Here is a 67,252-nt window from a genome sequence, read left to right on the forward strand (position 1 = left end):
GCTCCATCAGCTCCCCTCCTTGAGATCTTCATTACTGGCACACATGAGAAACGGTGAGGAAGCTGTGTGCAATTTTCCTAATGAGACATTAGCAGAACACGATGTACTCTCTTCTTGGTGAGGAACATTGCTCTAAAAAATTGTGTATGAATCCAACAACGGTTTCTTGGGGCATCTGTTGAATCAGAATGCCACTGATGGGTAGAGGGAAATAAAAACAAAAAATGAAAGAAAGTTTTGAAATTTTAATTTCCCTTTAATGTTTGTATTTATTGTATTTATTTTTGTAATATGTTTAATGCTTTGGCAGTATTGTAAAAACATGCATCATGCCAATTGATAATTGAAAATAAAAGAAAAAAAGTAATGTAGACAGGTAGAAGGTAGAAAGAAAGGTAGAAAGAAAGGTATGAAAGGTAGATAGAAAGAAAGAAAGAAAGAAAGAAAGAAAGAAAGATAGAAAGAAAGAAAGGTTTTTGAATGGAACATGTGACGGATTTAGAAATGCAAGTGCTCTGTTTAACTCTATGGGAATCTGGTCATTCTCATAAACATCTCTTTTCTAAATCCTTTGCAATTACATTTTACGAAAATAAAAAGCCATGAAGAAGTGTGAATTTTCTACAAAGTTTTATGGAAGTTAGGAAATTTCCCCTCGCTTTTGAAAGATGGACTTAAATAACACCAACCATGGAAGAAAAGTAATTGACTGAATGAGGTTTAAATTTATTGCATTCATTTTAATGAAGTACAAGAGGAATTTTGCAGAATACCACTGTTTAACCTTATATACATTTAAGTACTTAAACTGGCTAGAAACTCAAATCTAAATTTCCTTCCCTGACACGACACCAAACATTGAAAATAATCTCTGGCCGCATGTTTATGATCTTTAAAAGAGGAATCCCATGCTGTGGGGGAGAATCTCAGTCCCTTAGAGGGAAACAGTAAATCTCATTGCCTATAAAAACGTAAAGATGCAAGGTAAACTCTCTCCTCTGTGACCCACAGTTCCACCCACTAAAAGTATTTCTCATTTTGTTTGCACCTGGTCTGTACTCTCCTCTTACAGTTTGATGCCTGGGCTCTGGTCAATAGGGACCGCAGGAGGGTGTGTGAACTCTGCATGCGAGACAATGGCATGAAAGCATAACAGAAAAATAGGTTTCAGGTTACCAAAGGTCACTTGAAAAGATGTGCTGTGTTTAAAGAGCTTTTCTGGGGCTTGATATTTGTGACAGCTAGTTAAACGGGTTAAGACAGGGTATTAGGATGTAAAAAATTGATATATTTTATGTTGAATTAAGACCATAAGTCGCTTTCATAGGCTAATAAAAACAACCATGGCTTGACCGTGTTTGTAATTTATAGCCATTAAATTCCCTGGCGTCAAGTCATCTGATATTCAAAGCGTTTTGGAGCAAGCATGTAATTTATCATCTGTGACCATGGGGGTCTAAAGTTTCAAAAACAGAAACCCTAACTAAAACGTGATTTGAATTTTAATTCTCACGGGTGGTCTTACCTGGTTTGCTTCGTAAAGTGCTTAGCACCGAGGTTCACCTCAGGCTGACACAGGGGAAACAGACTCCGTCTGAGCCGACTCTCACCTACACACCTCAGACTGATAGAAAGCTGCTCTTTATGAGGGTTGCCACGTGGCGGAAGACCCGCTGCAGTGTTTTAAAGCGTTGGATCTCATAGCGAGCCAGACTGCACAGCCCATGCCTGACAGCCTCTTAAGTGTTCGGCCAATCTTGTGGTTTGCGCACCTCCGCCTCAACTCAGAATTAAAGCACAGAAAATCTGAAAGCACGGTGCTCAGGACCGTCAAAGTAACAGTAAAATGACAGCATGGGCATTCCTGATTGACTTGATGGATAGGGCTCAGAAAGCAGTTTTTTGTCAGTCTGTTAATGTAAGGCCAAAAAAAATACATTGAATAATCTGCCACCATATGTTTGAGGGTCTGTCTATTAAAAAAACATTTTCCCCGTTTCAATCCAGAAGGTTTTTCTCAGAAACAATGTTGTTTTAATGACACACTCATAGCATATGAGCGGATAGCACATGATATCCATAATTCTTTTAGAAAACCATCCAACGTAGCAGTAATCGCTGGCTTAAGATAAAATATCATAATCATTCAAAAAGACATTAATGTCAAATAACAATGATTTATTGGTACAACCCAAAATGGATTTAGTGTCGGAACAAATAGGAATCGCGCTTATCCAGCATAACATAAATAGCAGACCAAAAAACAAGCCATCCAAAGAAATATCTGGTTCCACTGATCTTCTACTCATCCCAAACACTGTTGCCAATGTTGATCACAGCTGCCAAAACGGATGTACGGAAAGCAGTTCAGAGAAATCACCAAAAGCGACTTGTTGTGTGATCACCTGAATCATTTTCACGCTGGATATTATATTTGCAGACTCACATTTATGTAGTTTTACAGCGTCTGTTTATGGTCGAGTTGCCGTCTTCAACAGAGGAAACGAGATCAGAGAACAGTGGAGGACCTTTGCATAACATTCACTCCGGCCACACATGGGGTCATTCACAGTACTGAGGAGTATATAAGATGACTTCACTCCCACAGAAGCCATTAAACCGACGGTAATAAAGATACAGTAGCTGAGCGGCCAGACCTGACTCATAATGACATTTAAGCATTTGGAAGTGAATGGGAGAATGCTTCAAACTAAATGATGCATGCTTTTATGACTGAGGGCAAGTGTCCCGATGTAACATGATGCTCCAGAAACTGCACGAGAGAGAGAGAGAGACTGAGCTCACATACGAGAACAACAGGAGAAACAAGCACCAACCTGTGACTGGGCCCTTGGACCAGGTGAATGAATATTATTGGGGCTTTCAAATGCTGGGTTGGAAATTAAGTGTTTTAGACAGCTTTCCTACATTTGTCACAGACTAGGCAGCAAATAAAGACAAAGAACACCGCTGACATGCCAAGTGAGTGATGAATGGTTGATGCAAGAGCTGCTTAGACTTTAAAATTGCTTTACAGGAATCAGCAGAACGGTTTCTATCTATTGTGAACATTCGTTTTAAATCGATGCTTTTAAGTCGCTCGTGAAGACAGACTTTAATTGTAGTATTAAACTCTCAACTGATTATAATGTCATTGTGCTGTTAATCTCGTTTTTGTGAACATTTTCAATATAAGTGCACAGTAATAATACCCTTTGAAGAAACAATTAATGTTACATAGTCAAAATAGTTCCTTCAAGATTTCGTACATTGTTCAAACACACTTTCCTCTGCATGGAGGCTGGAGACTATCCACTATCTACTGCTCTCCTTGGTTGATGCGTGGGCGTGCCACATGTTTTCCGGGAGAATTGTCCAATATGGGACTAAGAAAAGTTGTTGAGTAACGATTTTTCATGTTCGAAAAAACTTTCCGAAACCTGTATGAACACTGGGAGTGTGTATTGAGCGCAGAAATACTACGTCATACGTCCAACTAATTTTTTGACAAGTTGACCATGTCAAGCATGAGAAGACAACACGTTTAACATTGCAAGTAAGGCAGAATGCATGAAACACCACTGCAGGGCCGCTTTAGCTATTTAAATCCAGAATGACAGACATTATTTAACTCTTACCATGGTTAACACAATAGTCAGGCCGCATTTGCCTCCATTCCCCTTATCTCTCGCAACATCCTGACTCCACTCTGACTCCACACCACTAGCCAGTTTCCCCTCAGCACCGGATTGCTCGGGCCCTCTCCCCGGTCAAGTGGCAGGTGCTCGAGCTGGGAGCCCTCGCCCCTGGACAGCACGCCAAATATGCTTACTATCCGTCCCACCTGCCAGGTGAACTTGCAAAACTTTTTGGCTGATTCTCCTGTAGTCATTTCAAAGTCAAAGCAGCTCTTGCTGTACACTTTTAGTCACTCCCCGTGTTGTTTTTGCAGGTGTTCTCCGGCATTTTGAACATAATTTGTCAAAATGGGCACTCGCAATAATTAAAAATTCCTTTCTAATTGTTTACATAGCAACAAACAAACATGAATAATGGACTATTGGTTCTTAATGACTTAATTTCGTTGTACATCCAAACCGGTTTCACATATTTTCAATGACACTACCATGACCACACATCAGTCAATACTTCTCATTCAGATGTCAATACTTCTCATTCAGGTTGCTTTCTGTCTGTGCACATTGGCTATACGAAACCACAAACAAATAAGCAATTGATTACCACAACTGATAATATTTCAGAAACCCCGTACAGATTCCAATGGTGGTCATCAGAGGAAGTCACAGAGGCCAACAGCCAGAGCTCCAAAACTAATGCATGACATTTAGGAAACATCAATAATTCTCTTGATCATTATTGTTAGTGGCCACATATGGCCACATATGTCTCCAGCTTTGGGATTTTAACAAGAAGTATTGGTGAATTTATGTGATGCTGTTGAATCTCATTGGTGAAATCAGCTGATGTCTCCCATGTTTTTCTCTAACAAGTTTGCCAGCTGTGGCGAAGTCGGTTTAACTGAGCAAAATACACACTTAGGTTTTCCACATTGGTGAATGAATACATTTTAACCACAAAATGAAAGAGCGAACCGCAAATCAAACTTTTAAAGAAATGAAACTAAACACGGTAAATGTACTGTGTATATCTAATAGTGTTTAACATAAAGTTAACTCATTAAGTAACATCAATTAAATAAATACTATTAAACGAGAATAAAAAGTACACTTCTAAAAAATCTAAGTTGACCCCAAATGAAGTCATTTTTAGCAACATTACAGTTGCCATTTTAATGTAATGGTTGGGCCCTCAGCGGGTGCTTCAACTGAGGGCCGTATGAGACAGACGCCACCGTGGCTTTCCCCCAAACTCCCCTCTGCCAGACCGGCCCACAGTTGCAGCGCCCAATCCAAAATAGCACAACAAACCACCCGCAAATAGCGAGCTAGAGAGTGCTTCACCACACTGACAGATGTTTCTCAATGCAGCCTCCAAAGAGCTGGTCCTAGTTCAACTTGTGTGGCTGTTTGCTAAAAACTCAAGTGGTGGATCATTCAAGATTCAAGCAATTTCTTTGGAATTTCTTTGAGCATTGATTACCTTATTTAAAACAAGTTTAAGCTCAGCTTGCCCTACATCTCAAGATTATCACAACATCTTAAGCTCTCTAAACATTTTTCTTCACCACAATCACAATTTTGCTTTTAACTCGTTCGTCAATCGTCAGCGACTGACGTGTGGTTATGAGCCAACGAGCCTTTCATAAAAATAGCAGATGTTTTTTCGACCGACAGATGAAAACCCAGCGTGGTCTATGCAGTCAGAACACCAGATGACCATGAACCCACTTTATAACAACTTGATCAGAGCTGGAATTTCAAAAAGGTGAGGGTTATTTGCTTAAACGTTAAATGAGTTAGTGATGTCAAAGACCTGATCTTTGAGGGGGGCACTTCAAAGAAGACTGCTATTATTTCTGAACATCTTACGGGGATGGAATGCAGGGTCTGAAAGCAGTGGCTTTTCCAGCTTAAATAGAAACCAAAGAACGTCCTTTCACACGTTCCAATGTGTAAATTTTGGATGATCTATTGACAGAAATGTAAAAAACATAACTGTGTATTCAGAGGTGTATGACAAGCTTACACAATGAAGCGTTATGTTTTCTTACATTAGAATGAGCAATTTCTATCTACATACACAGCGTGTCCCCTTGCCATGTTGTTTCAACAGTAGCCCGAAACAGACAAACTGCTCTACAGAGCGCATTTCGTAAATACATTGTCTTCAGCAAAGAAGCAAAAATGTGACAACATCTTAGTTCTGTGTCAGCCACCGTTGTGCTTCTAAACGGAGTGGTGGAGTGAGCTGTTGTTTGCAATTCGGAACCTCACCACTAGATGCTGCTAAATTTCATACACTGGACCTTTAAATCGTTTTTTGGAAAAAAGCGATAGTCAAAATAACTCACAGGTGCATGATTGTAAATTTACAAATGTACTCAAACATTCCATCCATATTGATAATAATAAACCAGCCAATTAAACAGAGTGATCCCTACACGTTTTGTCAGGAGCAAAGCGTGTACTTAAGTTCTTTCCCCAAAACTAATGAAAACAAGCTGTCATCTGTCAACCTAGCCTGTACAGGCCCCATACCATATTTTTTCCCTTTTATCTCTTACACTACAGAAACTTCTGAGACAGTGCCCACACAAAAAACAACATTTGTAAAGACCTTTTTGACGCAATTACCAATATACGTATATATACACCACTGTGACCGCATTCTGCCTATTTCACCCTTAATATAAGGTCAGGCAAAGCATAAGGAGAACCAGGTACTTGCATTGGTACATCTTGTCCAATTCAACAGGGACAAAATGCTTTGAAAAGTCTTGCAAAGTATTCTTCCTGCTGTTAAGAGCAGGTTGGAATGTGTCATTACTTCAGCCGAACAGAGATTTTCCTCTTCACGTTTAATACTTAGGTATGGTAGCACGTGCATTAGTTTAGAAAAACTGTCAAGAGACAACGTTCCAGGAACCAATGGAAATTATGAGGTAATGATTAAATGAAAAAGAGGCTGCAGCTCAGTCCTATCGAAACGGATGTGCAAGAGAACTATGAGAGAGAACACAACAGAATGTTATTGGTGTTATTGTGAAGCATGACGCCAACATACTGATACAATCGTCTCTCTTAGTGAAACGCATGCAAAGTGTCAAATGTGAGAGCAAGAACAATTTATGTTATTGAATATTTAATGTGCAATGGAAAATGGATTATTCTAATCGTCACTCAACTACAAACTTTAATGTTTAGGAGAGAAAAATCTTTCAGCAAGAACGACGTCCAGGCCCTTTATCCTGTATGGCTCTTGTTAAGCATGAGCTGCATCCAAGTTAAAAGAGCCCCGTGAAGAAAACACTTTACCTTTTACAACTAGTTTTAAATTTGAGCAATAGAAGTGACAGGGAACTGCAGGAGACAAAGCTGATTTATTGACCGCAGAGGCAATCTTCTCCAGTAGATGCTTAAAGGGTTCTAATGTATGCATGCTAGAGGAAAAAAACTGTTGTACTGTGAGTACTGATGGCTTTTTAATCATCCCACTGATCTCACGTTCAAGTCATCTGACCCACTCGAAGTCAGATCTGGTTATTGTTTTAACATCTATCGCCGGTTATTTTGTTTTTTAAGAAGTAGTTCGCTCGAAGATGGAAAATCTGTTGTCATTGTCTCACCCTCGTGTTGCCCAACCCACGTGCCTTTCCTTTTCCTTGGAACACAAGAGGAGAAATGTTTAAAAATGTTGAGGTTGCTATTTTATTCCCATAATAAAAGTGAACAGGGACAGAGGCTCCTTTTGTGTTCTATTTACATTTATGCGCTTGGTCAACACTTTTCTCTAAAGCGACCTACAGTGCATTCAAACAAAACATTTTATGAGTGCGTGCATTCAATGGAAATCAAATTAATGCCAATCGAGATACAGAAACGAACTCATAGGGGTTTGGAACTAAATGAGGGAAAGAAAATAACGGCAGCATTTTCATTTATCTCTTAAAAGGGAGAGCTCACTCCAAGATAAAAATAATTTATTCACCCTCATGTGGTTCAAAACCGGTACATGATTTTACTGTGAGACACAAAAAAAGAAATGTTTTGTGGTTTTGTGTCCATACAATGGTGCTCAATGGAGGCCAATGTTGCTTGGTTACCAACAGTCTTCAAAATGTATTCATACAATTATGGAATGACATAGGGGGTGAGTAAATTATAAACAAAGTCAGTTTGGGGCGAATTATTAAAGTGATATTTCACCCCAAAATGTTAATTCTGTCATCATTTACCCACCCTCCTATCATTTCAAACCTGAATGACTTTCTTCTGCAGAACACAAAGGAAGATATTTTGAAAAATGTCAACTGGACCCAATTAACTTGCATTGATTTTGTGTCCATACAACAGAAGTGAATGGGGCCCTGTGCTGTTTGGTTACCAACTTTCTTTAAAATATCCTCTTTTGTGTTCTGCAGAAGAAAGTTATACAGGTTTAAAATGACAAGAGTAGAAACCACCACAGCATAGTAAAACTGCTTCACTTCAGATTATTAGATCAGGGAGTACAGCTGATCTTGTAGAGACGGCTTACCAATGGTATGGGAAACAGACTGTTTATCTAATAACCGGACTAAAACAGTTGTAGACAATAATAGTTGGGGCTGTAATTTCAAAGCAAACCTAGTAATTATCTCCATGTATGGCATATGCATGAGTTCATTTTACCAAACATCACTAAATCTATTCTTTGTTGGCTGTAAGACTGCCTATGATCGGGACAAGCAATAAAACATTTGTTTGCCATCAGGTCAATGGCACGAGTGAACAAAATGCCTCTCACCATCCATTATTTGAGCTCAGTCTTTCCATTAGTCATGTCGACTAATTAAAAGAAAACTCCAGCCCCTCCATGAAAGACTCATCTATGCATGGAAAGCTGTTGGGTTGTACAATGCTCATGCTCAATGTTAAAACCAAGGTAAATAGCTTAACTCATGGATCTAAACTCTGGAAATGTTCGGCAGCTCCAAAGCCAAACGTGAGGCAGTGGCGCACAATACAGTGTAAGCATTAGCACCTCTGAACATAATGTATTTATGGAAATATGGTAGAATAAACAAAACGTCAGGAACATTAACTGTTCCATGACAGTGGCCAGTACTTTAGTTAAAACAGATTTAACAGACATATTGATCTTTGGCCAGACAGTATACCAGAAATATAAGAAGTGTTGAAGGGAAGGCTTAAAGAAGATTTAAGAATTGTTGGCTGTGTCTTCTGGGCCTTAAACAAAACATTATGGTTGTGTGATGTTTCACTGCTAAATAATGAGCCGTCCCCTTTTGACTATTTCATGGGTTATTTAAGGCAAATAAATACATAATAGCATCTTCTTCATTTGAATTTCTAAAATTTAGAACTGCAGTCCTGAATTTGCTATGGTCAGGGCAAATTATAAGCTGAGTTAAAGAACATTTTGACCTAAAAAAAGTCAACAATAATTGACATACACTCTCATAAAACTGTTGAAGTGTTAAGTCAGCTCACGAACCTTTGTTCGGTTGTCAGCTTTACAAGGGAACAAAATGAATGAGACAAAGGCTGTTTTGAGCTAAAGAAAGGTCTGATGCTAGGTAACTGTGGAGAATAAAATGTGTGTCTTAAAGTGCAAAAATAAACCATGTTTAAAGGCCTCTGTTTACAACAGCGAACCCAAATGTAGACCGTTACATTTAATGCATCACTAATGGAAGCTGAATATAAATATTTAATGTAGCTTCACCTGAGTTTATTCAGTCGGGTCTGTCCGGGGTTGGGGCTTTATCCTATGTGGGTTGTTAAGGGTCCAGCGAAGCATTTTTTGTGTAAAGACAGTGAATATAGTGTAAATGCAACAAACTAGTTGTGGTGAGGTGCCTGGCAGCTTTTTATAAGGAGTTCACATGGAGAAAGTGGCTTTGTGATTGGACTGCTAGGTTGGCTGAATGGAAAGTGTGACTCACCTTTGTGGACAAAGTAATAGAGTGGGATTGTTGGAGCTCTTGAGGAAAATGAGACAGGTTTTATGAGAGGTTCAAGTCCAGACAGTCAAAGAACTCTCCACGACCGGGTCTTCAGAGATGACAGCCTGTGCTACCTGAAATGCACCATGATATGCACCCATGAGCACGGAGAGCTTAAGCACACTTACAATTTGATTCAGAAGGTGAGTAACAGACCAGCTATGCAATAACCTTTGGAAGACAATGTCCCTCTTTTATGGATTCATGAATTTTCTTATTCTTCATGAAGTTTTTATTCTTAAAGTGGCCAAAACTCAGACAGTTTCTCCATATCTCATGTTAATCTTGAGTACTTACAGAATAGTATCGCACCCATCAAATATCCTTAGAGTCTTAAGTTTGATCACATTTATAAAAGACAGATACAGCTGTGTGATTATTTCCGAAAACATACGATGTGTTTGGGGTCGGGTTGTGCGGCACTAAACACGTCCGCACCCTCTATCAGTTTTAAACAATCTCCAAATCCAGCGTTACATCCACCGTTTATATAACATCCACCACTTTGAAATGCCGTGAACAAACAAACACCTCAGATTCTCACTATTGCAAGAGTAACAAGCAGCAGCTGCAGGCAGCAGTGCAGCCAATCTTGACATAGAGCAGCCAATCTTGATGGTAAGCGGGTTTACCTCGTCGGTTGACGCGTGGGCAGGTGATTTCTTTCGCCTTGCCGAGGGGTTGCTTTTCCGTAGAGTTGCCCAATAACGTATAACAAAAGTTGTTACGAAACGGATTTTCATGTTCGAAAAAAGCACAAAAATACTATGCCATCAGCCTTACATACCAGTTCATCTGGAACTTAACTAATATTGGAAGAACAAAGAGAAAGAGGTTTCCACAGCAGGCTTTTACATCATTTACAACAATGATTTGCAGTTATTATCCCACAAATTACAACCATTAACGCTTAGATATTCAATTTGAATTTGCCATTATTATGACATTATTTTATACATTCTTACTTGTAAAATATTTTTGCTGACTAAACAGTAGCCACAGGAAAAATATGGCCATATAACCAGATAAACACTTTGATATTCAATAAAAAAATATTTAATTATTTTGTATAACTTATTCTTCAATGTTTAATTGACCAAACAGCAGCCAAAAGATGAACACTCCAGCAATATTGCGATATAAATTTATAGATAGATATTTATCAACAGCCGCTACCAACCTGTTTAAAAGGTCAAGTGGCGCTACACGGTACGACGAAGTATCGCGATACTTTAACGTTTTTTACGCCAGTCAGTCTGCGCAGCACCCGCATGAAGTCGCACACACCTAAAATAAACTGCTGCATACCTGTCTCCAGTGACGAATTATGCCGACATACGACATCCCTCCTCCACCACACCAACTCCGAGACCACATTACCGCGATTTAAAAACGTTTAAAGCTGTGGTCAGACTTGACTTTGACCATGCGAAGATTGTTCAGACGGTGGTACGACAAGCCAAAACACAAGCTCTTTTAATGATGTCGACATGTGAAAAGAACGGTTGTTGCTAGAAGGGATACAGCTACGGCAGAAAGTGGTGCAAAATCGCGCCATATAATTACAATAAATTACATGAGCTAACGCCACACCGACCTACCCCACCCCTAAACCTAACCTTACAATAATAAAAAATATGAATCAACTGTTTTCACCGTGAAAAATATTATGCGGTATTGAAGTGCGCATGCCCATTGGCGGAAGCTGTATCCCTTCTTATCAAAACCAAAAAGAACCGGTAAGAAAGAGTTCGTTCAAACGGATTTCATTTGGAAATATCTGACATTGTGCCGGCCAGCTAAATTGACCAATCAGAATCAAATATTTCATTAAAGAAATGTAATGTTTATTATAATTTGGTTTTAAGGATAATATAACAATTAATACAAATTTTAAATCAAAATCTTTGTCCAAGACATTGAGGATTGCAGACTGAGTCTGCTGAGCAAACTGAGAACATAAAATTTCACAAGTGAAAAATAACAAAGAGCGATAACATTGTCCTCTGGAGAGTGACGCTTTTATTTTGTATGAAAAATAAATCAATATAAATGAGGATTCTTGGTATGTCTCTGAGAAGTTTATCCACATCTGTCAGCATCATGGGAACATTAAAAGAATAGATGATGTTTTGCTTCTGATTGGCTGAGCCACAATAAAGGACTGAAGAAATCTCATTTGGAAGTCTGTAACACCATGAATTTTTGTTAATGTGTTTTGTTATGATCCTCTTCTAGGGAATTTATGATATTTATTAAAAACCCAGAAAGTTTTATGTTTTGGGGTTATTTTACCTATGGAATTGGTGGTCACAATCATAGTTGGTATTCTATTTAAGCTTGAAAAATTAATCATCCTTTGCTAACTTTAAAACGTGCCAGGTCTTGTGTAGTGTGGATTGCAACATAACCGCGGTTCATTTTTACATAACTGTGGTTAATATTCGGTAAATGACAGCTCTTGCCCTTGGTATGTTAAGATCAAAGGCTTATATTATCTCAATAGGACTACTCTTCAAGTGCTTAATGTTGATCTTAAGCCTACATTTTGTTTTGTTTAAGCCCTTAAAGAATGATTTTGTAAGACTTTTGAGAGTTACATAATTTGACGGTCAATATATATATATATATATACAATATATATAATCTGCAGCTCAAGCCAAAACACTGCTCTTGATTTACAGCTAAATGACAGGCCGAACGGAAACCGTCTCTTCTCAGTTTGATCAACAAAATCTTTGCAATATATTTATGATCAATAATAGTAAAATTCCTAATTCTGATTTTACTGGTTTTCACTTTTCAAGTTCAATTGAATCGTGTCTGCCATCTTGAAGATATATACATTAGTAATACAGCACATTTAATGTTTGAGCTTGCCAGATAGTAAACTGTCAGCTCGTTAAAGAGATAAGCATTGCTTTTTTGTATGTGGTGGAAATAAAAATACAAAGACCATGTTTAGATCAGCCATCTTTTTGTTTATACAGTAACATTGTTTCATACGTGATATGTCTGTTAAAAATATTTAGATTTTTCTGATTTCATTCTAACATGCACACATAGTTTGTATGATTTTTACTGTTTAGTTGCATTATTTGATGATCATAGTTGTTACAATTAAAAGCTTTAATATTGATTTTGTGAATTTACAGATATAATGACATAAGTCTAATGTAGGGTGCATTCATTATTTTAAAGACTTAAAAGAGAGACATGTTTGTTTTAGAGAATACTTGACCTAGGAATGTTGTTATCCCAATCCATTTAGCATGATGTCAATCAAAACAAATCATTTCAGACTCAATTTTTTAAGTTATACTGCCCTCTAATGCATGTAAATATAGGCGTTTCGTGAGAGCTAAAATACATTTTAAAGATTAATTTATGTAAATGTTGTTTTGTTTAATATAATTAAGCAAAAACTACATTCACAAAAAACATTCCCAAGAGAAACGTGTCAGAGGGACTAGATCCTGAAGTGATACTTGAAAAGATTATTATTCCTTTTAATCTGTTAGCTCCTTGAAACATGCAATGATATAATTATTATTTTACATTTATTCTTTTGGCAAATGTCAAATGGCAGCTGACTATTAATGTATGCATTAAATTATTAAATGTATATATTTTATCAAAAAATTTAAAAACACTGTGTTTTTATGATGTTATCGTGGTTTATTGTGTTTGTTAGCTATATTTTTCGTTTAGTTATTATTTCTTAATCAAAGAACTCTAACGTTGATGATATATTATATTAATTGGAATGCACCATCATTCTTTTAAACTGAATTATTTGTTTTTGCAAATGAACTTTTCATGTATCCTGGGAATCAAACATGGACTGTTAACTCAATGCTCTACTAACTGACAAACAGAAAGAAAGAAATTTCACTTGAATTATCTTTAAAAGACACTGAAAAAAGCTAATTCTACTATATAGCACCACGTTAAGCTCGGAAATTATGCTGTTACTGTTAAAAGCCTACATATTTCAGCTTTATGATGTGGCCTAGGTATCATTTTAACCGCCTTGTCGATTTATTGCCCAAAGAGGGAACACAATATACAAAACAAACCAGTTGGTTAATTATAAGGACGAGGACCAGTGGTTGAGCTGCGCATGCACAGAGGGCATATGGCTTGAGTTCCCAGACAGGATGAGAGCAAATCGATTATATGTTTTAAGTTTGTGCAGATACAGGTATATACTTCAATAGTACTGCATACAATACTTAACCAATTTCTTAGCATTTAACATATACTAGATGTTCATTTTATATGCTTGTTTGTCAGTGATGTCTTTGGATCCAGATACTTGAGATGTGATGATGACACTGCTTGCTGTTCCCTTTCAGGGAGATCAGATTCATCATGCAGAAGGATGCTGGTGGGTTGTCAGAATTCAGATGGGTTTCATTGACTCAGTGGGAAGCGCTTGTCCAGGTGTCTGCAGCCGTGAGTTTGCATCAGATGTGGAAATGTAGCTTCTGAATCCTCTTGAAAAGAGTTAATATCCTCAGGACTGAGCCACAGCTGGTCAGTATGCTATTCATAACATTGTAGACAGCCATTCTAATACAAAAACAATTATGGTTGACAGCAGTGAGCTTTCACCTTGAATTGCTGGTTGGTTGATCGTAGCAACCAGCCGTGCATTATGGAAAGGATTTTCATAAGCATATAAATATAAACTACTTTGCATAAACTGGTTTGCTATAATCGGGTATTAGTAACCGGCACATGAACAACATAAATACAAAAGCATTTTCACAGGTATAAACTATAATGTTGTAATTTTAGAACATACATTAGAAGCACACATTCGACCCCAGAATATGTCTCTTCAGGAGATGCTCAGGTTTTCCATCAGGTTTGACATCAGAGACAATGTTATTCAAGATGGTTAATGAAACCCTTTGGCTGAATGCAACAAAAAGCCAGAAACATCTCTTCCAATCAAGTCAGCTTTTATGCTGTCAGTGGCTTTAAATAAACTGGGTTATCTGTTGCTAGGCAACCCCTCTAATCAAATAAACCTGTGCCTCCAGTTTTGACGGATTTGGTTGAGACTAAAACTTGAGTGAACCCCTGCTTTTATTAGTCAACTTACAAATTTTTAGGAAATGCTTAAAAAACGAGCAAATAAATGTTAAAAGTGCCTATTAAATGCAGAAACATCACTTTCCACATAACATTCAAAACAAATTTTATTTGACCTTTTTGTATATTCACGCACAAAGCACTCTGTCAAGCCGTAATTGCACAAACCGGCTGTGGTGTAGAGAACTAGAGATCCATTCCAGCGGTTTAATCAGGAAGTATTTACATTTGTCACAAGTGACACAACGGGCATCAAAACAGGTTAATACCGCAAATTTAAGGAGGCAATGTGGAAATTCCATTACTTATGGTACGACTTACAAATTTATTTTTATAATTCGAAGCATATTTTTTCTTTTAAAACAGATGGATGAGGGAGGTTGGAAAACACATTAAACAAATAGGAAGTATTTCAAGATCCATCAAGACATTTGAATTAATGAAACTTAATGGAAAAAACATTCTTTAGTAACAACAAACTTCTTCAGCTGTAGTCACATGCAAGAGCTTAATCTTTGGCTTTACACGTAACATAAAAACAATGTTTTTTATGTAAGCATTTATTGAGGACAGACCAGTAAGGAACCCTCAGGGCCCTCCGTGATGAAACGCTGATCATAATGGATATGTGTAATAAGGATTTGTATTTGTATTGCCTGTTATTTTGGTTATAACTGTCTTGCTTGTGGCATTTCAAGTCTGGAGTAGCATTGTAAATGTATCATGTGGTAAGTGTGATGGTATAATGACACACTCAGGTCAAATAAGGTTAAGTGTGTGGCTTTATGGGGGTTGGTTGGGTTGCGCATTAGGACCATGGTTCGCTACTGGGACAGACATACTTATATACTCAATTTAGAAAGATAAACAAGATTGAATGAACCAATTTGTCTAAATAGTCCCTTACATAAAAAGATGTTGACGTACTATATACGTCTTTTAAAAATGATACGTCTTTATTAATTTTCTCGTAATGTATGTACTTCATAGAAAAATGCAGTAGTTTGTGTACTCAAAGTTTGCTACTGTTCTGTTTAAAGTAGGATAATACTTACAATAGGACCATTGTGTAACTTAAGCGGCATCTAACAGCTCACTCCATCCCGCCCATTCAAAGCACTATGTAGGCTAAGTATTCTTGTTTTTGGAAGGTATATTGTTATAAATATTGTTTTGTCATTAATAATATGTAATTGAATCCATGTTGATTTACTGTACACCAGACAGATATAAGTTAATCTTCCAAATAAATGTTAAAGAGACCAGTAAAATATGTATAAATATCCTCAGAAAGTACATAATGAAAAATTTGCAGTATAAAGAAATATTAAAACAATAAAACCTTAACAAAATAAAATCCGGCCAGTTACAACATGTTCATTTAACGCCTACTCTTCAAATTTCCTCTTTGTTCCCTGACTAGAGAGCTATAAACATCAGTATCTCAAATACTACTGACCAAATGATTAAACTGAAATAGGGCTTTCAAATAGGTGTTCGATGCTAATGCATCCTGTTTCCCAACATACCAGATCCTCATTTGTCAATCTAGCTTGATAGCAGCTGTGATGGGGATACGATCTAATCATCACAGATTAGTGAGAATGTGATCAAAGCTCAGCCATTACACTTCCATTGAATAACAGTCTTTCACAAACTTCTAACCTGAGGTCATTCTCAACAGTGGGTAAACACAATCTTGCCCTATGTTCACTGTTCATTCTTTACCCTTGGGTTTATAATTAATCCAGGATATTCAACTCAGTTCCTCGCTGTATATTTGTAAACTCTGGGTTAATGTTCACATTTGCATATTTGTGGGTCAAAAAGATTGATAGGAATTATACTGTGGAATGTGGATGCATGCATAAAACGTAATAACTGCTTGTGAAACTTTGGTAATGTTGCCATTTTAGACACTCTGGCTGTTTTGTGCACTGTGCAAATACAAATAACACGCCCTCTTTCACTCTCCAGTTAAAATGTAAAGATTTAAAGCCTTTTACGTGCGCAAACAAATAATTCAAGACTTCATCCTTATTGACACATACAGTTTTTCAATAAGCTTTATATTCTTCAAATATGGTCCATTACACCACTGACAGGAAATTGAATATTTAAAGAGCATAATGTATTCAACCCTCTTACTACCTTTATATAAAATGAACTAAAAACACATTCAACACAGCATGCCCTCGGGATTCATTTTATTCACCTTTGCAATATTAAATGTTATAATTCATGCCTACTGTATGGTTGGTTCTTGCATTTCCTGTAAAGGGCTAATAATCTGTCACTTTAGTTGTTTGGCAGTCTATTAATAATCCCAAACAGATGAAAGCAAGAAAAAATCCAACGGTTTGTCTGTACCCAAAAATACTAAAAATTATCTCTTCAAATATAAAACAGAAAGGTTTTTTCTCGGCTTGTCACGATTTGGTCCAAATTTTTTTGTAATCATATACTTTTCATGCGTCTACATTAGGAAAGGTACTAACTTTATTGTTTCTACTAATGCGTCTTTCAGGTCTCACTCTGGGCTGCTTGGTTTGGATCAGCTCCTCCGGTGTATTCCCCAATGGGGGGAGTAATCTTTTCTTACTGTTCCTGGTTTCAGGCAGCCATTGTGGAGGCAGCTCAAACGGGCCGAAACCAAACTGGGTCGTATCGTCCGGGTCTGTGGGCGTCGCAGGGGCGACTTGGGAAGAGGAGTAGGCACAAGACTGAACAGGGGAATGTTTTGGTAACGTCAAACCCTCCTCTCGAGTCACATCCATGGACTGTTGTTTACGTAACTCTGCCGGCGCCCCTCCTGCCCTGCCGATTGCACTCTGTACTTCATCTTTGGGCTGAAAGTTGGCCACTGAGGAAATTTCATTCTCATCTTCTTCGTCCTCATTCGGCCTGAAAATCTGCTGTTGGCCGATGTTGAACATCTCCAGTAGCTGACTACCTGAGCGAGCCACGGTCTCACCTCCCAGCGCCCCGACTTCTCCCAGACCCCCAGAGTTGACCATGTTCCTTCGGCTATAGCGACGGTGGAGGCGTGCCAGCATGTCGAGAAGACAGCGGCGCACCGAGCGGTTTACTGTGAGGAGAAACAGTGGGTTGGTAAGGAGAGAGACCTTTGGCAGCCACAGAGCAGTTAACTGTAACCAAGATGAAGTTTTTGCAGACCCCAGAACTGCACGATATACCACCAGGGCAGCGTAGGGGGCGCCACAGAGTACAAATACAAGCACTGTGGACAACAGAGTGACATGGAGTTCAGCCTCACGCTGAGACACATATGGGATAGAAATGCTGTTTTGAGGGGTCCGCAACGCAGCTATGATAACTTTCTTCTTCTGGCTGGTGCTCAGTGCGCGGCGGATTAAGGCCATGGCTATAAACACCACTGCTAGTGGTAAAATAAGTGTGGTGATGTTGTAAGAGACCATGTAAACCAGATGTCCCAGCGACTGACTGTCAGAGCAAGAAGAGGTGGCATAGATATCAGCCACGTTGCTGATGGCAAATACAGGGACACTGGCAACTACTGCATGCGCCCAGATGTAGATAACTAGATTCATGGATTTGGCATCTGATATCTTTCTCTCCAGCGGATATAAAACAGAGTAGTACCTGGAATTTGATGAGAGGTAAAGTAATGTTAGTATGTACATTCAGATTCAGCTTTGTTTACATTTCCATAAGAAAAATCATATGAGGTCTCTTCAATACAAACTTGATTAAATGCCTAAAAAATATTAAATGGAGAGCAAATGGACACCTTTGCCTAAGTGTCAATGACCAAAAATCTTACAAATGTCTCCATTAACGTTTCAGATAAATTCAACTCAGATTTGCATTTCTCATCAACACTTACCCAAATCCAGATATTTTACCACATTACAATCAACATTTATTTTATGGGCCCATAGTCTTAATTATTTTCTTAATTATTTAAAAAATTTATATTCATTCATGTTCATAAATATTTTAATGACTTAATTAATTTATATTATTTTTTAAAGACTGATTAAAAATGTATTTATTTCAACAATTGTTTAAATCATTTTTAATTATTTTTTTGTCAAAAATATATTACAAAAATTAATTTTATTTACTTTATCTCTTCTGAGCAATTTTCTGAGAAACATCTGAGACAAATTTGACTTGAAATGAAACGCATCATAGAACTCCAATAAATCTCCTGAGCTATGCAAGCGCAACCTCTTAGCGATAAAATTTACATAACCTTGAAATCAAATCTTTTATAGCAAAATGGTATCTTTCTGTGTATGTAAAAACAAACAAACGAATATATAAAGATTATATTCTTTAACGGAAAACTCCCGAAAAGAAAGATTGAAAATTGTAAATCAAAACAAACCTGTGAGATATGGATAGCATGTTAATGGAGCATGGTGATGTTCCATTGTATGTGACATGAATATCATCAAGTTAATATTCTTTGTACATGTGATGCGATGTGTGCCTGTAGAGTGTGTCTGCATGTGTTCTTCAAGAGAAAAATGTTTATGGCAAGAACGGCTTCTGTGCAAAGCAAAATAAATTATTCAATGAATTGATAAAGGGTTCTGCCAGCGTATGTTGCTATGGAAGCAGTAGCTTGCGAAACAGCTGGTGCCCAGGGGTTGAGTAGAACTGTGGTTCTGGACAGCACTCTAAAAGGATTTGTCCAATTTTTTTAAGCGATCAGTAACTGTCTAATTCTGTTATTTTTTGTCTGAGACTGCTAATCGTTCAATTTGAAACATTTCACCATTAGCATTGAGCAAAATATGAATTAGTTAGAAAGATCTGCTTACCTGTCCAGGGCGATGACAGCGAAGTTCAGCACAGTGACCGAGCAGAAAAGCCTGTGTAGGAATTTTACCGCTTTGCAGAGTAGGAGCGTGTGAACCCACAGACAGCACAGGGGGCTCATGGCACTCAGAGCTATGTCGAAGGGGATGCACACCAACCCAGCACATATGCCAGAGCAGGCCAGGTTTTTGATGAAGAGCTTTGTGACAGACTTGAAAACGTTGGTGTAACAGGTGCACCATAGCACTGCAGCATTGCCTGTGGGTGAGGAGAGAAAAAGATAAGGTTAAAGATTCGCCAGCATGGGTCAAGCAACAAAAGGGACACTAATGAATTCATTTAAGAATGGGACGGCCATGAATAGCCTCCATCTTAGTTCCCATGGCAATGGATACCTGAGGGTTACAAGCTAATGCGAGGGGGGAAACACACAAGTCACATTCTCTTTGACTTCTAAATAGCACAAATGCATCAATCTCATGTTATTCTGAAAGACAAACAAGCCTTTACACCACTTGATGATCTGCATAAAGGGTAACTGTTGCCAAAAATGAAAATGCTGCCATTAATTACTCACCCTCAAGTAGTTAAGTATGATCTCCATTTTTCCCAAAAACGCAAATTAAGGTAGTTTTGGAGCTGACTCCTCCTTAGATTGCAATGCAACCCATCTTCAAAGCGACGAATGTGACTAACGATTTTTGGCTGTAGTTACCCTTTAAGAAATCACAAGCTCCAACAGAGAGCTGAAGTCATGAAGCGACGTCTACTGTGAGAAAGTAAGTTCTGAAACAAATAAAGAGAATGAATGTCTAGTGTTTTTGACCCTTGTAAACAGATTTTTGTGATGTTTTTGTGTTGACAAATGACAATTATATTTATCTTTTTAAACATGAATATGAACGTGTTTTCTTGTATTCAAGATCTGCAAAAATTGCATCTTTTGTGTTATTTTGACCATTTCGATTTTCTGTTAAAAAACTATTATTTTATTTTGGAATTTGAGAGAAATGTTGTCAGTTGTTCTCAGAATAGAACAACAATCACCCTGTTACATAAGCACACATACAAATAGTCATTCATCCATTTATTGGAAATCATTTCTAATACCACTGTGTGGGATTTTATTTTCGCTCTGTGATCAATTTAAGAAGCAGATGTCCAGGCTTGCAGCACTTATAGCTGATGGTAAAGTTGTGATTGAGCTGTTTGTCTGAATGATCCGTCTCAGTGTGAGCGCACAAACGCAGTATCTGAAAAAATCCATTTAGTTTAAATGTGAAACCCTTCTTGGCTACTTCACAGTCACATCACATCCTTAAGCACTTGGAATGATGTTTTATAATGATCTATGTCCTATAAAGGCCTTCCAAGTGTATGTCAGTTCAGTACGCCACTGCTGGCGGCTTTACTCACCTTCATTGATAAGCGTTTTAAAAGCATCAGTTAGCTGACATTCCTCATACTATAGATAAATTGCTAGAGCTTGCAAAACCATTTGGCATGTAGCCAACCAGAAAGGACTCATAACATTTCCAAGTGGAAATCTACTACATAATTATTAGCATTAAAAGAAATTACTTTTCAAGGATATCATGGAATTCACAGGGACTGAGCTGAAATTGAATTTCAGACGTTTTTCTCCCTAGACGTTGATGTGAACAGAACACTTAGGGGACCGGTGCTCTCCAGCCAGCACGTTATTATACCTGACGTGCTTTCAGGAGGTGGGTCTCACCCGCAAAAACCGTGCCTTTCATCTTTTCCCATTACCGTGCACGTGAAATAGCAAAGCACAGAAACATCCATCTGTTGCTGGCTTTGTGTTATTGCCCCAGTGACATCTGAGTGCACGCTTACAGTGTTGGACGATTGTCCAGTTGTTCACATAGGTCTCCGGTATTTTTGTGGCTAACAGTAGTATTTAGACATTAAAGGGGTTCCATTAGTGGATCGCCCAAGTCTTTTAACCTGTTTGGATATTGAAAAGATGAACAGACAATTATGAATACCACTGTTTGCTTCAAAGGTGCAAAGGAGATTTTTATTGAACTGTCTTGCAGCGGCTGTCCATGTCTGCCATCGCCAAACAATAATTTAGAAGAATCTTCTAATAATTGTAAGTGAAGATTGTAGCAAATATCTTATTTTTTTATATGTGAAAGTTATGTATGTAGTTAATACATTTCTCCATGATGCACGTCCTTCCGCTGGCATTTGTCCACGTCCCAAAAATATTTAATATCTAAATACATGTGTTTGAATGTGTTTCGATAGTCTACTGAGGCTTGATCCAAAGCGGTGGCTGGTCATCAGATTACCAGTACTTATTCCAAGGTTTTTCTTGGCTAATCGGTCATGTGGTGGCTCATTTGTTTGAGTCTTGAGAAACTTGCCTCATACTTCAGAATTAGTTCAGAAAAATCACTACAATCTACTAAAATCAATACTTAAATCTTTACCTCATTTGTTTCTTAATAATGACTCTATCAGTTTTAAACTAGCCAATGCACTAATTGTAACCATTCACTTTTTATTGATCGGTATGCTTTGAATACATCGTGTTTGAGGATATACAACTACAGATTGTCTTCTACAGTTCTAGCTTTATACCAAGGGAAATATTTTTTTACCCCAGGCATCACTGTTTAGAGTGATGAGCTGTCAGGCCCTGAAGACATTCTTTAAGAACATGTCATACAGTTTGAGTGAACACGTCTCTGTGATCAGTTATCATGAATGTCATGACAGTAAACATGAATGTCATGACAGCTCCCATTCTAATGGATCTGTCTTGACACATGATGATTTGGTTCGGGATGTGATAATCATGGTGGCGCGATGTGAAAGAATTAGTACTGTCATCCTGACACATTTTCTTGGAAGCATCATTGATTTGGGATGCTGTGGAATTTGGCTTTTTATGTTTATACAGTTTCAAATGCACATTCTTAAAACGATCTGAATTGACATCTCCATCTTTTTCGGTGGAGTCCCATGAATGCGAAAACAACAGATTTAGATGTCTTATATATTGAAAAGGGAAAATGTTTGCTATACCACGACTAATTACAGCACCTGTGCAAGAATGAATGCTCAGTTTAACAGCCTTTGTTTACAATTTCTCATCTGTCACTTTATCTGAGCATACACGCTCTGACATCTGGTAAAATGAAAAAGCGTGTGATTTCCACAATAAACGTTTAAATCGTGATTATTTGACATTTTGAAAAACAACTACATCAATACAATCCCCATTTGTTTTGTATACTTACCTATAAGAGAGCCGATCAGAATGAAAACTTGAATGGTGATGGTGAAATCTCTGTATGCTCTCTCCTGCGCGTGGAGAATCTCCTCCAGTCGTTTCACCTCTTTTTCTTGTGCATCACCCCACAGACCCACCGGGGACGACGCGTTTCGGAAACCCAGGTCCGAGGCGTTAAAACGTGTGCTTCCGTTTTCCGAGAGAGAAACCCAGCTCTCCGCGTTGTCCGCCTCCATCATCATTCATTTCTAAGGCACCGCTATGATTCTTCAGATCAGTGCTTGCGCGGCGCGCGCGTTAGCGGCGAACGGAGCGTTAAGATGTTGCGTCCATCATCATTTCTCAGACACGCGTCCCCCGAGATTTTCCCAGTTACCCGTAATTACCGAAAGCGTAAAACGTTTGCGTTTCAGCTCGAGAGAAAGCGCCAAGCGAATATCTTTCCATCGCGTCGCATGTCCCAAATGTGAATGCCGCACATTTGCTTTGAAATCTGCATCGCGCTGTTTGTCTCGTCCCTAAACGCTGTCCAAAATCGCGTAAAACACAAGGTGGTTTTCACAGCACGGACCGCGTTGTGTGGGGCATGTCATTGGTGCTGATGGAGCGATATGACAATGACGGCTAGGCTACTGAGAAACGTTCACATGTCGCGTAGCCGAACTTCTCTACACCGCTGCGAAATGTGTCATATGATGAATACGGCTTCGTGTTAACATTTCGAGAGGAATCGGTCACTACGATGCCAAACAAAGCAAGTGTTCGATAAACCACAGCGACTTTATCGCAGAGAAATGACCAACGTACCCGTATGATATCATTTTCCGTGAATAGTTTTAGTCAGAAGTGCTTGAATTCAGAGACAAAAATGTTTTCCCGAGAATCTGATCCCACGTTTCGTGTCATGTCAGTGTGTGACGACCACGACCTCAGGCAGCCCGCTGGGTTTTTAGTGACCAGCAGGCTTCATTGAAAGAGATTCCAATGAAAGGTGGGCGCTCAAAACAAGACGTCACGGTGCCCGTCTGCGAGACGACCGTGAGAAATCGAACCAGTGATCTGAAATGAGTAACGTTGGCTTATTTATAAACACGCGCTTTGGATTGCACGACTTTATGCGAGTAAATGTCGCATGTCAATGTATTAACAATCCCCTCACCATAAAAACGCCATTCGCGCTATCCATTGATATTAATGACGTTGGCATAATTATTATAATTCATATTTATGGATTGGGCAAAAGATTTATCCAAATCTACTGATACATCAGCACCGCTTGGAATTCTAACCCATTACCTTTGTGTTGCTAACGCAATACGCAGTTGAGATTCAGGTACATTAACATCCATAAAACATCCTACAAGATGATTGGGATGGACAATTTGGATTGTCGAACCATTCACAACATGTCAGAGGGCATGCTTAACTTTTGCAAACCTTAAAAACAGCAAAGGTAACCAAAGAAGATCTGCTTTCAATAAGTTCATTCTCTGTTTCTGTTTACTTGTTGTTTTCTTGTGCTGCGTTCTTTGTGGCTGGAGGAGAATTTAGACGTCCCATGAGGAATTTCGACAGTTTGTATTAAGTATACAGCGGATTTTACTGTGCATACACTTTACAAAAAGTGTAAAGTTGTTCATTCAACTCATTCTAGCACTGTTTTCTTTATAAAATCAACCCCCCAACAAACAATTATACAGAAAGCTTTATTTTGCACAAGCAGTAAATTATATACAGTGACATAAAAAGCTGAGTACGTCCTACCTGTAATGTTTTTTAAACACTGGAATTTTTATTTATGGGCAAGCACTATTTAAAGTTATTTGTTTTAATTAATATTAAACACAATTTTACACATACATATATTTCAGCAATAAAGAGACCTCAAATCATAGTACAATGTGGTATCTGCAAAACAGTACATTTTAATAACCATTCGTTTTTCGTTTAATTAATATTTTAGATTGTATGAAAGCATTTTACTCTATAGCTAATGTTTCTTGGACAACATACATTTTTGGCAAGGGTGTGTAATGTTTATTTAAACCCTTTTGTGTTGTGGTCTTTTTGTCTCCTTATAATAACATTGTCTATTTTATTTATAATACTGCAGGTTTTATTTTTCAATCGAGCAACATTATTCTCACTGTTAGCATATTTTTCACTCTAATGCATTCTGACATGTGAACCCCGAATTTGTTCATTTGAAGACAGAGCTCTGTAGCTCACATAAAATGCTATTTATAGTACCTATGGAAAGAGCTTTCAACCAACCCTCATCATTTTCCCCACAATAATGCCTTTTCTGTTTTACAGGATACTGCCTTGTTTATTGTGGTGTGTACCTATATTCAATACACTGGAGATGGTTTATGACATAAATTTTGTGCTATTAAACATTTATTGCACGAATGTAAACATTAGTGTAGATTGCATTGTCTGTTGCTTGGAATGGTTTTGATGTATTAGTATTGTTGTACACTGCATTTGAAGGCATAGGTATAGTCGAGAATGAGTTGAGTGTTTGATTGGTGAAGCTTGAGCTTTTTGGACCAAGACTAGCATTACAGGTTATTATTGGCTTACTAATACAAAATACTTGTACAGTCATATGTGTAGACAGTGAACTGGTAAAAGACTGTAAAACTAACCATGTAAGACCTTAAACAAGCCGAATTCTGGAAATGTTGGGACCTTTTTTAAATTTGAATAAATCTAAAACTAAAAAACTTTCAAATCACATGAGCCAATATTTTATTTACAATAGAACATTAGAGAACATAACAAATGTTAGAATTGAGAAATTTTATGCACAAAATTAGCTCATTTCAAAATTGAAGCTGGCTACAGGTCTCCAAAATGTTGGCACAGGGGGCATGTTTACTGCAGCATCTCCTTTTCTTTTCAAAACAGTTGAAGACACCTGGGCAACGAGGTTACGGTTTCAGTAGTTTGGGTGTTGGAATGTGGGTCCTATTCTTGCCTGGATGTATCCAGCTGCTAAAGAGTTCCTGGATGTATTTTTCGTTTAATGACGCCTAATGTTCTCTATAGGGGAAAGATTTGGACTGCAGGCAGGCCGATTCAGCCCCCGGATTCTACTACGAAGCAATGCTGTTGTAATAGCTGCAGTATGTGGTTTTGCATTGTCCTGCTGAAATACACAAGGCCTTCCCTGAAATAGACGCCGTCTAAAACCTTTATATACCTTTAAGCATTCACAGTGCCTTCCAAAAGCTGCCCATACCATATGCACTTATATTATTTAACTGATCGCTGATAACACGTTGGAAGGTCTCCCTTCTATTTAGCCTGGAGGACACAAGAATGATTTCCAACAAGAATGTCAAATTTGGACTTGTTTGACCATAAACATGTTTCCACTTTGAAACAGTTCTTTTTAAATAAGCCTTGGCCAACAGGACGTACTGTATGTTTACATATTGCTTCCTTTTTGCATTGTAGAGTTTTAGTTGGCATCTGCAGATAGCACGGCAGAGGTGTTTACCGACAGTGGTTTCCGGAAGTATTCCTGGGCAAATTTAGGAATCATGCCGATGTGTGATGCAATGTTGTCTGAGGGCCCGAATACCACAGGCATCCAACAAAGGTCTTCGGCCTTGTCCCTTACGCACAGAGATTTCTCCAGTTTCTCTGAATCTTTTGATGATGTTACACACTGTAGATGATGAGAATTGGAAAGCCTTTGCAATTTGACATTGAGGTACGTTGTTTTTAAAGTTTTCCACAATCTTTTTATGCACTCTTTCACAGATTGCAGAGCCTCTGCCCATCTTTACTTCTGAGGGACTCTGCCTCTCTAAGATATCCCTTTTATAGCTAATCATATTCATAATAAGTTGCTAGATATTCTCTCAGCTGAATCTTTTCAAAATGTATTGTTTTTTCAGCCCTTTTTTGTCCTGTGCCAACTTTTTTGAGATCTGTAGCAGGCATTAACTTTTAAATGAGCTCATTTTGTGAATAACATTTTTTTTTAATTCTCTGTTTATACATATCACAGTTCCCTGTATTCAATTTTAAATACAAATTTGGATTTGAAATTCTTTTAGTTTTAATTTTATTCAAATTTTTAAAAAGTCCCAACCTTTCCAGAATTCGGATCGTATCTCTCCAATTGTACTCCAAACAGAAGGCAGGCCTGCTCCTTCGAAAATGTATCTCTAAAAACCACAATGATCAATACAGGGCAATGGAACTGCAAATGATTGTAACCATTTCTATATAAACAATGAATCTATTCTAGTTAATCAACAGGAAGAGCCTCCTCTAACTGGTCCAGGTTACACGCAATGGCCCTTGGAGTGTGTCAATGTCAAAGTCCTCTCTAAAAGATCAGCTGTAAGTACCGCTGAGGGTGTGCAAAGAGAGGATCTCATCAGCTTTCATGTAGAAGACACATGTTGATAAATCAAAAAGAGTCAAGAAATAACACACATTTTCACTCTATTAAGGTTGAAGAGATCCTCAAGGCTGCTGTGAAAAGGAGGCTCGAGGCTGTACAACAAAATGGACCTTGAGTGAGTGAATGAATACAAAAACAGGAAGGAAGCTCACACCAGTTTTTATTTATTTAATAAATCTCTGAGATTTAGTTTAGTATACAAATATATAAAGCCAGTATGAATAATATCCTAGGATAACTCATACTGCTTGACTTAACAAATAAATTCCATATGAATAATAAACACAACAGTGTTTAGAAGCAAATAAAACATAATCAGGCACTGGCTTGATTAATTCTTAATATATAAGAAACATACAATCAGAATCCTATTAATAGAACAAGGGTGCAGGTCTTGACCTCCCTCTAGTGTCATATATACATTTACATTATGTAATTTAGCAGACGCTTTTATCCAAAGCGACTTACCCCTGCTTTTAAAGCATAGATCTTTGATTAGCAGCTCCTAAGTGCTTTCTGAAGAAATTCAAAATCTTTGACCATGCATCCAACTGTGCCTCCGAATGGGCCTTGGGCTCCCCACCAAAGTAAACCACCTTGCTCGCGACGCCATGAAAGTTTGCGACACAAAATGGCATATAGGGCAGCTCAATAAAGTGACCAGCCTTTTCATATGCCACCAGCTCATAGTTATTTTTCCCATGTGCTTTCAATCTGTCGCATGCTAGCTGCGCATAATACGCACTTTTCCAATTTCTGTCAGCTTCTGACATTATGAACATGAAGTTACCAGTGTTACGCTCAATGGGTATAACACTAAGGAGCCCTTCTTTGGACATGGGGTCATGCATAACATCCCCAATGTCAATCATGCCTGATGGTGTTATTTTTATTTTTGCAAGGTCAAACAGCAGGGGTGGAAGGCACATGTCTTTGTAGTAGACAGGAACCAAAGTATTGGCATTACATCCGTTGATCCAAACAGTAGCCGATATACCAGGCAGAAAAGCTGCCATTGACAAAGCGAGATCTCCACTTTTTGAGATGGAAATAAGGCCTATTTTTTGGCCTTTGACCTGTGAATAAAGAGAAAGAAGTGAAGGAACTGACTGACGTAGATTATTTAAATGTGATGTAAATTAGGGATTCGGTTTTGTATCACTGATTTCATATAATAATCCGCTTTACAGGTTCCAATGGTTTACATACTGACCTCAGGCTGTTGTCGCAAAAATGTTATCCCCTCTTCAAAATACTCCAGGTGAAATTTTTCAGCCCTTTTGGGTAAATCTTGGTAACCCTGGAAGGCCAAGGCTAACACCGCAAACCCTTGTTTTGCCAACAGAGCAGCTCTCAACTCAAAAGGGAATCCTCTGAAAACATAGGTATCCAGAATCCCAGGAAATGGTCCTGTACCTGAAAATCAAACATATGAGCATTATGATCTTTATTTATACTTTAACGGGCATTCCTGATAAAAAAACAGTATTTTGAGCTGTGTATAACCTTGTGCCTAACAACAGAAAGTTATAATATCAAATACAATACAGAATACGCCACTTGCGCCTTCCCCGTTTCGCCACAGAGAGGCGCGTTAAGACGCAGAATACGACTAAAGGAAATGCATTCAGTGGTTAAAGTCATTCGTTGACCAATACACTCTTAAGTCTGAGAACTGCACAATAATACACTTTTATAATAGTCCTCATACATTGTTCAACATACAAAAAAGTACACGCTGTGCGTTAAAACAATTTATTTGCTAATACTACAGAAACACAACTGACCGAAGGGTGGCAGAAACAAAGTTCCCCTGATCCTGCCTTCTGTGACAGGAACTCTCCGGACACCATCGGCCATGCAGTGTCTCTCGTTCGTGGCTTTAGCGATGACCTTATCGTCGGCTAAAACCTCAATGTCAACAAGAACAGGACCCGTCACGTCTGTCTTTGCGAACTTGCAGGCTTCCGTATCACTTTTTAATGCCCAGAATAAGCCCATTGGTTCAACACCGGTAAAGCTGCCACTAAGCGAGGGGTGGCGGCTGAGGTATACCTGACCGTTGTCGTCCGCCTCGTAGGTCGCCGAAGCCTGGAAAACAAGGCCATTGTCATCCGTGACTTTTGAGCGCAGTTTCACGCGTTGTTGCGAATCTAAACCATTTACGGTCACTTGCACTGGATCTTCAAACGAGCATTTGTAACTGGGCGAAATTATAATGTTTACCCCAGTGGTGTAATACATTTTTCTCGCAAAACCTCTGGATATGTACTTCAGCAACGAGGTCATTTTGTCTGGGTGTGATACAGTGCGCTCGGTGCACCAGTGCTGCCCTCTAGTTTTAGGAATATAACATTAGAGAGTTTGTTTGTTTTTTTATTGAATATCGTTGATTTATTTTTTCCCTTTTCTTTTGCCAAAACAATGTGATAAATAGGACATCTAAAAATAAAGGGATAATGGAGGTTTGAAAGCAAACAAATGAGGAAACACTTGAAAAGTTTGGTTCCAAAGAGAGATAACTCAATAATCGTGTTTTTTATAATGTTATCATGTGTTTCTTGTGTTTTATTGTATTGGTTAGCTGTATTATTTGTAGTTATCATGGCTTGAACCAAAACAAACCAACTGCAGTTTGATTTATATTATATTATCATGCACAATAAAAAAATATGTATATATATTTAACTCATTTTGGAACCAAACTTTTCACTTATAAATTACAAAGGTGTTGTGTCAAAGACATTGTAACCTTATTTAAGTAGTGATGAATATTTGAATAAATATATTTAACAAGACCATCTGTGTAGCACCCCACCCCTCCTCCTTACAGCTGATTTTCTCATGAACCAGCAGATCTAGAAAGCCCCGCCCCTTTCTCGTACAGTTCGGCACTGTCGTCATGGAGACGGTGTGAGAACGAGGCCGCTGGTGGAGCGCAGAGCTCTATGGTTGGGAGGTACTTCGATCTGGCCCCGCTGGCTGTTGCTCAAACCTTTCTCGTATGATCGGATCTAAAGGGCCGTCGAAATCTCCGAATTTATTTCTTACCCACACCGCGTTAGCAGTAGTCCTGGGATTTCCATCCATTCGAAACAGCTCCATGTTGACCCGATACTGGTTTTGAAAGAGGAGGGCATTCACTGGTAAGATATTTTCTCTGCGCTGTGAAGGTTACGTTAGTTAGCTGTGCTAACGGGGTTAGCCTCACGGAGTGTTTAGGATCAGTGGCTAGCGTAAAAGCTAACATATATCGATAGTTAAACGATTGACCTTTTATGCTTAAATAACGTTATAGAAACAACAATAGTTTGGTGAGTTATTCGACTTTAATATTTATATGGGATACTGTTTAAGGCATACAGTTCGATGGTGAATCCTAATGAAATCAAAAGCACCGTTCCGATTATACTGTATAACAAAGTGTCTTTGTGATTATTCATCGCGATGATTTGCTTTACGTTTGCGTCACACAATCCTCATGATGTGAAGTGACGGGTTTAATGTGTACATTTGTTGGTTATTAAAGTGTCGTAACGCGATAACAAAAAGTCTCCGGTGTCGGGCGATGCGGACAAAGCCTGTTGTTAGCTTTGTGTTAACCATAAGCCACGCTAAAATGGTAACTTAAATGTCTTTGTTTTATCTGTCGTATTTATATTAGTCATTGAATAGTTTACTAGTTTGACGCGTTGCCTGGCTGCATATTATGTGCTGTAAATCTGCTACTACAGTGTTATCTGTGTGGCAGCAACATAGATATCAAATATCTTTGAAGTCTTTTTGTATTTGCGTCAGCCAGATTCTTATCATTACCGTGTAGCTTATGATAACTTAAGTTATTCATAACAAAATGTAATCGGGATGCCAAAATGGCCTGTCGGAAAAAGTGAAATGCAAGCATATAGGCGCTTAAAAGCACAGCGTTTACTTAAAAAAAACTTTTTTTCAAGTTCAGCCTAACCTTTCTATTCACAAGCAAGGGTTTAAATAATAAACGTCCCCCTCTTATTTATCGTTTTAATATAGTCTTCGTACTCTGTACAGTAGTTTGGGGGAACAACACACTCTTGTTCTCTTTGTTGATCTCGCTCGGCTCTCGGAAATAGTTGCACGTGTCGGCGCGTGTGACTTAAGCCCGAAGACACTGGGCTTATTTCGGTCATAAACCGACTTAATACACTGCCACATCTCCCAGCACACAAACATGCCGTATATGTCTTACTCTGAATCGCTGTCGGCTTCTTTATTTAAAGTTTAAATGGCGTTGATCGTTTGGGGGACGTCTCGTTACGTCAGTGACGTGATAATGGCACTGCTATTTCTCGCCCTGATAACAAGATTAGTGTCATCTGCTTTATAATTTGTTTGTATCTGTCATTTAGAGCACCACATGACGGTTGTTGTTGTGTTTTTGCTATTTGTAAAGCAACAATCATTTGACAATATCATAGTTCTACTCCATGTAAGTTGAAGTAATGCACTGTAAGCGCTGTGGATAAAAGCATCTGCCAAATTCATACGTGTAATGACATGACAATTTCCCACTACAAACCCCCCTTTGGTTCCCTGTGGATCCACCTCTTTCTTACAGAATTGTTTGTGTGAAGGTGTAGATAAAGGAGCTGTGTGAGCTTTAACTCATCATAATGTCCTCAACAAAATACTCTATCTTTTCTGTCATGCAGACTGGACTGTCCTGGCCACACTGTCCCCAGCTATATATTGCTTTCTCGCTCTTTTTTTCTCTTCGGGCGACTAGAAGGGTTCTTCATTTGACCATTTCTTGCCTAATGCCTTTTCTCAGGAACTCAAATGCAGCTTGGGTGTGATAAGGAGGTTGATGATGGCAGGAAATGTAGTGCCACGTTTGTTTTGGCACCTGGCCTGGTTATGGCAGTATTTCTACTTTCACTTCAAAGGAAATGTGACTGGTGGTACGATATCTCGGCTTCTGGATGTTACCATGTTTTTATTCTCTTTTAGCAGATTAACTCAGATTAATCGCACACACATAGCGACATTACATGTACAGTACACCATTTATATTGTTTATCGTGTTTAATTTAGTGCTGTCAATTGATTAAAATGTTTTACTAACTTAACACACACAGCTTTTATGTTTTTAAATATACTTTTACATTCTAATACTTTAACATTTTAGCTCCAATTTAATGTACAAGCAACACATTTCTTTAACAGCATCATTTTATCAATGAAAGCAAACATTGTAATATTTTTGGCTTTGCAACTGATGTCTTTAGTAAATATTTACTTTTTTTACTAATCAAACCCATTATAATAAGTGTGCCCTTCCTGTCTTTCTAACAGGTAGGACATATACAGAAAATAAATAAAGTTCTCAAACACTTTACAGTCGTTTCTGCTAAATACATGAAATACAGAATAATCCTCATCAAAGCAACAAAAAAATTAGTTGAAGACTCTGCTTGCTAAAATACTAGACAAAATGTGCTTTCTGGCATAATCTTGTTTGTTTTTGTTCTTGTTCATTCAAGTACGAAAGAGAAGTTAATACTGATGCGCTGTCTGGCAGATTCTGACACAGCTTTTAGCCCATGTGAGCCGTGTTCCACAGCCAGAAGCTGTCAATCTATTGTGGACGTGTCAATACAACCATTTCAGACTATGCCTAAATAGTTGAAATGCCTTTAAATGAATAAGAGCGTGATAAGCCTATATAATGTAACGCTAGACAACGATGACAGAAAAAACGGATGTTGTGTTAATAGCGTTAAATATTTTAAAAGCATTAATCTGACAAATTAATCGCACATTGACAGCCCTAATAAATTCCTTACATTGTGAAGCATTATGTTTTTATTACCTTAGAATGAGATATTTCTATCTACATACTCCGCGGGTCCCCTTGCATGAAATTCACCATGTTGTTTCTACAGTAACCCTAAACGGACAAACTGCTTTACAAAGCATATTTTATCAGGCAGAGAAGCGAAAATGTGGAGACGTCTTAATCCTGTGTCAGCCACCATAGTGCTTCAAACGGGATGGGTGGAATGAGCTGTTTGGTTGCAATTTCGCAACCACACCGCTATTTCTTTGGTATACTTTGAGAATGTTTGAGTTGTGTTTTACCTTCATTGAATAAATCTGTAATTTGTCTCATTTTAAAAATCCAGCAGCTAGCAGTCATGTATTTCTTATAGTGGTCCTGCCATCTGTACAACACAAGTTATCACTCACTTTTACCAAACGCCTTAGTTGCATTCTGGGATTCTGTTGGCACTGAGCAGTTTGTTGCAGAATGTTCTTCTGCGGCAGAATGTTTAGTACATGAGGCAGCAGGCAGGCTCTTCTCTGCCAGTGAGAGTACGTCACACTCCTAGTGCTTTCAGCTCGACCTGGTGCTTTTCTGTGAGGAAAGGTGTGGCGATGGCAGATTGGCCTCACGTGGGAGGCGTGGCTGTATCCTCAGCATCCTGTTTGTTCTTGGGACACATGCACCCTGTGACGGGTGCCTTTGAGCTTGTTCTGCACATCCAGCTATGTATATTTAAGCTTAGCCAACACACACGCCTATATCTTCTGGGGAATGCTGACAAATGGCTGCTTCTTACAAGTTGCACCTGCTCTCATTTATGTAATGCTTGAGGATTAATTTTTCAACATAGTGCAACGTAATCTGATTCTAACGGACTCTCCGTTGTACTAGTTTGCTAACAGCTTTTGTATATATAATGTAAACAACATGCCAAATGCCGCATCGATACTTAACATCCTCTCTGCTTTGTTGTGTGTCATAACAAACCAGTGTGTGAAATCCTGTGTGACAGATATTTCTATTCTCTGTTCTAAGAACATTCATGGGTGCTTGTAAAGAACTTTGACCATCAATGACTTCCATTGTATTGAGACAAAACCACTGATACATATCTCAAAATTTCTTCTTTTTTGTTCCAAAGAAATAGGAGTCATACACGGGTTTTACACATGAGGGTGAATAAGGATTTTAATGTAATCTACTTGACATCGTTTAGTAATAAGTGTGTTTTGTCTCACCAGGTTCAGCCGGAGTGGACTCTTGCTGCACAAGCAGGACTGAAAGATGTGCAATGGAATGGTAGCGTGTGAGACGAGAGCCTCGCTCGCTCACAGGGTGGCCGCCACATCCCTGCTGCTCCTCCTCCTCGGTATGCTCCCTGCAGGTCAAGCTTCAGGTAAGATTATTCACAGAAACCTCCTCCATTTCCATAACCTCCACCGCAGTCCATTTTGATACTCTTTCTGGTATTTTGTCATATTCACCACGCTGGTTGTTAAAGTGCTCACAATATCATCGATTTTGTTTAATATAGTGTGAAATCTGTAGTGTAGGTTGCTTTTTGGCTTCCCAATTGAAAGTGGTGGTGCCAGGCATTGCTGTTCGTTTGTTATATTAAACCAGTTCTGCACACTTCCAGATCGTGTATATGTAGGGGTCAGTTTTATTTATTTTTAAGCTACAACACAAAAGCTTTGTGTGCAGGAAAGATCTCTTTGTTGGCATTGTTCTCATTGCACTGATAACAGAAGCTACCGTTAGACTTAAGCAACCGGATAGAATGAAACGAGCAACGTTTCTTTGTTTTCAGAAGAGCATCTGCGAGGTGATACAAGTGGGGGATGGGCTCTCCGTCACAGAGGGCGTGTGTACGTCAGTTGCCCCGGTGTCTGACAGTCTCAACATAGCTCTATATCCAACTCTACATAGTGCATTTAGTCTAAGAACAGAGATTGATGTCCACGTTGACAGCCAGTTGTTTTTTGGAGACAGCAGTGTGTACGCGTGGCCTTGTAACTTGGGGAACAAAATAATAAAAATTCCGTGTTCTTACAGTGTTTCTAAAACCACACGACGTCTGCACTACTTCCTCTTTATAACAACATGCGAGTGTCATTTACGGTTATGTAATATGTGAACTACTAAATGCATTGTAAACGATACAAGGATTATTGAGGGATATTAAGATTCGGCTTAGCCGCTGATACCATGTGGCTGCACATTCACATTGATTCGATTGCAGCGCAAGGTCAAACCAGGGACTGAAATGTCCCAAGTGATGCCTGTGGTGGAGACATGATGTGTGTGCAGACACATGTTTGGCACGAATGTGGTACATCGGATAAACGCTGCATGTTCGTCCCTCCCACAGTCTGAGCAGCGGACAGAAGGGATGCTTTTTCAAGGTCATGAGATGAAAGTCTGTGGATGATATTGCGTCATTTTTCCGTTTTTTTCCCCATTTTCATTCTGTTCATCTCATGATTCTACAAGGTGAAGTGTATATTTTCTGTGCCACCGACAGCACCAGACAGAATAATGACTATAATGATAGAATATGTTTTCTAACAAATGTTTTAATTGTTTGGATGAACAGGAGGTCTCACTTAACTAGCCGTATAGTTCGTTGGACTATCAAGATCAAAACACAGCCTGACAAACGTTGGTGCTCTATTTTTGCATTGGCCATTGCTCCCCCGTATTAACTGAAAGTAAACAAAAGGAAGTAGCACAGGAAGCAACACAAAACCTCTCCATGCTTGGGGGCTGATGTTAGTGTGGGCCTTTTCAGTGTGTGAGAACGACAAGAAGCTCCCTAAAGGCACACAGCCTAAGTCACTGTTCGTCGTGAGCTAGAGGAATTTCCCACGTTACTCACTTCTTTTCCTGAAATACTATTTCCATATGGTTTTATGTTAGCTAGTGTTACTTCTCACTTCAGCACGGCACTTAAAAAATGACACATTGAACACAAGTGAATCAGGTAGGGTGACCACACGACATGGGGCTATCCTCCCATCTCAACATGCCGGATAAAAACTTACTAAAACATCGTAACTGTGTGGCTTTGAAACTGTGTTTAGACTATGGTGAGCAGATTAAGATAAAAATGATTTGCAAATAAAGAAATGAATTATTTAACAATAATACATTTCAAAAGAGAAACACTCTTTCTTTATCAGTTTTTATTATTCTTTTAGGTTTCTCTTTTTGAGAAGAATTTTAAAGTTGAAAACATGATATGTACTCAAACTTTTAAGAGACAGTACACCTTAAATTGTAATAGCCTTTAAATTGTTTTATGTTATATAACATTTGATTAATTATGTTATAGTTGGAATGGACTAAACAGCAAATTTTTACAAGCTTAAGGGTAGAAAAATGATATAAAAGTGTTTAATTCCGTCATAATATCCCAATTTCACGCTTGGGTGGTGTCCCACATAAACGGATTACCTGCCCCGCATTTGGTTTGTTGGGTGGTGGTCACCCTAGAATGAGGTGATGATCTGATGAACCAGAGCAGAATTAAAAGGATATTTTAAGCTCAAGAACACATTGTTTTATGTTGACTGAGGTACATTTCATGCGTACAACTATAAGCAGGACCACTTAGTACATGACGTGAGAAATAAATAGCGTTCTTTTGTGCCAGGATGTGGTTCACGTGGGATTGAGAAAGTTCAGCAACGTATGTGTAATTATTTGATTGCAGCACAAAATGTGAGAAGTATGTTTCTTCTGTCACAGTGTGGTTAAGATCTATATATGTATTTAGTGCATATGCAAAACAAATATATGTACTCGCCCATATCATTTTTAGGTGTGTGTACTGCTAAAGAGATCTGAAGTTATGTTGTAAAGCTTTGCAATGAAGAAGGTATTCTATTCGGTTTTATTTTATAAGTCGGCGTGATAGTTCGTTTTCTTGAACAAAAGTATAAAATGTGAAAATTCCTACATCTCCTTTTCAATTGAATGTACATGTTTGGTGTTTCCTCACAGTTTCATGTGGTAGCTCTTTAGGCAGTCGTGGAGTTTTTTGCTGTAATGCGGTGCCAGTGTCTCTCGAAGTTGAAACCCAAATAGAAGACATGGCCAGGTGAAATTCAACAAGTCAGGACAACGGACTGCCTGACAGCTACCGATTGCCTCAACAGCTGCAACCATATTTGTGTTAAGAACTTGAGGAGGCTGATGCTTGTCTTGTTTTGAGCTCCTAGTGTTCTATGGTTTTCATCAGACTGCCTTACCTCTACATGTATTTAGCAGTTCAGAGTCTATTATATATAACTTCAACATAATCATTTTCAACAATACAGTATGCTGTATATTTACAAAATTGCTAATGCTTATGTTTAGAATACATCTTGTGTGTTTTATTTTTTATCAGATCTTTTAGATGTTTGTGTGGGAGTCAAGTTAGTGGAATGTTTTCGCTACAGCTATGAATCATTCTGGTTCATGTTGGGTCAAGTTAGGGGTCAAACGTCTTGTTTTAATGGGGATAAAATACAGTGTTTAGAATGCGTTATGTTCTGTAGTATATGTGGTTTGCAGTCCTGTGGCCTTTTCTCATGTATGACTGAAGGGTCATTTTATTTCAGAAGGGTGCTGTTGGGATTTCGCTGCTGCGGATACAGCTAGTAGCATGGATATATTGTAGCACTATTTCTCAAAGGAGTGGCTTTATTTCATTTTCCCAGCACACCCTTGTATTTGCATTCAAGCACAGATGGCAGCAATTGAGAGTTTAAAGGTTAATGTGCGTGATCTCATAACTAGAAAATGGCTGTAATACGAAGTAGGATTTTGGTGAAATAGCTTTTTATAATGAGAATCTCAAAATAATAATTTCTCTGTTTCTCGCTTTCTCCTTTTCTATATGTCTCACCTTTTCTATCCTCACCTTTTTCCCCTCATATGTTAGTGTTTACTACAGTAACTATATTATATATCAATTATTCGTTACACTAGAGGGAAATCATCAGTTGCATAGTTTAGCCCACTGAGTCTTATAAAATATAGCAATATTCTAGCAACACAGGTTTTCTATGATTCGGTTCTAAATTCTTCATTATTTATGGATAAGCCAGTATTAAATAGACAGAGGAACTGATCAAACAAAAGTGTTACTCATTTACAGAATGTCATTCTAAGGAAGTAAAAAATAAAAGTGACTAACAGACTGACACACAGGATGAAATTTTTAAAGGGATAGTTCACCCAAAAATTGTGCCATCATTTACTTACCTTCAAGTTGTTCCAAATCTGAACTATCCTTTTAAGTGCGCTGTTTTGTTTTTAGACTAGAAAAAATATTAAGGAAGCAGCCCTGAGATAGCCATGTCTGGTTTTCAGTATCAGTTTTTTTTATTTCCATAAATCGAGAACCGCTCCCTGAGGTCTAGCACATGATGTGACTGTTTTCAACCTCCGCCATGAGAATTAAAAAGTGAAAGTATTCACATAAACACGCAGTACTTCACTCCACCCTTTCTTTTAAGATCTCCCAGTTTTAAACTATCCCACAACCTACAGCACCATCTGTCCGCATAGGCCGTGTTGGATGGCTAATGGCTTTCGACCCTCTAGATCTTCCGAGCCCTGTTTAAACAGAAGCGCTTTTCTCGCTCAAGTCGCTAATAGCCATTAGCTGGCACAATGGATGTCAGCACCTCTGAGTGCAGCTGCCGCGCGGCATCAGAAGGCCAAGGTTTCATGCGGCCGGCTGGCAGCCGCTTTCGCTCTGACTGCTGGTGTTCACCACAGAGACTCCAGTCTGTCATTAGCTGTGGACGGAGCGCATTCCTGGAGTGAGTGAGCCACAGGCTCAGCCGATCCAAACACAAGAGCACTGTGTCTAAAGCCAGCCGCTGATAGCAGACACAGCAGGAGCCCAGGCCGTACTTTTCTCATTCCATCTCTCTCCTTTTCTCTCTCTGTAAACTAGAAACGGAGTTACTCGTGCCTCACAGCTGTCTTAATCGAGGGTGAGCGACCCGGGCCAGTACAAACACCCATCTGCCTCTCTCCTCCTGTGACAAAGGCAAAAGAAACAATAGACACTTTTCTCTTGTCTTCTGCCAGTTTTCCCTCCCAGTCGATTTTTGTTTGGGGAGACGAGCTGCTTAAATCAGTCAGCTGCCGACCTCGGGCTGTAAAAAGCCATTATAAAGGACACGTGGAGCTTAGTTTAATGCTTTTGTTCCGGGCCTCAGAAGACAGGGTACATTTAGGGGCTCTCTGCTGAGCGTGTGTGACGGCTATGAGGGTATGATGGGTTCATGCCCTGAAACGTGCTCTTGAACTAATAGAAGTATGCTACACATATGGGGATCCAGTTATATGGAATTTTGGCCAATACTGAGGAAATATTTTCGTTATTAAATTTCTTTATTGATTGTCAGTTGTTCTAGCATGTCATATTTTTGTTTTTATTTAGATTTTTTTATTAGAGTGTAGATCATTTTGCGAGACGAAAACCACACTGGCATTTACTGTTTCAGTTTTAAATAACAATACAGAAATGTTAGAACAATATAACAGAACAATTAGAACTGAATCGAAATGTTAAATGAGGGGCTAGTCAACTGGCGGCCCGCCAAACTTCTTCACCTGGACCACCTTCTTTACCATGGTATTTCTCCATTGTCCAAAACACTGCCGGTTCATGAAAATGTGATATGTGAATGCATGTGCTGTTGTTGACCTTTTAGTTTTTCTGCTGAGTGTTCGAATGTTAAAATAAATCTGGGAAATGTATATTTTTAATGTGTCGCAGACCCTCGTCAACTGTAGCTGTGTCTCATTTCAAAGTCTACGTCCTCCGGATGTAGCATGCGAAGGCTAATGCTTACCGACAAACGCGACCTCCAGAGCCCTCGAAATCAGACGGAGCATGTTTTTTTATTGAGTATAAAAATCTTCTCAGTTAACGGTTAATTTTCTGATAACCAGAGTCGGTTATGGAAACGAAATCACAACTCTAGTTGAGGAACATGGGTTTATGGGTTAATTCAGCATAGATTAGTTGCATAGATCTCTTGTCAGGGCTCGTTTTGCTGTAGGAGCCAGGTCTACCTGTTCATACGCTTCTGTGTTATTAGACATGTGCGTGTGGAAACCTGCAGTGCTCCCCTCTCCTCTGTCCCTGAAGGAATGCCACCCTTTTACCGAAGTCCAAGCAATGCTTCCTGCAGCGATCACGCTTTATCTCTCTTACTCAGATATGCGACGCCCCTGCCGAGTTTCCCTTTAACTCTGGAAATCTGCTTCAAAACACATGTGAGAACTTTAAACACGCACATACTATTGCAGACATCGACTCAGCCCTCCCTTCATTCGCCAGGAGGGGCGATTAATCCACATTGTGTTATGTACACAGAAACATGAGACACAAGTAACTTGCGGCCTTCTCCCTCTCATGCGGCGTTCTCTTACAAGAAAGAAACCGCACACTGTTATTAGTCCCTCAAGAGCCATTCAAGACATGTTGTGTCACGGGTGGATTTCATATCTCTGCAGCTGCGGTGTGCTTGTTTCTTCAACGACGTCAAATGCGTAGCGCAATAAATGTGGCGGTTTAACACCGCTGGATTTCTCAGGAGCTTTGTGAAATGGCCTACATGAGGTACACGTCTGGGAGCGATGTTCCCACATGCCCCCTTACTCTAGTGTTGGGTGGTCACTGACCAACAGTGCCAACGTATTACAGAAAAAAGCAACAGTGAACTACATTTATTAATGACAGTAAATAGGTTGGCCAATAGCCTAGTGGGCTGTGCGGCAACATATTGAACGACCTGTGTTCGGGTCCCAGCTTGTGGTCCTTTCTGTTCCCCTCTTTCTCATCCTGTATCATTTTCTGTCATCTCTACATTGTGCATTGTATCAAAATAAAGGTGAAAAAGCCCAAAATATGACTGTAAATATATTATATATTTATATGTAAAAAAAAATGCATTCTGTTTTTTATAAATAAAATATTTAAAACAATATGTATATATTATATAGAAATCTCCTTATATTTCTAATATAAAGAGAAAGTAATTAATTATTTTATTAAGGATGTGATTTGTCTACTATAAAAATAAGACTGATCACACAATTGTTTATTTTATAAATGATTTTATGATTAATTCTCAACAAAATTATTCAACGGTTATAATATATAATGTGGTAATACTTCACACCTTTGATTTCACAATTCCTGTAAAAGGGAGATGGGAATAAATACCCATTCTGCTTTCTCTAACAGCTTGCTTTAGGGATTAGAATTAAGAGAGACTGGGAAAACAACAAAGTGGAAAAAACATCAGCCCACGTAATAATGAGATCTTGAATAAAAACATATTTACTCGGGAGTGTCTTAGAGGATTGTTCTAATCCTCACATGGACCACTGAGATTCAGTCTGACTGACCAGCTGCCCACTACAGTGACCGGTAATGTGATCTGCTTTACACCAGAGCCATTTGTAATGATGGATAATTAGAATTCTTTTGTGGGCAGATGGAGGTTGAAGGCTGTTCAGATGACAAGTACTGACATTTACTGTTTTGTTGGAATCAGACTTGAAATGTTGCCTTTGGTATCATTATCATTATTATCATTACTCATATGCAGATTAGTGATACTTTTCAGAGTAGGTCAAGGAACATGTTGATGTTCTCTGCAAATTCCAATAGGAGAGTCTATGTGAACAATGTGATCTGCCATTCAAGGTGAATTAATCCAGTTTCTTATAAAACCAGTGAAACAGGTTGTTTGGAATGCAACGCGTGATGTTTACTGGCTTGATACACACCACGCTCATTTTAAAATACTTATTTTTGTGTGTTTTGGTTATTGTAGTTTTACAGTCTCTCTTTTGTACAGCAGTTTGTCCGATTACGGCTACTGTAGAAACAACATGGCAAATTCCATGGAAGGGATCTGTGCTGTATGTAGATATAAATAGCTCATTCGAAGGAAAAGAAACAACGTTTTCATTATGTAAGGTCTTTATACACCTCTAAAGACGTAGTTATGTATATCATTTTGCGTTTCTGTCAATAGATCCTCCAAAGAAATGACACATTGGACCTTTAAATGCATTTTTACAATCAAAAGCTATGTGTTTAGATCAGTTAATGCACAGTGAACTAACATAAATAACTGCGGACATTAACGAAGCATTCGATGAATGCTGAAAAACTATATTGCTCATTGATAGTTTATATTTGTTAATGTATTTAATGTTAACAAATACAATCTTTTCGTAAAGTGATACTGATGTGGTCACGAGGCTCTTATCAACCTTCATGAATGTGTCCTCCGCATTACTGTGATTCTTTTCTATGATAAACGCTGCCTTTAATGACGTATGAAACTATGAGGAAGAAATATATTTTAACATCCAGTTCATTCAGACCGGAGGCAAAACAAGGAAGTTGACTTGATGTATTTTGAATGCGTAGGGTTGGGTTCTGTTTTGTGATACTATATATTGTTCTAAACTTTGGAATCAAGACGTGGGTAATAAAGCAGTAAACCTCTTAAGGTCATGAGTTACAGCCACTTTACTTAAACACAACACACCGGCTTAAAGGAATAGTTCCCCAAACATTAAAGGTGCAAATTCTTAAATTGAAAATGACTAAAGAAATCATGCTATATACTAAGGATGCACCGAAATGAAAATTCTTGGCCAAAATGTGCTTTTATAATTTGTCTTGCTTTTCAATGAAATACAATACAATTTAAAATAAAATTGAGCAAAACAAAGTCAATGAAAACAAATAATGAAGTGTAGTACATGAAGACAAAGAAAACGATAATGCAGATGTTTAATATAAGGGATTTTGCATCTGTGATTTATAACATGAATGAGTCTCTGGTGTCCGATCAGATCCAGAGTCCGTAATCGGCTGATCTCGGCTTAAGAACACATTAAAAGCTCAGATTAGAGGAGATAGTGTTAGAGGGGTCTATCCAAAACAGCCCCTGTTTGTTTGTCATTTTGTCTTTGTGCCAGATTAATGTAATGTGCAGATAGATGTGTTTACATGCTTTGCATGATCTATTGTGTGAATGACGCTTCGGCCCAGGGACAGTTGGGAATTTTTTTCTCCTTTGAGTGCGACGGGAAAGACGAGAGGGAAATAGAAACTCTTGACTTAGATATTAAGCTTGAGGGCAGAAAGTATCACACAGCCGGACATCATGTGTGCTGTGTTTATGTGAACTTGAGGAGAAATAGAATACCGTGCAGATGTATGATGAAGAGAATCGACTTGTAGCAGTTTAAGTATGGTTTGACGCCAAGATACTTCTTTCTGGACTGAAAACCAGCGACCCTCTAAAAAGTGTCTGGAATGTGGTTTTGTGTAAACGCACAGTTTGTGAGCCCAGACTGTAGTCATAAGAAAAACTTGTGGACACATGAACAGTATTTGCACACTTATTATAGTATAATGCATTCTCGTTGCTGCTTGTGTTGTGTCTGAATATACAGCATCGCCTTTGGAAAGCTGCTTGCATTTTTAGAATCAAACCTGGGTTTGGACTGAGCACATTGAGACAACAGTATTGGAAAGCTTTCTAACATTCATTTGCCTTTACTTTGAGATCCAAGATCTGTATTAACTGACTTGGATTTGCTTCCGAGTTCATGCGGCCTGACATTTTTTGGTGTATTGAATTTGTTGTCCCAAACTTTCTTAAATAATTGTTGGCTAGATGTCAAACAGTAGCCATCCGCAAGGAAAATGTGAAGTATGGTAAAATGAATAATGCATGCCTACCACACAAGGCAAATGTGATTAAGTTGAGGTTTGATTCTTCTTCTCCTGCTCACCCAGGCTGTCCCAGACCCCCAGTCGTGCCTCATGGCCACGGGAACCTGACGGAAACTAACCGCGGCTCTTTCTCTGTGGGGACGCTGCTGCAGTACAGCTGTGATCCAGGGTTCATGCTGGATGGCTATAGCATTATTACCTGCACCGTATCAGGCCACTGGTCCACTGAGCCCCCCCGCTGTGTCAAAAATGACGGTACAGTCAGTTCGGTTTAATTTCAACCCTTTTCAAACCTCATTTAAGTGATAGTTAACCCCAAAATGAACATTTTGTCATCATTTACACACCCTCTTGACATTTCAAGCCTGTATGACATTCTTTCTTCTGCAGAACACAAAAGACAGAAGATATTTTGAAGAAAGTTTGTAACTGAACAGCACTGGACCCCATTCGTTTCTATTGTATGGAAACAAAACCAATGCAAGTGAATGGGGACCAGTTAACAACATTCTTCTAAATTATATTCCTTTGCGTTCTGCGGGAGAAAGAAAGTCATAGAGTACTAAAATGACAAGAAGGTGAGAAAATGTAGGGATGGGCATTTTTCAATAATTTTATATTCAAATACTTGAGCTAATAAAAAAACGAATCTTCTAACATTTGTTTATTTAAATTAAGTTAAAAAATACATAATTTCTTGCGTTTTTATTTGGTCACAATTTCACAACAAGCTTATAATTATCATTTAAATATTCATAACGCACTAACATTATATCCTGTAGATAGTTTTTTTTAATTTAGAATAGACAAAATGGAAAAATATATAAAAACTGTCTTTAAACCTTCGTGAAGCGAAATCATACAAAAAAATGAACAAACTGAAAAAACAATGTATATTGACGGTCTGTGATATATGGCAATCTTGTTTATTTTGTTTAACATATTCTTAATAAGAAAAACAAGCATATAGGTCAAATTTCCTCTGGCTATAGTCTGTTCAACAAGCCAACGGTTAACATGGTATAATAAATAAAGTAAACAGGCTTGATACCTCCATGCCGACTGTTAATTGATCCTAAAAACAAAGACTGAGCCTTTGTAGTACATGTTGTCCTGTTTATTACATGACCATCGTCTGAGGTAGAATTAGTAATCCTGCTGATCACCACCGTATACACATTGTTTTCTTTGTCGTTTCATGGCCATTGTCTGTCTTGTTTAGCTTTACATTGTATTTGCATAAATAAATAAAATCAACAAAGGAAGCCTTCCTAAGGAATTACAGCGCGTTTAAAAAAAACAACATCTGTACAAATTTATTTACAGGCTAAGACCCTATTTGAAGTTCTTAGGCGGAAAATACATCCTTTAGGTATGGAAAAAGTTGGTAAGACTGGTACGTCTTATGCTAGCGTATTAAACATTAGTTGCAGTGAAATGTACATTTTAATGTTTCAAGTTGTTGAAATCAGCCTAATATATTTATAACGAATGAACAAACGCAATGAACAATTTATGGTAATAAATAAATAAATAATCAAAGTTTCGATTACGTTGGTATTTTTATACCAACCTATATATACATAATGTTAACGAATTCTGTGGCTCACGTTTTTAAAACATTTTAATATGGTGATGTGAGCCGAGCAAAACACGCGATCCGTCAGGTCACCGTGTGTAAACTTAAAATATTTAAACTAGCTTGGGATCTGACTGAACAAAGATTTAGGAACACATAAGTGATTTTTTTATTTTTTATGTATATTATTAAGTCATTACAGGTGAAGTGAAGAAGCGTTAAATAAGACAAGGAAATTCTAGACCTGTGGTGACTGGGGCTGGGAACGAAAAAAACAATTCCAATTTGGAATCGGAATCGAAAGGCTAGGACTCGGATCGGAAACAAAAGGAATAGGAATCGGATACTTGACATTTCCTTTTTTCCAGAAAAGTACACAGGTTGTGTTATCTGCTGATATCTCAATAAAAGCCCTTATGAAAATTAACTATATTTTTACTATAGTAAGGATAAAAAGCACAGGAACTTTACAATTTAGAAAACAAACTGTTAATATTACATTGTGTTGTATTATTTATTAAATAAAATAGCATAATGGAGATTTATCTTCATTGTTAAATATTTAGTTGTACTAAACAGTGCCACACAACGGTCTGTTTTGTCGTTATGATTGTTGCCATAACAATGATAACAGGATCTCAGAGTTGCTGTCTTAAACCAAATCCTAACCAAACACGATGCGATGAGATTCCTGCAATAAGCAATTTGTTTGTTCATACTGAACACGAAAAAGGGGCGGGGCGTGACAATCAATCGCAAAACACAGCCAATCAGAACAGTTTTTCTCTGTCCCCGTACCCTCTCACGTTGCAGCTGAAGAGTTCACATGCAGAGAGATGCTTCCTGTTATCATGACTGCCGAACTGCTCATGTGGTGCAGAACTTCTATCGAATGAGATTGTTGTGTGGACGGAGCTGTCAGCCGCGGCTTCGCCGAAATAGAAACCGTTGCTCGTCGTCCTGCCCTGTCACGGCTGGTTTGGATAAAACCTCTGATAAACATAGGAAAGATAGCTTTTATCGCGAGGCGCGTTTGGTTAGGACACGGTTTTATAACTACATTACACCATGACAAACACAGTACTGTATGCTTTTATGTGGAACATACCAATTTTTTATGTATGTGTAACAAATCTTTTCCCAACAGTTTGTCAACCGCCCAGTGAACCAGAAAATGGAGGTTATAACTGCCACCCCGCACCCTGCCACAGATTGACCCAGGGCACCGTGATCGAGTACTTCTGCGGTGCTGGTTACGTTCTCAAAGGAGGCTATCAGTTTAGAACCTGTGACAACGGAGAGTGGAAGTCATCAATGCAGATCAGCTGTCACCCCGTACAAGGTACGTCACACAGGTTGATCCAAATGCATCTGTCCATGTGGAAGAGCGATCAGTTTGAAACACTGTTTCATCTTTTAGGGGAGGAGACGCACTCGAGTCTGCCCATGCCAGCTCTGTCTATCGTGGCCTCCACCGCCAGCTCTGTGGCTCTCATTCTCCTGCTAGTGGTTCTGTTTGTGTTACTGCAACCGAAACTCAAGTCCTTCCATCACAGCCGGTGAGAAGCGGTTCTATAATTTGTTAGGAATTTGTACATATCAAACTTGTTTTTTTGTGAACGTCAAAAACATAATGGGCTTTTAATGTTCTCAGGCCTTAGTCTCTCAGTGTTTATTCATGTGTTGGCAGCGTAATAAATGAAGCAGCACGCAAAGATAAAGTCAATCCTTATTCACAACAATTTGACATGAACAAATATAGCACCTTCCCTACAGCGCTGTTGTTCCAGTAACTCGCAGTTGCATAATCGTTTTCCTGTGATGCAGGATTTGAACTCTTTCTCTCTCTCTTACTCTTTGTCTTCCAAAGCAGCCGGGAACAGGGTGTGTCAGGACAGCCTGCTTCCATCATGGTGGAGGGCGTTCAGGTAACGCTGCCATCTTACGAAGAAGCCGTATACGGCGCTGATGGCAATTCTGCACCGCCCACCGAGTCCCGTGTTCAGATCGTGCTGTCGGAGGGCCCGCAGGCTGACAGTTCGAGCACACCTCTTGAACAGGCTCAGGCAGGATACGGATTTCCCGCCGTTTCGACGGCTGCGTCCTCATGTCACGCAGAGACCGTATTGGTTCACCAGATGCCCTCTTCCTCAGCATCCTCTTCTTCCTGGGCGGCTGAGCAGCCCGGCGCAGCCGCACGCCTCAACCGCAGACAGAGCAGCGAGAGCAGCGATCAGCACAGCTTGCTTTCAGTCGCTTCAGCTGAAGACTACGGCGATGGTAAGTCAGATCGATATATCAACATTCAAATTGACGGCGCACCATTCCAGTAAGTGTAAACATTGTGGTGCTGTAGTGCTAGCAGAACTTTTCTGTTTGTTTGAGCATCAGTGATGTAGGTTTTGGGCTATCTGTTTGGGGGAGTGTTATACTGTATATAAAATCATTTGAAATGACAAAGCAATGAGAAGAATGCAGTATAGAAGCGTTTCATAAGTGGGTTAATAATTTGTAACTACTTCGTATGTAAGTATTAAGTCACATTTTTTATTTCTGTGCCTATTTTGCATTACCAGAACTCATGCCGCCTTGTTTTTTCTGCAGACATTCCATTGCTAAAAGAGGCTTGAGTTTGCAAGCTATCCCCCCTCACTCTGTCATTACTGACCAGGATCTTAACCCCTAAAGCTTCTCTTCAAACTCTTACCCCAGAGCAGTAAAACAAGACGTCCGTCAGCTGTCCCTCTGCCAACCATCCGCCTGCCCTGGAGTCTGCAAACTGCGTGACCTCTGCGGAGTCTGGCTTCCCGGGAACAACCTCAGACCAGATGAACTGTAAAGAGATGCGCAAACACTCTTAATTTCAACGTGTAATGGCAAAAACTCACCAATAACAAGATGAATGGATTCAGATTACAAAACGATTCGTGGACCTCTGCTCCGTCAATGACTGTGATCTCCTGCGAAGGGGAGGGTTCAGCTTGCATTCGCTAAGCCACGCCCCTTTCTCTCTGATGCTGCATGTTCTGTGCAATTTCTGTTTCTTTGTACGCGCGTACGCAGAGGAGCACGGCACAGCCGAAGCATGACGCGTGGCACCGCCACACACCATCTCAATGCTTGATCCCTTATGCGAGATGTTGGGGTTGAACTGATTTACATTGTACTGTACTTAAAAACATGCTTGCCTTTTTATTTGTCAAGAATTGTCCGTGCTGTGCCCTGCGTGCGTGCGTGCGTGCGTTACTGATGCCTGTGTGAGTGTGGTTGTTGTGATTTGAAGAGGGCGGAAGTGTCACCTAGGCTTCTTTTCTCCAAAATATGAAACGTATTCAATACCTCCATTTTCTAATCGAGACGTTATTTAAATAAAATGTATGTTCGTTGTCTACATCTACATTTGTCTAAAGTGAGAGAGCTACATTTTGTGAAGTGGCTGTGAGGTCATTTCTCATAAAGAGAAATAAGCCAACCTCATTTTCGCCCTGCGTTTCAAAGTATGAGCAACAATCTGTCTCTCTCATGTTTGTGTGTTGTTTTTTTCTTTAACTTCTATGTTCTAGATGGGTGTGGACTGAGGTTATTTACTGGGCTGTACATTGGTTATAATTTATTTCACCTCACCCCATAAAAGATTTGCAAAGAAATGTACGTTTGCATTATAGTTACTTTAGCTACAGTTCGAAGGGTGAATCAATGACTATCAAAGATAGAATTTCCTTAATAATCTTTATAAATTGGTATTAAGAAAAATAGATTCAATCTGTCAGATCAGATAGGTGGTGCATTGATTTAATGCATTGTATAGCAATTTTTCTATACAGTTATACATATATACATACTTAATTTCTTAGTTTATACATCTGTTATATAAATGCAGCTCCAGAAAATGGCCTCCTCTTCACTCATTGTGTGTTCTTTTGACAAGAAGACATTTGACAAAACCAATGAACGTTTCCTTTCGAGTTAGTTTATTTGTGATTCACATCCATTACACACAGCCATATTATGTGTATATTCCCTTTTGTTGACGTGACACCCAAATGCGTGTCATCAAATACATATATATTTTATGTGTCTGACTTTGGAGAGAGAGGGTGGTCTGCACATTCTCGGTTTTGTTCTTCTGGCTCACTTTTGTAAATTGATCTACATTTGTCATGCAGACCGAAGGCAAAATATTACTGCTGCCTTAAAAACGTGTACATTTCATACACTGCTCACTTTGTAGTTACGTTTCTTCGGTTTCACTGGCTTTTTGGTTAATTGTCTATATGGCCTTACTTTTCATTTCTATGCATAAATATCGTCTAGTTTCAGTTGTAAGATTGGCCGCTCTTGCTTCTGCTTGAAGCTTTCAGTGAACGTCTTTTTTTATTTCCTTTTACCAAAATCACTCAACGGATGTTTTTTAAGCAAGGAAGGGATATCCAGGATGTGCGTGACACACTGTTGTACGGTGTTTTCTGCATTAAAGCGTAATATAAGTTGACTCATCCACCCAGCCCCCCCCCCATTACACTTGTTTTTCTTCTGGACATTGCTGTGGGTGTGAAGATGGTATTTTAATATTTGTATAAAGTTTAATTTAATTCTACAGTGTGTATATAACTATTTCTAATTAAAGCTTTCATTTGAAGTGCACACTTGGTGTTTATTCTGTGAGTTTATCAAATGGTTCTTGTTACCGAGATTGATTTATTGTGGAGGTCAAAGGGCATTTTTATTGGTAGTTCATTTGGATCCTTTACTTTATCGCCATCTAGCGATGATTCTCCGTATGAACGCGTATGCGTCTGCTCCTACGCAAATCACCGCGATGGTTTTGGGTTGGGTTTTTCGTTTTATTTTTTTATAGCAAGACCATAGTAACCACAAATTGTGTATGGTCTCGACAAAATAACCATGATATTTGTAGTAAAACTAGTAATACAAACGGTAATCAATCTGCCCCCGAAAAAACTAGTTACGCTTTTACTATAATAAAATCAAGGTTCATTTTCTTAGAGCGTATACAGTATGAACTTATATATTTTAATGGCAGAAGAATATACATAAACATCCAATTAAGTTAAAATAAAATAAATGGCACGACACATAATGTCAAAATAAATGCAAGTAGCCACGTCAAACCTTATATTCGACTTGTTTAATCATTGTCAAAGTTAATCGCATTAGCTATATAAACAACATATTCGTATTATAACTAAAAAAGAACCCGAATGATGTGCCTATCAAAAGCCGAGAGCTGACCTCAGATCAGCGCTCAGCCTCCGCACTTATTCTGAATGACTCCATTTTGAGCGAGGCTGTTGTTTGTGTAGACGTGAAATCTTCACCAGAGAAACATTACACAGAGGTTTGTATATTTCTATCCGTCTATCTGTGTGTGCGTGTTAAACAGTGCGATTACAAATCGGCAATGTGTTATAATATAATATCTTGTTAAAACGGGCGTACGTTTCGTGTAGCCATTAGCAACGTAATTTTCTCTCCCTGCATGCGGGTCGTGTTTCGTAAGGCCCTCTGTCGCTTGCTGATGCAGAAATGCGTTGACTGTTGCGGATTGACGGTTATATTGATAGTTATATATCCTGATAGTTTAACATTTGTTTTTCAAGACGATGAGCGGTTGTCGTATTTTCATCGGTCGGTTAAACCCCTCCGCTCGAGAGAAGGACGTCGAGCGTTTCTTCAAGGGTTACGGGAAAATCCGAGACATTGACCTGAAACGAGGCTTTGGCTTTGTGGTAAGTTTAAACATGTTTTTTAATGATAATTTGTAGGGGTGTTGGCTGTGTGTATACGAATTCTCGATAACTGTAAGCTTTGTTCGATTTCATAAGTCGCTGCGCAAACCGATCCAACTATGTCGTCAATGTACCGCGAGAGCGAGTCTAAAATCCAGTTATCGCGGTACTTGATTTCTATCGATGATCGGTTGCGCAGCGGCACGTAAACCTCTAGTAAGCTGGCTACCTACACAGCTTGTTCGGCTATCTGTGTACCTATAGCGCTTGATAATCGACGCCACGCCACGTTGAATGTTGCGCCATCTTGGGGGGGATGGCTGCTGTTGCGTTCAATGCATTGTTTCGTTTTTCATGTTTGATTAGGACATATATCTATGGTAGGTCGGTCTTGCTGTGTTAAAAACTGCAATAGCATTACGCAGAATCGTTCAGGAAAAGCCTGTGATTCTTTCAATCTCTCCATATCTCAAACAATACAAGTAATGGTACAAATCAAAACAATAATAGCAGTGGAGAATTATCCTTCCAAGATGGCGGCCACAGCAACATGGGGTGTGACGTCAGCTTCACATTCTCCATTACGCATGTCTATACAAAATGCATATCTGGATAGGTAGATATTATAATGTTGCCTCCTTAAAGGAATTTGACGATCCGAGAGATGCGGAAGATGCTGTCTATGACCTTGATGGAAAAGAGCTCTGTAATGAGAGGTATGTTTAATGATTGTATATTTTTGTTATCAAAGTACAGATATATGTATGGTGGACTGGCATGGGATTCAAAATATGAATGCAGAATAACTTGACTAATAAGTGTATACCGGTTACTAGTAGTTACGCATCAAACACGTGTATCAGGGATCTGTTGTTTTGTTTGCAGGGTGACCATTGAACATGCCCGTGTCCGTCTACGCGGGGGGCGGGGGCGAGGTGGTGCTAGTAGTGGCGGGGGTGGTGGTGGCGGCGGCGGTGGTGGTGGTGGCGGAGGAGGAGGAGGAGGAGGAGGACGTTTCCCTGGCCGGTACAGTCGTGGCTCTCAGGACAGCCGAAGGTATGTCTCTATCTTTGTTCAGTAGACTTTCCCCCTCTTTTTAATATTACATGTAAATGTTGAGTCACATGTGATCTGAGTAGATATTAAACAAACAGTGTTTGTGTAAATAGTATTGTATAACTAAACTTTACTACAGCTAGTGTGCCAAAGCAAAAAAAGGTAATATTTTAACCAAGTTGTGAGCTGCTTTAACCTTTATGCATATTTTGCTTACTAGCACTATGAATACAAGCTTGGAGAATTACAGTTTTGTAAATATACATTGTATTGATAAAATTTCAACAATACAATGTATTTGTACAATACAATGTATATTGCCAACAATGCAAAAAAGTGAAAATAACTATATACATTTGAATTGACCATGTAAAGAAGCAGGTAAGGCAAAACACAGTTATATATAATCAGGATGTGCTTTTGACTCTCTTGCCAAATATATCAGTTTTCTCTAAATTCTGTCACCCATCAGGAATCCTCCACCAATGCGCACTGAGAACCGTCTTATCGTGGAGAATTTGTCCTCTCGGGTCAGCTGGCAGGTGAGTTTTATTTCACAATTTCCTTTCATATTTGGTGAGACAGTAAGCTATATTCCCAAGCATGGCGAATGCCAAAAACAAGAGGATTTCTTCATTGATAACTAGATTATGTAAATTTGTTAGTATGCCAAAACTAGCTTTAAATGTAAATCAATGACAAAAAGTCAGACCAAGCATCATTCTGAAATTATTTGCAAGTTTAAGGTAAAATACATTTTTTTGCAAATGAACTAGAGAAGAGGAAAGACTACGGTTGAGTCACTTTGCCTCTGTTTTAACCAATTGTTCACCCCTCTATTTGCCAGCCTGACTGTTGTGTCGTATGGAAGAGCTCGCTAATGGTGGAGTTAAGCCCTACAGGGTCCCTCTCTCTGGTTAAGCCACTTCCCCTGTGTCCCACGCCTAGTTGACCTCCGCTGATCGCATGAAAGCTCTCCTCTCGCTCTAGGAGCGACGGCTGCCGCTACAAAGCCCGATTTGTGACGGTGCCGAGCCGAAAGAGAGAGAGGCAGAGAGTGAATGAGAGAGAACGAAACTGAGAGAGGGACAGAGACAGAAAGAGAGAGAGAGATTGAAAGAGAGCGAATCTCGATCAATCGAGGGGTTCGATAATTTGAGAGGCTTCGATCGGTATACTCGCCCACCCTGCCCTCTGGTGGTTCCACACACGTGGCCGAGGATAAAATCTCCAGGTTATGGCCTCAGACCGATGGGTACGTTCCCAGGTATTAGTCCAATCTCTTCCTCCCTGTTCACTCTCAGTGCCCTTGAGGGGGGGCACGAATAGAGTATGGAGAGAAGCTCCGCCACACATATTCTGTATTCACTTGTTGTCACTGTGGTAAGAATGCATCTCTCTAATGTGAACACATTTAAATGTACAATTTATTGGAAGTGGGGCTCTTTACAAGCTGTTCCACATATTTTGTCAGCTAGATTTGTGCTCTAAGGGGATCCAAGAATGTCAAAGCTTTACAAGGTGCCCTGCTCCCCACTGCGATTTGCTACCCCATTAGCACACTTGGCCGATGACACACAGGATTCTTTGTTTAGCGTGTTTTCAGAATCCAGATCTAAAGTATCTTTTGCCTCTGTTTCAAAACATCTTAAAAGGCAACATTTTTCAAAGCTCTTTTCGGCCTCTGTTTCTGTTTACTGAAGCAGCATGTTACCAAGCGTAGATATCTTATCGGTCAAAAATGTATCTGTGTGGCCAAGTTGTTAGGTTAACCTTTAATGTAACATCTAAAGGGGTCATATGACACAACTAAAACGAATATTTTCAATTGTTTTAGATGTAATGCAATGCGTATACACGACAAAGGTTCAAAAACGCTGTACTTTCCACATACCGTGCATGTTTGTATCTCCTCTTTGCCTCTTTCTCTCAATTTTACTTGTCTAAAACATGCATTGGCAACTTATAACTCACCAAAGACACAGAAAAACAGGTATTCGCGCCATATGACCCCTTTAATGATCTGACATGCATAAAGACCGGGGCCCGAAACATGAGCTGAGAGGTTCTCGGACCCCAACTTTGAGTCAATTTAAGACTTGATTTTTATAGCCTGTGCAAAAACAATGATCAAATTTACTGAGTTAAATCAAAGTTCTGCTGTGCTGTGTCTAGGATTTGAAGGATTTCATGAGACAGGCTGGAGAAGTTACTTTTGCAGATGCCCATCGCCCAAAGCTCAATGAGGGGTAAGCCAGTGGATTTCTGACATTTAGCAATTTTTTAAGCCTTTTTTTATATTCTTAAGTCAGTTATGTGAACTCTATTACCCTCATTTTCTACTGTTTAAAGTAATAGTTCACGCTAAAATAAAATTATCATGTATTTAATTGACTCTTATGCCCTCCTAGGTGAAAATTAATTTCTTTCTTCAGTCGAACACAATTAAAGTTATATTAAATAATATTTTGGGGCTAGTTGCATAAACTTTGCCGCTGATTTAAGACTGTGTCTTAAGAACTAGTCTCACTGACTAACAATTAGATAGGACTAATACGTCATATTTGTCAGATTAGATCATTCTACCTTTTTATGTAACCGATTCATAGAAGTTATGACCAATCCTGAAGAAACAACTTGAAAGACTAGTCTAAGCATTTTGTCTGACTCGCCCCTGGTTGTATTTAGCTTATTATGATGTCATTTAATGGCATCCTTTCATATGTTGTAAAAATCATGTACACAACTTTATATGGTTAAAAATGTCTTGTGACGCGAAACAACACAATTGTTGCTTAAGTTTAAACTATTTAAAATTCTCTCACAAACATATTGTTTCACTTCAAAAGACATCTAGATGACATGGGGTTGATCGGGTTCATTCAACCAAAGTCTTTTACATTACATTTTGCGTTAAAGGGTCAGATCCCTGTGCAGAACCTGGGGTTTAAATGGTAACAGAAAGACAGAATAAAAGTTTCAACATGTAATGTAACATTATTGTGTTATGTCATACGAAATAACTAAAAGCCATAGAGCATGAATTAATGTCAGTGATTGATACGTTGAATCAGGTTCAAGGCCGTGTAATGATTTTTAATAATGAATTTTCCTCTCTAGTGTGGTCGAGTTTGCTTCCCATAGTGATCTAAAAAATGCACTGGAGAAGTTGTCTGGGAAGGAGATCAACGGCAGGAAAATCAAGCTTGTTGAGGCAACCAAGAAGAAGTACGTTACTTATTAATGTGATCAACACTTAAACAATAAATGTAAAAGTTTATTTGACTTTAATATATGCTTTTCTCATCCTCCAGATCCAGGAGTCGCTCCCGTTCAAACAGCTCATCCCGCTCTCGTTCTCGTGGACGCTCCCCATCGCGATCCCGTAGTCGCTCTCGATCACACAGTCCCAAATCACGCAATCGCTCCAGAAGTCGCTCCCGATCCCCCAGCACTTCTCCTGTGCGGCCCAAAGAAGTCAAGGGTGGATCACGTGCCGAATCTGCATCACCACCCACTCCGGTGCCGCGGCCCCCACCGTCTCGTTCCCCTTCCACCGACAGTCGACATTAGGTGGTGATGCGGTTTGAGCTAAGAGATATGTTAGATTTAGCTCTGCGAGAGATTGGAAAAGGTTATTGCAGCAATATTGTCCGATCTATGGTCCGTTTAAGTCCTAAAAGTTGAGGGTCAGCCTCTCTCGATGATAGAATTAGGTGGAAGTTCACAAAACAGGCTCTTTTGGAAATTTTAAGGCATTTGACAGATGGCGCTTGCCGCCACTCTAAAATGTACAGCTGTTTTTTTCTCTAAAATTTGTGTTTAAATGGTTGAAATGGGTTGTTTGTTATTTTTCATCACTGAGTGAGGTCCTTTAAATTGTATTAAAACATATTTATGGATAAGCTGGTAGATGTGGTTTTGGATTGTTTTAAGTAAGCTTAGCGGAAATTTATGTTATGTTTATTTGGGGATTTTGTAATAATTCAAAGTGTGTTTCTGACATTTTTGGCCATGAAGGTTAATGTCAATGTTCAATTTCAGGTGAGTAAAGCGCTACTAGGTTGAGCACATTCATGCATTTACATTTAGTTTACATTTAGTCATTTTTTACAACTGTTACCATGCAAACACAACGTGAGGACAGCCATTTCCAGTACATTGACTTGTACTTAACATCTTTGGCATTTTACAGTTTATGACATTCAGGTTAACCAACTGGATGTTCAGAAGAATTCATTTGTTTTTCTTTCACTTTTGTTACCCTACCTGAGAATTGTTTGTAACATGAATGCTCAAGATACAATCTCACTTATCAACTGTTGCTGCATGAGTACACATGTTGAAATTTGTAAAAACTCTTGTATCATAAACAACCCATTTCATATTTTCTGATTGAATATGCAGTTAAATGTTGAATTAAAGGAAATTTTCTTCACCACACGTTTCGTGAATGAGATTATAATATGCTGTGTGTCACATCCTGTAATTGCTCTCATTTTTTAGCCTCCATAAAACTGATGATGTTTTCACCAACTTGAACTAGAGTAGGGCTTATTTGAATATTTTACAAATTCATATTTGGTTACACAAAACCTTGACTTTATAGCAATACATTCAAACTGTTGTTTCTGGTTGTATTTTAGTTATGTTATCGCCAAAACAAATCTGTAACATTTCAATTATGCGACATTACAAGGAGACAAGTGTAGAATGTACATTTGGTCTAGCCCAAGATGAGAGGCTTTCTGCCGTTGCATATCTATTCGACCGCTTTTGTGAGTGGACGGTCGTTCTTGGCCAGGATATTCTATGGCCCCACATTCTTCAAACCCTAGCTAGGAACACTATGTGTAGTGAGGTCAGAGGGCCCATTGGTTTCTTCAGCTGCTCTATTCACAGCTGTGTACACTTTTGATTCTTAGAAAAGATTAATGCATAGGTTACTTTGTTGCATTTTTGTTCCAAGACATTGTTTCATCTCCTAAATGACTATTAATTGTAAGTAAATATTTTGGAATATGTAAACAACACTGGTTCACATGAACATCCTGTTTGAGTTTTTAACACTACACAGACATTACACAAAATACAACCAGGCAAACATTTAGCATAGAATTGAAATGTACATGATCTGTATGTCCTATTTACATATTATGTGAAATTAAAAAGAACTAAAATGCTAAAACAGAAGTGCTTCTGGACCAGCAATGTATACGTCTTGCAAAACGGTTGATACCTTTCTTCGATTTTATTTAGATATTTAGTGGCATCTGAACAGTTCTGTAAACAGGTGGAATTAAACTGACGGCGAAGATCAATCAGAATTAGTTTTCGTCTCAGCAATGATGTTTAATAAAAATGGATGCATTGGAGTAGTCAACTTAAATCAGATAGACAAAAAAAGTGAACATGTACTTTAGCATAAATAATGTTTATTACAACTTTCGGTAGAAGCATGATCATGTAATCCAACCATTGTGAAAAGAGTATGTCCTTTGTTATTCCTCCACCACCCCAACTCTTCACTTTTGGCTGGAACCTTTGCCAAGAATAGGGGATGTAGCCTACTCTGGGTTCGGGCACAATTCTGAGCTCAGGAGCATTCCCTGCGGAAAGCAACCGAATATGCATTCATTATCATAACTGATTACATGTTAGTGTGTCATGATCCAGTCTGTGTTTGCCCTGTGTATTGTGGACTTTTATTTTACTTCCCGTCCTGTCATATTTTGTAGTTCTGTCTTCTATTGGTTCTTTGTGATTGTCTAACCATGTGTTTCTTGTCTGCTTGTTGTCCTCATTAGTTCTGTCTATATAAGCCCCTTTGTTTCACTTGTCATTTGTCGGTCATTGTTTTGTCATGTGACCTATGTTTGCTACGGTACCTGAGGTTTGGTCTTTGTTTTGTTTTATAAAACTCATTGTTTTGCATGTGGATCCGCTCTCTGCCTAATTACTGCACTGTGAATGACCGACCAGACATGGATCCAACTTTATTTCTCGTCACACCAACCGCCCAGATATTGCCCTTATTGATTTCTTTTTGTATGGACTAAACCAACCACTTCAAACCCAGCTCACCCGTCATGGTCCTCCTACATTTTTTTGGGAAGGGGTAGTTGACCTAAGGCTCTGTTGGCCAAGGAGCCAGGCCCAGCATGGCAGCCTGCTTGCTCCATCTTGATGGCCACCAGCCCTGAGCCCGTTCACAAGTTGTTGCCAGCCCAGAGCCTCCAGCCATCATGGCCGCCTCGCCAGTGGTCTCAGTTCCTGAAGGTCTGCCCTTGGAGTAAGCTTTGCCGGTTGTGACTGCTACCTTGTTTTGTGTCTGGGCTGTGCATTGTTCATCTGCTTCAAAGTTCATTTCTGAACCTGCAGAGCTTCCTGTCTGCATCAAGATGGCCACCGCTGAGTCTCCCAAGCTCCATGCCTCGTCCATGATAGGCACTCCTGAGCTCCCTGCTTCGTCCAAGATGGGTGTCACTGGCCTTCTAGCCCTGTCTTTGCCTCCCTGGCCACCTGAAATGTTATTGATATTGGGTAAGACAATTCACACATGGTAGATTAAAAGAAATAAAAATATACAAAATGATCCTTCATCAGATCACAAAAGATAAAACAATAATGTTCATGGTGTCCATTTACCTTTTTCAGATGGTCTCAGCATCTGGTGGCATCTGAACAGGACTACCAAGAAAAGAGCCTCTGCTGTCTGAAACACAATGTAGACGATGGGAAATAAATACAGATCCTCAATGACCTCGGAAGGGAAGGCCACCTTTAAGACTGTGGTACACAGCTGGATGTTCTGACAACCTGTCTCGATCGCAATAGTCCGTCTGCAACTGGAGACAAAGCAGACATATTAAAAATACACTTTCTAATCTTAGTTTTGTATTTGATTTTATAAGAGCGTGCAAGAAAACAATACATACATTCCGTTCATCTTGAACAGAGCCGACAGGATGTACCCACATATGAATCCGATCATTGGCATCAGTGCAGCTGTGGCTAAAAGGGGAGGAGCTGTCACTCGAAAAGCTTTGTTTCCATCAATCACACCAGCCAAAACACCAACCAGTACATATATGATCAGCATGAAAGAAATCCCAAGCTAGAAACATAAAACAGGACCATGCTTAAAGATGCAGAACAGACGTTTGACGTTTATGTGACACTATCTATGTTCAAAGTCTTAGATTTCCCACCTTGGTTATCATTTTTGAATATTTGGGAAAGCGGTAGTTTATCAGTATGCCAATACTGCAAGGCACCAGGATTAAAATCAGACACATAATGATGCCAGTGTAAGGAACAGCACTTTCCAGATTGGAGAAACCCTGGCAGTACAGGTAGATCATGAGTGGCATCAAACCCAAGCCCAGAGCGGTGGAACAGGTTGTCATCACAATACTGAGTAAGAGGAACAATACAAATTTGTTAAATGTCATGGTAAGAAATGTCAGCATTTAAAAGAATCGGCTTTTGTTTTCACAAACAAAATCACACGTTTGAGATAGAGGTGGTCTTAATCTAACATGTAGGATGCTTTGCTTGAGTCTGATGGTCTTAGGCTGCTGAATTTTGGTAGTAAATAGGTCTTAAAGATTATTTGATACCAGTTAATAAAACACTAACATAAGTTTGCTCATTAAATAGCTAGAAAGGTTTTTGGTATTTGCTCCCTGCAGGTTTTGCCTTGGGGGTAGGTGGTTTTGTTTGAAATTAAATGTTTACTCATTAAATTGCTAAAAAAAAGTTTTGGTCTTTTCCCCTGCAGGTTTTGCCTAAAGCATGGGTTGTTTTGTTTGCAGTTTTTATGTTTGTTGACCTATTGCAGCACTTTGAATTTGTTTTTCACATTTTTAAGGAGCACTCATCGAAAAAGAAAAAACAGCACATTAAATTATAATTTCTTACCAGTGTTTGTTTTGAATGTATCAAAGCTTTACAACCAAAACAAGAATCCTGCTTCAGAAACTCATTTGATTTCCTCATAAGGATAATTGGACATAACATGTCAAGAGCAACTTGTTAATAATTAATTCTCAATTTGTTTTAAGTAGTTGCTAATCCACATAACACATTTTTGCATCAGAGAATGTCACAGCATAAATTATTTTACTGTTTCTAGTTTCAAGAATTACCTGAGGTTTATGTCTCCCTTGACCGCAATTGCAAAGAAGTTGGATAGGTTTCCCCCTGGGCAGCATCCACAAATTAACACGGTGATGCTTTCTAAAGGACCTAAGTGAAACAGTTTTGCCAAACAGAAAGCTGTTAAGGGCATTATTCCATACTGAGCCAGGACTGCAATCGCCACCCCTTTGGGTTTGATGATATGTTTCTTGATTTTGTAGACTTCCATTGTGCAACCAAGAGACAGCATGGCGATGAAAGTCGCAACAATTAAGCTCAAACGGATGATGATATCCATCTTTTCACCAAATGCAGTGTCGTATGGGTTGGTGGTGTTGTCAAAAAGTGTTAAGTTGTAGTCAGTGGTTGTGTTGATCGTGAACATTTTTGCATGAGGATTTATTTCAAACTTGTACTAAACTGTAAGACAGAAAAATTGTATTATTTATATACAGTATATATAAATAACCATAAAGATGATTTTAAAGTAAAAAATAAGCAATATAAACAATAAAAGATAAACACATACAAAAATATAAATGTTTTTTTACAATATATCATTAAAAATACAATAAAGTGTAACAGTTTATGCATATGTTTCTTTAGTGTCTAGGGTGTATATCAAACTTACCTGAAGCTGTCAGTGAATAGTGTAGCTGTTCTCTGAAGGCAAGAATGCTTATGAGAGCAAGTGAGAGAAGATAGTGGTTTTCTTTGTGTACTGCATCTGCTGGACACTTTTTATCTTGTTTTCCCCCCTTAACCCTTTATAGTCCAACCCCTGCTATGTAAATACCTTCACTTTAATCATTGTGGAATCACTTTACATACAAAGATACACATACCTGCTTTTAGCTGATGTGTAGATTGCACTACTCACAACACATTGTCGATGAGAGATTAAAGAATTTAATGAAAAAATGTTTTAAAATAATTGCTTAGTCCAGAGGTTATAGTTAATGTTTCTGGCACACTTTGAGAATTTATTTTTCTAACTGAGCTTATTAGGACTGCGTTTCCGACTAAAAAATGTGTCAAATATATTCAAAATGTAATATTTGCTATAAGTCTACAAAAACAATTTAAAAAACTCCCTATTTAAGCTTTCCAGAGGTTTTGCATTTTTGCAAGATTGTTGTTCTTTGCTTTGTATGCCAACCACATCCTCCTCGATGCAGTGAGTGCATAACACTGCAGCAACATTCATAAAGCTCAAAATCAGTCAAATATTTATAACTTTATTCCAAAATCACAAAACCCGTTTTTTTATAAGGACAAAATAGCACAGGTAAAAGAGTTTCATTTAAGAAGACATATATAGGCCTACTGTCATGATCTGTCAGATTAATTTGCTTCTTAGAAAGGTAAACAACCTGATTACAACACTTCCGTTGTGTAAAACACAGTGGATAATGGTATTAAATTGAACCATTCTTTATATTAGTCATTTTATTTTAATGATATTCCTATATCAGTTTATGTACCCTGTTAAAGTACTGATGAGAGAATTTTAAAATGCTGCCCTCTAGTGTTTCGATAAGTGCTCGGAGACATTTTGTTCATTTTGTCAAGTGAAAGTACAAAAGGAATGAGTCATAAAGTTGTGGAAGGCTCTTCTTAAAATGAATAATAAAAGTTATAATTAATTTTGCTGTGCTGCTCTCTGTCAAAATATAAACGTTCTAAATGTAATAATAGTATGTCCTTAATTGCTCCTCTTGTCATCTGTTTGAGGAAACAACTATTTGTTTTTTTGGGGATTGTGTTAGTTGGAAAATATTTTGGGTCGACTCCTCAAACATCCCCTAACATTTGTAAAAAGATTTCCCAAAATATTTCATTCCTTTTGAATTAAGTGTGTTGCTAATTCATTCATTTTTCTTGAAAAAAATTACATTCACAAATGTAAATTAGATTTTTTTAAGGTATTGATGTATATATAAAGCCCTTAAAAAGGAATTTTAAGGTCCTGAAAATCGTATTGCTTGTAAGAATTACCACTTATTTACACTGCACGCATACGTCCTCAATAAGAAATAACCATAAGAAAGTTGTCTGAATGGCTGTGTTCATTTCTATGAGTCATGCTTTGTTCCCGTTTTTGAGAATGAACCATGGTTTTACTTCACTTAAAACAAACAAACATAATTTTACCACAAAATAACCATGGTTTGATCTCGTCGTCCATTTATGGTCTTATGTCGGGGATATGTGTCTAATGTCTTCTAACCACCCCATTACCTGCCCGCTAGATCCCATCCCGTCGCCCAAGAGGGGACGAGCAGGGGGCGGAAGACCCGAGAGCGGCCACCGCCTGCCAGAGGCCGGAGTCCATCTCATCTCCTCCCAGCCATCTCTACATCGGTTGTTCCCGCTCTGACCCACATAATTTACTGGTTTTTCACCACTGGTACATTTCCCACAGTCTTCAAAGAGCCCCGTATTACCCCACTGCTGAAGAAACACACTCTTAATCCTGCACTGTTAGAAAACCACAGAACGCTATCTCTCTTTCATCGCTAAATCTCTTGAACGTGTTGTATGTAACCAGATCTCATCTTCTCATCATGTCCTTCAAATAAGAGTAGTGGTGTAACCCTAGCATCCAAATCCACCCATTAGCCTATATACATCATGGGCTCCTAATCATCCCCATAGGTACCAATTGGCTTCGTAATTCTGTCTCCTCTCCACCAATAAGCTGGTGTGTGGTGGGCGTTCTGGTGCAATATGGCTGCCGCCCCATCATCCATGTAAATTCTGCACATTGTGTAGTGAGGTGGGCGGGATGAGAACTGGGATTCGAGGCTCGGACCGTCAATGAGAGAGGACCAGGCCTGGCTTTTAGTTATGATTTGTGTGTGTCTATTTACGTTTGCTTTTATTAATTAAAAGTTATTTTATGTTCGCTGGTTCCCGTCTCCTTCCTTTCTTTTATGGATCTGTGTTACAGTGGTGCCGAAACCTGGGAGGATAGAGAGATATGCTGTCGGAGATTCCTCGCTGCCTAGTGGCCACCGCCTGCCAGAGGCCGGAGTCCGTCCGCCCGAGGGGGAGGAGCAGGGGACGGTCTAGCGCCCAGGGCCACCTCAAGGCACCATGAAGGAGAGTACCCTGGCTGCTTGAGGACTGAGCGGCAGCATGTTGGGTAACCGGACTAGAATTATTAAAACAAAATTCCTTTTAGGTCCAGTGATATAAACCAATCAGACCACCGTCTTCTTTGGGACGAGAAAATATCGGCTGTAAAACCAAGACCTTTTCCACAGCACCTTTCTCTAGCAGGGCTTGAATTTCGGCTCTGAGGATGTGAATGGTTATCGTCAGAGACCGAAGAGTGTAGAATGCCCCTGAACCTGGGAGGCCTGTGAGCAAACTGAAGCGACAAACTTTTTCTATCACATTGGTGATCCATCCTGAAATGCCTGGGATGGATCGGCAAACGTGAGCCTGTTAGCATTTGCAAGTTAGCAGGGCACAGGCTGAAAATTGCCGGGGGAGCGATGTTCTCCCCTGGTAACAGCTTTACCCCTGTAGGGGGCACGCTGCTTGGCTGCAGGGTGTTGATGGTTATGACAAGTCGAGGAGGAAATTTGCTCAATTTGTGAGGAGTTAAAAATATGGGTTTCGCTATCACAATGATAATGGGTTTGGGAGTATGTAGTGTTTGAAAGGGACCATAAGCTACAACCTCTGCATCGTGTCCAGTGCCCTGATGAGAACAGAGGGCTGGGGGATATGGGATCTTTAGGGGTGGTCCAGTCGTGACGAGACTTAGCCCTTTCTCAGATTCTGCGCCTTAGATATTTGGGGATGTCACAGTGTCGAGTGTCAGCCAGGGGCGGGTTTAAGTCGGGCTCTGTTCTCGGCTGCTGGGCTTGCGACTGTGTAGGTGCTGGCTTGAGGTACTGCTGTTGCGGTGGCAGTTTTGGGCCACTAGCAATGGCAGAGGGCCCCGCCCTCTTTGGAAGGAAGTGGTGCATCGCTTGCGATTACTTCTGAGCCTCCATAAAGCGACGCGTGAAGACGTCAACAGTGGAGACCATCCGGGGATACAGGGAATTCAGGGGGCCGACCCGGTCGGTGTCCTTAACAACCGTTAAGTTTAGCCACAAGTGTCTCTCCAACACTACCAGGTTGGCCATGGCTTTCCCGACTGCTTAGACGTGGGTACGTCCCAGGAAGATAACGCACTCTGAGTGGTGATCCTCGGTGGGCAGAGAAGCTCGGCAGGAGCCGCAATGCCTAGGCGCCATTTGAAAAAAATAGCTTTGTATCTTTTTTTTAAATAAATTTGCTCTTCAAATAGCCGCAGGGGGATGCTCAAAGGTGTGTATTCCGCTGTGTGTATTCCGCTGCCGGGCTTGATCGATGGAGAGTAGGCTTCTTCTTTGGAGCAGCGAGATGATCGTGCTGAACTAGAAAATGGTGCTGAATGGTGTTCGGACTTATGAAGGAGAGCGGTACCGCCCGAAATGGCTCAAACGCCATTGGTCTATGCTTTTCACAGAAATTATCCAATAAGACTTCAGTATCGCATAAAACAGGAGTGTTCCCATAGCGGCTGCTGTGTTATTCATGTTCTGATTTCTGAAGAAATAAAAGTATACCTAGAAGCTCTTTGTTGGTTTCAGACGCGTCAGAATTTTTATGATTAATTTTTAATTAAATATATTGTGGATGTAATAGATGAACATTCAGTCATGCATAGGAGTGACAGCGCACGTGCTAATCAGAATGAATGGCAGGGAAATATCATATCAAGTTATTCCTTCTACTAAATAATGATTCAGCAGTTGATTGTGACATTTCTTATATGGATTTGTGAATGTTGTCGTCACTTTGAATTATGGCAGATTGATCGATAAATGTGATACTAATTTGAATAAAAATAACTTGTCTTTATTTTGCATATTCTTTCTTAAATATTTATTTTAGTAATGTATACAGTATCTGGTGCTTAGAGAGTGGCTATGTATTATATATTTATACATATCCTCATTGGAGGCTGAGCCCCCCCAATATTGAAAATCTAGAATCGCCCCTGTAGACAGCATAACAGGTTTTATCTTTTTCAACCCGTTTTAACGATGCAACCTACACTATCGCAAACTATTATATGAATTTCTTAAAAAAATACATCATCACAGAAAAAAATACCAAATTTGTAGGCTGATGCATAAAAGCATTTGACAAAGATGTGCTCTTAAGTAGCTTTTCTTCTTCTTGTTGTTGTTTGCTTTATTTTTATTCAAAAAAGGATAACTTGGTGTGTTTTTGAATCCCCCGAGGAGCTATGGGGGAAGGGTGGTGGTGGGTGTATGCACGTACACACTGGCTCATATTTGCAAGCTGCCACATAGACAAAGCTGTGTGTTTTTTTAGGGTGGGCCACCTTCATCTCATCTGCGGACTCAGGTATTGACAGCATCTCTTTCCTTCATAATAGCCATGACTATATTACAACAGAATAGTGGTTAAGCAGGTCGCATTACTCATCATGAATAAAGAAACCGAATAATGAGAACTAAAAAAAGTCCAGTCCTCACATTTTCAAGCACTTTTCACCACAATGAAGAACAATATGAATATACTGGATTTTAAGAGGCAATCATAACAGATCATTGGGTGGCTTTTTGTTTAGTTCAGATCCTATTTGTTCCTGTATAAGTTGGCTGTGGTCTGCAAATATTTCTGTCATCTGGAGACATCCAAAAAAATACATGGGCTTATAAGAAAAGGGTCAGTGTTTGAGTCTCCTATTTAGTACTGTAACATTGTGGGGGCGTGAATTCAACGTTGTGCTTGTTTTCCCCCTTTTACTGATCCAGCAGCTCATATAATCCACCGTTTAAGCTCCTTATCTGTAGCACTATTTTAAGAAGAAGGAAAAATACACTGGCTTTCATAGAGACATTCGATTGACAGTTCATTTATTGAACAATTCGATTTTAAATTACAGAGTAATGACACAAAACTACAGAGTCTCATGCAACACCAGCGCATTCATTATGACCTGTTTTCCAATTAAAAACATGAAACAGGGTAGGCTACAGCAAAATATCCTATGCTTTAATGTATTCATTTATTTTGTAACAACTTCTATGGTTGACTATAGAAAAGTTATTTCTAATAAAACAAATTTCATTACAATGACCTTTTTTCCAACTAAGAACACGAAACAGGGTAGGCTTTATTAAAATATGCTTCCTATGCATTAATGCATTTATTTATTTTGTAACAACTTCCATGGTTGACTATAGAAAAGTTATTTCTAATAAAACAAATTTCATTACAATGACCTGTTTTCCAACTAAGAACACGAAACAGGGTAGGCTTTATTAAAATATGCTTCCTATGCATTAATGCATTTATTTATTTTGTAACAACTTCCATGGTTGACTATAGAAAAGTTATTTCTAATAAAACAAATTTCATTACAATGACCTGTTTTCCAACTAAGAACACGAAACAGGGTAGGCTTTATTAAAATATGCTTCCTATGCATTAATGCATTTATTTATTTTGTAACAACTTCCATGGTTGACTATAGAAAAGTTATTTCTAATAAAACAAATTTCATTACAATGACCTGTTTTCCAACTAAGAACACGAAACAGGGTAGGCTATATTAAAATATCCTTCCTATGCCTTAATGTATTTACTTATTTTGCTACAACTGTACTTCCATGGTTAAACTATAGCAATATTACAGCTAGTAAAAATATATTAACCACAAATTTGTATCTCTCCTTTTTTATGTCGATATAAAAATAGCTTTTTACATATTTTATGTCAGATGCTTGACAGTCCCATAATTGAACTAAATAGAATTTTTCATTTAAAGACTTGTTTTATTCTATTTATTAATGTATTCACGTCTT

At 38.9% G+C, this 67,252-nt stretch overlaps 5 protein-coding genes across 9 annotated transcripts; 2 read left to right on the plus strand and 3 right to left on the minus strand.

The window, feature by feature from the left end:
- Nucleotides 1-12,613: 12,613 nt before the first annotated feature.
- gpr176 (G protein-coupled receptor 176) lies at nt 12,614-23,917 on the minus strand (the record flags this gene model as incomplete). Of its 2 annotated transcripts, XM_079474601.1 has the most annotated exons (4): nt 12,614-14,224; nt 17,251-18,376; nt 19,567-19,822; nt 22,840-23,074. In XM_079474601.1, the coding sequence occupies 4 exons, from the start codon at nt 23,072-23,074 to the stop codon at nt 14,198-14,200; spliced, it is 1,644 nt and encodes a 547-aa protein (XP_079330727.1). In that variant the 3' UTR covers nt 12,614-14,197. The 2 variants fall into 2 exon arrangements, with proteins under 2 accessions (XP_079330727.1, XP_079330728.1); XM_079474602.1 differs by lacking the exon at nt 12,614-14,224 and having other exon boundaries at nt 16,795-18,376; nt 22,840-23,917.
- Nucleotides 23,918-27,401: 3,484 nt separating this feature from the next.
- On the minus strand, nt 27,402-29,576 carry acot20 (acyl-CoA thioesterase 20). The gene is made up of 3 exons (XM_079474752.1): nt 29,046-29,576; nt 28,472-28,674; nt 27,402-28,334 (listed from the first exon to the last, which is right to left on the minus strand). Exons 1-3 carry the CDS (start codon nt 29,545-29,547, stop codon nt 27,735-27,737), a joined length of 1,305 nt encoding a protein of 434 aa, XP_079330878.1. The 5' UTR covers nt 29,548-29,576; the 3' UTR covers nt 27,402-27,734.
- A 559-nt stretch (nt 29,577-30,135) lies between these two features.
- Nucleotides 30,136-50,064, plus strand: susd6 (sushi domain containing 6). Of its 4 annotated transcripts, none has more exons than XM_079474885.1 (7): nt 30,136-30,404; nt 34,303-34,457; nt 43,905-44,096; nt 46,568-46,762; nt 46,841-46,979; nt 47,291-47,700; nt 48,025-50,064. In XM_079474885.1, the coding sequence occupies exons 2-7, from the start codon at nt 34,346-34,348 to the stop codon at nt 48,048-48,050; spliced, it is 1,074 nt and encodes a 357-aa protein (XP_079331011.1). In that variant the 5' UTR covers nt 30,136-30,404; nt 34,303-34,345; the 3' UTR covers nt 48,051-50,064. The 4 variants fall into 4 exon arrangements, with proteins under 4 accessions (XP_079331011.1, XP_079331010.1, XP_079331012.1 ...); XM_079474884.1 differs by having other exon boundaries at nt 30,144-30,404; nt 47,294-47,700; XM_079474886.1 differs by lacking the exon at nt 43,905-44,096 and having other exon boundaries at nt 30,163-30,404.
- A 591-nt stretch (nt 50,065-50,655) lies between these two features.
- Nucleotides 50,656-56,667, plus strand: srsf5b (serine and arginine rich splicing factor 5b). The gene is made up of 8 exons (XM_079475269.1): nt 50,656-50,779; nt 51,042-51,170; nt 51,816-51,886; nt 52,056-52,226; nt 52,699-52,768; nt 54,402-54,475; nt 55,347-55,454; nt 55,541-56,667. The coding sequence occupies exons 2-8, from the start codon at nt 51,045-51,047 to the stop codon at nt 55,797-55,799; spliced, it is 879 nt and encodes a 292-aa protein (XP_079331395.1). The 5' UTR covers nt 50,656-50,779; nt 51,042-51,044; the 3' UTR covers nt 55,800-56,667.
- A 1,686-nt stretch (nt 56,668-58,353) lies between these two features.
- On the minus strand, nt 58,354-60,621 carry slc10a1 (solute carrier family 10 member 1; the record flags this gene model as incomplete). Its single annotated transcript, XM_079474572.1, has 5 exons — nt 60,377-60,621; nt 59,438-59,642; nt 59,165-59,343; nt 58,875-59,074; nt 58,354-58,748 (listed from the first exon to the last, which is right to left on the minus strand). The coding sequence occupies exons 1-5, from the start codon at nt 60,616-60,618 to the stop codon at nt 58,354-58,356; spliced, it is 1,221 nt and encodes a 406-aa protein (XP_079330698.1). The 5' UTR covers nt 60,619-60,621.
- Between the last annotated feature and the right edge of the window lie 6,631 nt (nt 60,622-67,252).

The sequence above is a fragment of the Barbatula barbatula genome (genome assembly GCF_947034865.1).
Source record: "Barbatula barbatula genome assembly, chromosome: 15".
Lineage (NCBI taxonomy): Eukaryota > Metazoa > Chordata > Actinopteri > Cypriniformes > Nemacheilidae > Barbatula > Barbatula barbatula.

Bases quoted from the DNA above. Each gene is read 5' to 3' on its own strand.
- acot20 (XM_079474752.1), bottom strand. From the start codon at position 29,547: ATGACCTCGTTGCTGAAGTACATATCCAGAGGTTTTGCGAGAAAAATG. The intron at 28,675-29,045 runs GTCAGTTGTGTT...TTTGATTTTCAG, and splicing joins TTTGTTTCTGCCACCCTTCG to GTACAGGACCATTTCCTGGG. The intron at 28,335-28,471 runs GTCAGTATGTAA...CTTTATTCACAG, and splicing joins TTTTGCGACAACAGCCTGAG to GTCAAAGGCCAAAAAATAGG.
- susd6 (XM_079474885.1), top strand. From the start codon at position 34,346: ATGTGCAATGGAATGGTAGCGTGTGAGACGAGAGCCTCGCTCGCTCAC. The intron at 46,980-47,290 runs GTGAGAAGCGGT...TGTCTTCCAAAG, and splicing joins AAGTCCTTCCATCACAGCCG to CAGCCGGGAACAGGGTGTGT. The intron at 47,701-48,024 runs GTAAGTCAGATC...TTTTTTCTGCAG, and splicing joins AGCTGAAGACTACGGCGATG to ACATTCCATTGCTAAAAGAG.
- srsf5b (XM_079475269.1), top strand. From the start codon at position 51,045: ATGAGCGGTTGTCGTATTTTCATCGGTCGGTTAAACCCCTCCGCTCGA. The intron at 51,171-51,815 runs GTAAGTTTAAAC...GCCTCCTTAAAG, and splicing joins AACGAGGCTTTGGCTTTGTG to GAATTTGACGATCCGAGAGA. The intron at 51,887-52,055 runs GTATGTTTAATG...TTTTGTTTGCAG, and splicing joins AAAGAGCTCTGTAATGAGAG to GGTGACCATTGAACATGCCC.